Source organism: Cnephaeus nilssonii (assembly GCF_951640355.1).
Source record: "Cnephaeus nilssonii genome assembly, chromosome: 12".
Lineage (NCBI taxonomy): Eukaryota > Metazoa > Chordata > Mammalia > Chiroptera > Vespertilionidae > Cnephaeus > Cnephaeus nilssonii.
Genome location: NC_137083.1, coordinates 82194770 through 82266858, shown reverse-complemented (window position 1 = coordinate 82266858; position 72089 = coordinate 82194770).

The following is a 72089-nucleotide window of genomic DNA, read 5'->3' as shown; positions in this document are numbered from 1 at the left end:
TTGACGGGAAAAATAAATGTAAACAGTGTCACACTCGCTTCTCAGCTGTTTGAACAAGATTTCCCAGTGACAAAATTGTGCTGTTCAGATATTCAGTCTATTGGAATATGTATTCCTATTGTGTGAAGCACATTTCTAAACATTTCCCTAGTCTGGAGTCGTAAGTTCTGAGTGCTACACACCAAATTGTCCAGTGATTGAAGCTCATTCATTTTGAATAGCCAACATTATTACACTGTGACCTTACCCCTGTCCAGAACCCTCTAACCCAAACCCTAAACCTAGCCCACACCTGAGCCTGAACCCTACCTATCCCAAAACCTTATCCTAACCCTAACCATGAACAGAGCCCCAATTCTCTAACCCTAATACCAGAACTAATCTCGATGACGTCATCACTCCCAGCTGGTCCCCTGGCCAAATCATTATCACCTGGGATCAATTAAGCCTGCCCACGTGGCCCCTCCCCCTTGGTGACGTCATCACATCCTGTTTAATGGCCTAACCAGGCCTCTTTCAAAATCGCCAACTCATTGTCCCGGAATAATAAATGTAACCAGTATCCAACTCGGTTCTATGTTCTTTGAACATGATTTCCTTGTCAGGAAACAATGCGTTACAGATATTAAGGCCCTTTATTCACGTATTCCTAGTGTTTGAAGGACTTTCTTAGATATTAACCTAGGTTATCATTGTGAATTTCCCGAGTTGGAGTCTCTCTCTTCCAGTGTCTCAAGCTTTTTCATTGTGAATTCTAATTTGGTAAAACAACCTTTTTTACAAATATACCAGCGCTTTCAACATTATTACCACTTGTCAGTCTATCCTACCTTTCACAGCGCTTTGGATACAAATTCTCAGTATTTCAAAATTCAGTAGAGATGTTCGGGTTCTAAAACGTATTCCAGGAGTTCTAGAGACACTCTGCCATTCCCCTGGTCTGTTGTTTTGAGCAATGAGACTTTTCATTTTAACACGGGTGTCATACCGGCTTTTTAAAGGCACAGTAAAACATTACTTGGAACCCTAGCCTAACTAACATTTTTATTTCATAGTGTTCTCAATACTTTCATACTGTTCGATAGCTCTAGGAAAATGAGTTTTTCAGTGTTTCACCAAAACCTTTTCCCGAAAACGCCAACTCCTTTTGACAGGAAAAATAAATGTAAACAGTGTCACACTCGCTTCTCAGCTGTTTGAACAAGATTTCCCAGTGACAAAATTGTGCTGTTCAGATATTCAGTCTATTGGAATATGTATTCCTATTGTGTGAAGCACATTTCTAAACATTTCCCTAGTCTGGAGTCGTAAGTTCTGAGTGCTACACACCAAATTGTCCAGTGATTGAAGCTCATTCATTGTGAATAGCCAACATTACTACACTGTGACCTTACCCCTGTCCCTAACCCTCTATCCCAAACCCTAAACCTAGCCCACACCTGAGCCTGAACCCTACCTAGCCCAAAACCTTATCCTAACCCTAACCATGAACAGAGCCCCAATTCTCTAACCCTAATACCAGAACTAATCTCGATGACGTCATCACTCCCAGCTGGTCCCCTGGCCAAATCATTATCACCTGGATCAATTAAGCCTGCCCACGTGGCCCCTCCCCCTTGGTGACGTCATCACATCCGGTTTAATGGCCTAAAGAGGCCTCTTTCAATATCGCCAACTCATTGTCCCGGAATAATAAATGTAACCAGTATCCAACTCGGGTCTATGTTCTTTGAACACGATTTCCTTGTCAGGAAACAATGTGTTACAGATATTAAGGCCCTTTATTCACGTATTCCTAGTGTTTGAAGCACTTTCTTAGATATTAACCTAGGGTATCATTGTGAATTTCCCGAGTTGGAGTCTCTCTCTTCCAGTGTCTCAAGCTTTTCATTGTGAATTCTAATTTGGTAAAACAACCTTTTTTACCAATATACCAGCACTTTCAACATTTTTACCACTTGACAGTCTATCCTATCTTTCACAGCGCTTTGGATACAAATTCTCAGTATTTCAAAATTCAGTAGAGATGTTCGGATTTTAAAATGTATTCCAGGAGTTCTAGAGACACTCTGCCATTCCCCTGGTCTGTTGTTTTGAGCAATGAGACTTTTCATTTTAACACGGGTGTCATACCGGCTTTTTAAAGGCAAAGTAAAACATTACTTGGAACCCTAGATTTACTAACATTTTTATTTCATAGTGTTCTCAATACTTTCATACTGTTTGATAGCTCTAGGAAAATGAGTTTTTCAGTGTTTCACCAAAACCTTTTCCTGAAAACGCCAACTCCTTTTGACGGGAAAAATAAATGTAAATAGTGTCACACTCGCTTTTCAGCTGTTTGAACAAGATTTCCCAGTGACAAAATTGTGCTGTTCAGATATTCAGTCTATTGGAATATGTATTCCTATTGTGTGAAGCACATTTGTAAATATTTCCCTAGTCTGGAGTCCTAAGTTCTGAGTGCTACACACAAAATTGTCCAGTGATTGAAGCTCATTCATTGTGAATAGCCAACATTACTACACTGTGACCATAACCCTGTCCCTAACCCTCTATCCCAAACCCTAAACCTAGCCCACACCTGAGCCTGAACCTGACCTAGCCCAAAACCTTATCCTAACCCTCACCATGAACAGAGCCCCAATTCTCTAACCCTAATACCAGAACTAATCTCGATGACGTCATCAATCCCAGCTGGTCCCCTGGCCAAATTATTATCACCTGGGATCAATTAAGCCTGCCCACGTGGCCCCTCCCCCTTGCTGACGTCATCACATCCGGTTTAATAGCCTAACGAGGCCTGTTTCAAAATCGCCAACTCATTGTCCCGGAATAAGAAATGTAACCAGTATCCAACTCGGTTCTATGTTCTTTGAACATGATTTCCTTGTCAGGAAACAATGTGTTACAGATATTAAGGCCCTTTATTCACGTATTCCTAGTGTTTGAAGCACTTTCTTAGATATTAACCTAGGTTATCATTGTGAATTTCCCGAGTTGGAGTCTCTCTCTTCCAGTGTCTCAAGCTTTTTCATTATGAATTCTAATTTGGTAAAACAACCTTTTTTTACAAATATACCAGTGCTTTCAACATTATTACCACTTGACAATCTATCCTACCTTTCACAGCGGTTTGGATACAAATTCTCAGTATTTCAAAATGCAGTAGAGATGTTCGGGTTCTAAAACTTATTCCAGGAGTTCTAGAGACACTCTACCATTCCCCTGGTCTGTTGTTTTGAGCAATGAGACTTTTCATTTTAACACGGGTGTCATACCGGCTTTTTAAAGGCACAGTAAAACATTACTTGGAACCCTAGCCTAACTATCATTTTTATTTCATAGTGTTCTCAATACTTTCATACTGTTCGATAGCTCTAGGAAAATGAGTTTTTCAGTGTTTCACCAAAACCTTTTCCCGAAAACGCCAACTCCTTTTGACGGGAAAAATAAATGTAAACAGTGTCACACTTGCTTCTCAGCTGTTTGAACAAGATTTCCCAGTGACAAAATTGTGCTGTTCAGATATTCAGTCTATTGGAATATGTATTCCTATTGTGTGAAGCACATTTCTAAATATTTCCCTAGTCTGGAGTCCTAAGTTCTGAGTGCTACACACCAAATTGTCCAGTGATTGAAGCTCATTCATTGTGAATAGCCAACATTACTACACTGTGACCGTAACCCTGTCCCTAACCCTCTATCCAAACCCTAAACCTAGCCCACACCTGAGCCTGAACCCTAACTAGCCCAAAACCTTATCCTAACCCTAACCATGAACAGAGCCCCAATTCTCTAACCCTAATACCAGAACTAATCTCGATGACGTCATCACTCCCAGCTGGTCCCCTGGCCAAATCATTATCACCTGGATCAATTAAGCCTGCCCACGTGGCCCCTCCCCCTTGGTGACGTCATCACATCCGGTTTAATGGCCTAAAGAGGCCTCTTTTAATATCGCCAACTCATTGTCCTGGAATAATAAATGTAACCAGTATCCAACTCGGGTCTATGTTCTTTGAACACGATTTCCTTGTCAGGAAACAATGTGTTACAGATATTAAGGCCCTTTATTCACGTATTCCTAGTGTTTGAAGCACTTTCTTAGATATTAACCTAGGGTATCATTGTGAATTTCCCGAGTTGGAGTCTCTCTCTTCCAGTGTCTCAAGCTTTTCATTGTGAATTCTAATTTGGTAAAACAACCTTTTTTACCAATATACCAGCACTTTCAACATTTTTACCACTTGACAGTCTATCCTACCTTTCACAGCGCTTTGGATACAAATTCTCAGTATTTCAAAATTCAGTAGAGATGTTCGGGTTTTAAAATGTATTCCAGGAGTTCTAGAGACACTCTGCCATTCCCCTGGTCTGTTGTTTTGAGCAATGAGACTTTTCATTTTAACACAGGTGTCATACCGGCTTTTTAAAGGCACAGTAAAACATTACTTGGAACCCTAGCCTGACTAACATTTTTATTTCATAGTGTTCTCAATACTTTCATACTGTTCGATAGCTCTAGGAAAATGAGTTTTTCAGTGTTTCACCAAAACCTTTTCCCGAAAACGCCAACTCCTTTTGACGGGAAAAATAAATGTAAACAGTGTCACACTCGCTTCTCAGCTGTTTGAACAAGATTTCCCAGTGACAAAATTGTGCTGTTCAGATATTCAGTTTATTGGAATATGTATTCCTATTGTGTGAAGCACATTTCTAAATATTTCCCTAGTCTGGAGACCTAAGTTCTGAGTGCTACACACCAAATTGTCCAGTGATTGAAGCTCATTCATTGTGAATAGCCAACATTATTACACTGTGACCTTACCCCTGTCCAGAACCCTCTAACCCAAACCCTAAAACTAGCCCACACCTGAGCCTGAACCCTACCTAGCCCAAAACCTTATCCTAACCCTAACCATGAACAGAGCCCCAATTCTCTAACCCTAATACCAGAACTTATCTCCATGACATCATCACTCCCAGCTGGTCCCCTGGCCAAATCATTATCACCTGGGATCAACTAAGCCTTCCCACGTGGCCCCTCCCCCTTGGTGACATCATCACATCCGGTTTAATGGCCTAACCAGGCCTCTTTCCAAATCGCCAACTCATTGTCCGGGAATAATAAATGTAACCAGTATCCAACTCGGTTCTATGTTCTTTGAACACGATTTCCTTGTCAGGAAACAATGTGTTACAGATATTAAGGCCCTTTATTCACGTATTCCTAGTGTTTGAAGCACTTTCTTAGATATTAACCTAGGTTATCATTGTGAATTTCCCGAGTTGGAGTCTCTCTCTTCCAGTGTCTCAAGCTTTTTCATTGTGAATTCTAATTTGGTAAAAGAACCTTTTTTACAAATATACCAGCGCTTTCAACATTATTACCACTTGATAGTCTATCCTATCTTTCACAGCGCTTTGGATACAAATTCTCAGTATTTCAAAATTCAGTAGAGATGTTCGGGTTCTAAAACGTATTCCAGGAGTTCTAGAGACACTCTGCCATTCCCCTGGTCTGTTGTTTTGAGCAATGAGAGTTTTCATTTTAACCCGGGTGTCATACCGGCTTTTTAAAGGCACAGTAAAACATTACTTGGAACCCTAGCCTAACTAACATTTTTATTTCATGGTGTTCTCAATACTTTCATACTATTCGATAGCTCTAGGAAAATGAGTTTTTCAGTGTTTCACCAAAACCTTTTCCCGAAAACGCCAACTCCTTTTGACGGGAAAAATAAATGTAAACAGTGTCACACTCGCTTCTCAGCTGTTTGAACAAGATTTCCCAGTGACAAAATTGTGCTGTTCAGATATTCAGTCTATTGGAATATGTATTCCTATTGTGTGAAGCACATTTCTAAATATTTCCCTAGTCTGGAGTCGTAAGTTCTCAGTGAAATACAGCAAATAGTCCAGTGATTGAAGCTCATTAATTGTGAATAGCCAACAATACTACACTGTGACCTTACCCCTGTCCCTAACCCTCTATCCCAAACCCTAAACCTAGCCCACACCTGAGCCTGAACCCTACCTAGCCCAAAACCTTATCCTAACCCTAACCATGAACAGAGCCCCAATTCTCTAACCCTAATACCAGAACTAATCTCGATAACGTCATCAGTCCCAGCTGGTCCCCTGGCCAAATCATTATCACCTGGGATCAATTAAGCCTGCCCACGTGGCCCCTCCCCCTTGGTGACGTCATCACATCCTGTTTAATGGCCTAACCAGGCCTCTTTCCAAATCGCCAACTCATTGTCCGGGAATAATAAATGTAACCAGTATCCAACTCGGTTCTATGTTCTTTGAACACGATTTCCTTGTCAGGAAACAATGTGTTACAGATATTAAGGCCCTTTATTCACGTATTCCTAGTGTTTGAAGCACTTTCTTAGATATTAACCTAGGTTATCATTGTGAATTTCCCGAGTTGGAGTCTCTCTCTTCCAGTGTCTCAAGCTTTTTCATTGTGAATTCTAATTGGTAAAACAACCTTTTTTACAAATATACCAGCGCTTTCAACATTATTACCACTTGACAGTCTATCCTACCTTTCACAGCGCTTTGGATACAAATTCTCAGTATTTCAAAATTCAGTAGAGATGTTCGGGTTCTAAAACGTATTCCAGGAGTTCTAGAGACACTCTGCCATTCCCCTGGTCTGTTGTTTTGAGCAATGAGACTTTTCATTTTAACACGGGTGTCATACTGGCTTTTTAAAGGCACAGTAAAACATTACTTGGAACCCTAGCCTAACTAACTTTTTTATTTCATAGTGTTCTCCATACTTTCATACTGTTCGATAGCTCTAGGAAAATGAGTTTTTCAGTGTTTCACCAAAACCTTTTCCCGAAAACTCCAACTCCTTTTGACGGGAAAAATAAATGTAAACAGTGTCACACTCGCTTCTCAGCTGTTTGAACAAGATTTCCCAGTGACAAAATTGTGCTGTTCAGATATTCAGTCTATTGGAATATGTATTCCTATTGTGTGAAGCACATTTCTAAATATTTCCCTAGTCTGGAGTCGTAAGTTCTCAGTGAAACACAGCAAATAGTCCAGTGATTGAATCTCATTCATTGTGAATAGCCAACATTACTACACTGTGACTGTAACCCTGTCCCTAGCCCTCTAACCCAAACCCTAAACCTAGCCCACACCTGAGCCTGAACCCTACCTAGCCCAAAACCTTATCCTAACCCTAACCATGAACAGAGCCCCAATTCTCTAACCCTAATACCAGAACTAATCTCGATGACGTCATCACTCCCAGCTGGTCCCCTGGCCAAATCATTATCACCTGGGATCAATTAAGCCTGCCCACGTGGCCCCTCCCCCTTGGTGACGTCATCACATCCTGTTTAATGGCCTAACCAGGCCTCTTTCAAAATCGCCAACTCATTGTCCTGGAATAATAAATGTAACCAGTATCCAACTCGGTTCTATGTTCTTTGAACACGATTTCCTTGTCAGGAAACAATGTGTTACAGATATTAAGGCCCTTTATTCACGTATTCCTAGTGTTTGAAGCACTTTCTTAGATATTAACCTAGGGTATCATTGTGAATTTCCCGAGTTGGAGTCTCTCTCTTCCAGTGTCTCAAGCTTTTTCATTGTGAATTCTAATTTGGTAAAAGAACCTTTTTTACAAATATACCAGCGCTTTCAACATTATTACCACTTGACAGTCTATCCTACCTTTCACAGCGCTTTGGATACAAATTCTCAGTATTTCAAAATTCAGTAGAGATGTTCGGGTTCTAAAACGTATTCCAGGAGTTCTAGAGACACTCTGCCATTCCCCTGGTCTGTTGTTTTGAGCAATGAGACTTTTCATTTTAACCCGGGTGTCATACCGGCTTTTTAAAGGCACAGTAAAACATTACTTGGAACCCTAGCCTAACTAACATTTTTATTTCATGGTGTTCTCAATACTTTCATACTATTCGATAGCTCTAGGAAAATGAGTTTTTCAGTGTTTCACCAAAACCTTTTCCCGAAAACGCCAACTCCTTTTGACGGGAAAAATAAATGTAAACAGTGTCACACTCGCTTCTCAGCTGTTTGAACAAGATTTCCCAGTGACAAAATTGTGCTGTTCAGATATTCAGTCTATTGGAATATGTATTCCTATTGTGTGAAGCACATTTCTAAATATTTCCCTAGTCTGGAGTCGTAAGTTCTCAGTGAAACACAGCAAATAGTCCAGTGATTGAAGCTCATTCATTGTGAATAGCCAACAATACTACACTGTGACCTTACCCCTGTCCCTAACCCTCTATCCCAAACCCTAAACCTAGCCCACACCTGAGCCTGAACCCTACCTAGCCCAAAACCTTATCCTAACCCTAACCATGAACAGAGCCCCAATTCTCTAACCCTAATACCAGAACTAATCTCGATGACGTCATCAGTCCCAGCTGGTCCCCTGGCCAAATCATTATCACCTGGGATCAATTAAGCCTGCCCACGTGGCCCCTCCCCCTTGGTGACGTCATCACATCCGGTTTAATGGCCTAACCAGGCCTCTTTCAAAATCGCCAACTCATTGTCCGGGAATAATAAATGTAACCAGTATCCAACTCGGTTCTATGTTCTTTGAACACGATTTCCTTGTCAGGAAACAATGCGTTACAGATATTAAGGCCCTTTATTCACGTATTCCTAGTGTTTGAAGCACTTTCTTAGATATTAACCTAGGTTATCATTGTGAATTTCCCGAGTTGGAGTCTCTCTCTTCCAGTGTCTCAAGCTTTTTCATTGTGAATTCTAATTTGGTAAAACAACCTTTTTTTTACAAATATACCAGCGCTTTCAACATTATTACCACTTGACAGTCTATCCTACCTTTCACAGCGCTTTGGATACAAATTCTCAGTATTTCAAAATTCAGTAGAGATGTTCGGGTTCTAAAACGTATTCCAGGAGTTCTAGAGACACTCTGCCATTCCCCTGGTCTGTTGTTTTGAGCAATGAGACTTTTCATTTTGACCCGGGTGTCAGACCGGCTTTTTAAAGGCACAGTAAAACATTACTTGGAACCCTAGCCTAACTAACATTTTTATTTCATAGTGTTCTCAATACTTTCATACTGTTCGATAGCTCTAGGAAAATGAGTTTTTCAGTGTTTCACCAAAACCTTTTCCCGAAAACGCCAACTCCTTTTGACGGGAAAAATAAATGTAAACAGTGTCACACTCGCTTCTCAGCTGTTTGAACAAGATTTCCCAGTGACAAAATTGTGCTGTTCAGATATTCAGTCTATTGGAATATGTATTCCTATTGTGTGAAGCACATTTCTAAACATTTCCCTAGTCTGGAGTCGTAAGTTCTGAGTGCTACACACCAAATTGTCCAGTGATTGAAGCTGTTTCATTGTGAATAGCCAACATTACTACACTGTGACCTTACCCCTGTCCCTAACCCTCTATCCCAAACCCTAAACCTAGCCCACACCTGAGCCTGAACCCTACCTAGCCCAAAACCTTATCCTAACCCTAACCATGAACAGAGCCCCAATTCTCTAACCCTAATACCAGAACTAATCTCGATGACGTCATCACTCCCAGCTGGTCCCCTGGCCAAATCATTATCACCTGGGATCAATTAAGCCTGCCCACGTGGCCCCTCCCCCTTGGTGACGTCATCACATCCGGTTTAATGGCCTAACCAGGCCTCTTTCAAAATCGCCAACTCATTGTCCGGGAATAATAAATGTAACCAGTATCCAACTCGGTTCTATGTTCTTTGAACACGGTTTCCTTGTCAGGAAACAATGTGTTACAGATATTAAGGCCCTTTATTCACGTATTCCTAGTGTTTGAAGCACTTTCTTAGATATTAACCTAGGTTATCATTGTGAATTTCCCGAGTTGGAGTCTCTCTCTTCCAGTGTCTCAAGCTTTTTCATTGTGAATTCTAATTTGGTAAAACAACCTTTTTTACAAATATACCAGCGCTTTCAACATTATTACCACTTGACAGTCTATCCTACCTTTCACAGCGCTTTGGATACAAATTCTCAGTATTTCAAAATTCAGTAGAGATGTTCGGGTTCTAAAACGTATTCCAGGAGTTCTAGAGACACTCTGCCATTCCCCTGGTCTGTTCTTTTGAGCAATGAGACTTTTCATTTTAACACGGGTGTCATACCGGCTTTTTAAAGGCACAGTAAAACATTACTTGGAACCCTAGCCTAACTAACATTTTTATTTCATAGTGTTCTCAATACTTTCATACTGTTCGATAGCTCTAGGAAAATGAGTTTTTCAGTGTTTCACCAAAACCTTTTCCCGAAAACGCCAACTCCTTTTGACGGGAAAAATAAATGTAAACAGTGTCACACTCGCTTCTCAGCTGTTTGAACAAGATTTCCCAGTGACAAAATTGTGCTGTTTAGATATTCAGTCTATTGGAATATGTATTCCTATTGTGTGAAGCACTTTTCTAAACATTTCCCTAGTCTGGAGTCATAAGTTCTGAGTGCTCCACACCAAATTGTCAAGTGATTGAAGCTCATTCATTGTGAATAGCCAACATTACTACACTGTGACCTTACCCCTGTCCCTAACCCTCTATCCCAAACCCTAAACCTAGCCCACACCTGAGCCTGAACCCTACCTAGCCCAAAACCTTATCCTAACCCTAACCATGAACAGAGCCCCAATTCTCTAACCCTAATACCAGAACTAATCTCGATGATGTCATCACTCCCAGCTGGTCCCCTGGCCAAATCATTATCACCTGGGATCAATTAAGCCTGCCCACGTGGCCCCTCCCCCTTGGTGACGTCATCACATCCTGTTTAATGGCCTAACCAGGCCTCTTTCAAAATCGCCAACTCATTGTCCCGGAATAATAAATGTAACCAGTATCCAACTCGGTTCTATGTTCTTTGAACACGATTTCATTGTCAGGAAACAATGTGTTACAGATATTAAAGCCCTTTATTCACGTATTCCTAGTGTTTGAAGGACTTTCTTAGATATTAACCTAGGTTATCATTGTGAATTTCCCGAGTTGGAGTCTCTCTCTTCCGGTGTCTCAAGCTTTTTCATTGTGAATTCTAATTTGGTAAAACAACCTTTTTTACAAATATACCAGCGCTTTCAACATTATTACCACTTGACAGTCTATCCTACCTTTCACAGCGCTTTGGATACAAATTCTAGGTATTTCAAAATTCAGTAGAGATGTTCGGGTTCTAAAACGTATTCCAGGAGTTCTAGAGACACTCTGCCATTCCCCTGGTCTGTTGTTTTGAGCAATGAGACTTTTCATTTTAACCCGGGTGTCATACCGGCTTTTTAAAGGCACAGTAAAACATTACTTGGAACCCTAGCCTAACTAACATTTTTATTTCATAGTGTTCTCAATACTTTCATACAGTTCGATAGCTCTAGGAAAATGAGTTTTTCAGTGTTTCACCAAAACCTTTTCCCGAAAACGCCAACTCCTTTTGACGGGAAAAATAAATGTAAACAGTGTCACACTCGCTTCTCAGCTGTTTGAACAAGATTTCCCAGTGACAAAATTGTGCTGTTCAGATATTCAGTCTATTGGAATATGTATTCCTATTGTGTGAAGCACATTTCTAAACATTTCCCTAGTCTGGAGTCGTAAGTTCTGAGTGCTACACACCAAATTGTCCAGTGATTGAAGCTCATTCATTGTGAATAGCCAACATTACTACACTGTGACCTTACCCCTGTCCCTAACCCTCTATCCCAAACCCTAAACCTAGCCCACACCTGAGCCTGAACCCTACCTAGCCCAAAACCTTATCCTAACCCTAACCATGAACAGAGCCCCAATTCTCTAACCCTAATACCAGAACTAATCTCGATGACGTCATCACTCCCAGCTGATCCCCTGGCCAAATCATTATCACCTGGGATCAATTAAGCCTGCCCACGTGGCCCCTCCCCCTTGGTGACGTCATCACATCCTGTTTAATGGCCTAACCAGGCCTCTTTCAAAATCTCCAACTCATTGTCCCGGAATAATAAATGTAACCAGTATCCAACTCGGTTCTATGTTCTTTGAACACGATTTCCTTGTCAGGAAACAATGTGTTACAGATATTAAGGCCCTTTATTCACGTATTCCTAGTGTTTGAAGGACTTTCTTAGATATTAACCTAGGTTATCATTGTGAATTTCCCGAGTTGGAGTCTCTCTCTTCCAGTGTCTCAAGCTTTTTCATTGTGAATTCTAATTTGGTAAAACAACCTTTTTTACAAATATACCAGCGCTTTCAACATTTTTACCACTTTACAGTCTATCCTACCTTTCACAGCGCTTTGGATACAAATTCTCAGTATTTCAAAATTCAGTAGAGATGTTCGGGTTCTAAAACGTATTCCAGGAGTTCTAGAGACACTCTGCCATTCCCCTGGTCTGTTGTTTTGAGCAATGAGACTTTTCATTTTAACCCGGGTGTCAGACCGGCTTTTTAAAGGCACAGTAAAACATTACTTGGAACCATAGCCTAACTAACATTTTTATTTCATAGTGTTCTCAATACTTTCATACTATTCGATAGCTCTAGGAAAATGAGTTTTTCAGTGTTGCACCAAAACCTTTTCCCGAAAACGCCAACTCCTTTTGACGGAAAAAATAAATGTAAACAGTGTCACACTCGCTTCTCAGCTGTTTGAACAAGATTTCCCAGTGACAAAATTGTGCTGTTCAGATATTCAGTCTATTGGAATATGTATTCCTATTGTGTGAAGCACATTTCTAAACATTTCCCTAGTCTGGAGTTGTAAGTTCTGAGTGGTACACACCAAATTGTCCAGTGATTGAAGCTCATTCATTGTGAATAGCCAACATTACTACACTGTGACCTTACCCCTGTCCCTAACCCTCTATCCCAAACCCTAAACCTAGCCCACACCTGAGCCTGAACCCTACCTAGCCCAAAACCTTATCCTAACCCTAACCATGAACAGAGCCCCAATTCTCTAACCCTAATACCAGAACTAATCTCGATGACGTCATCACTCCCAGCTGTTCCCCTGGCCAAATCATTATCACCTGGGATCAATTAAGCCTGCCCACGTGGCCCCTCCCCCTTGGTGACGTCATCACATACTGTTTAATGGCCTAACCAGGCCTCTTTCAAAATCGCCAACTCATTGTCCCGGAATAATAAATGTAACCAGTATCCAACTCGGTTCTATGTTCTTTGAACACGATTTCATTGTCAGGAAACAATGTGTTACAGATATTAAGGCCCTTTATTCACGTATTCCTAGTGTTTGAAGGACTTTCTTAGATATTAACCTAGGTTATCATTGTGAATTTCCCGAGTTGGAGTCTCTCTCTTCCAGTGTCTCAAGCTTTTTCATTGTGAATTCTAATTTGGTAAAACAACCTTTTTTACAAATATACCAGCGCTTTCAACATTCTTACCACTTGACAGTCTATCCTACCTTTCACAGCGCTTTGGATACAAATTCTCAGTATTTCAAAATTCAGTAGAGATGTTCGGGTTCTAAAACGTATTCCAGGAGTTCTAGAGACACTCTGCCATTCCCCTGGTCTGTTGTTTTGAGCAATGAGACTTTTCATTTTAACCCGGGTGTCATACCGGCTTTTTAAAGGCACAGTAAAACATTACTTGGAACCCTAGCCTAACTAACATTTTTATTTCATAGTGTTCTCAATACTTTCATACTGTTCGATAGCTCTAGGAAAATGAGTTTTTCAGTGTTTCACCAAAACCTTTCCCGAAAACGCCAACTCCTTTTGACGGGAAAAATAAATGTAAACAGTGTCACACTCGCTTCTCAGCTGTTTGAACAAGATTTCCCAGTGACAAAATTGTGCTGTTCAGATATTCAGTCTATTGGAATATGTATTCCTATTGTGTGAAGCACATTTCTAAACATTTCCCTAGTCTGGAGTCGTAAGTTCTGAGTGCTACACACCAAATTGTCCAGTGATTGAAGCTCATTCATTGTGAATAGCCAACATTACTACACTGTGACCTTACCCCTGTCCCTAACCCTCTATCCCAAACCCTAAACCTAGCCCACACCTGAGCCTGAACCCTACCTAGCCCAAAACCTTATCCTAACCCTAACCATGAACAGAGCACCAATTCTCTAACCCTAATACAAGAACTAATCTCGATGACGTCATCACTCCCAGCTGGTCCCCTGGCCAAATCATTATCACCTGGGATCAATTAAGCCTGCCCACGTGGCCCCTCCCCCTTGGTGACGTCATCACATCCGGTTTAATGGCCTAACCAGGCCTCTTTCAAAATCGCCAACTCATTGTCCGGGAATAATAAATGTAACCAGTATCCAACTCGGTTCTATGTTCTTTGAACACGATTTCCTTGTCAGGAAACAATGTGTTACAGATATTAAGGCCCTTTATTCACGTATTCCTAGTGTTTGAAGCACTTTCTTAGATATTAACCTAGGTTATCATTGTGAATTTCCCGAGTTGGAGTCTCTCTCTTCCAGTGTCTCAAGCTTTTTCATTGTGAATTCTAATTTGGTAAAACAACCTTTTTTACAAATATACCAGCGCTTTCAACATTATTACCACTTGACAGTCTATCCTACCTTTCACAGCGCTTTGGATACAAATTCTCAGTATTTCAAAATTCAGTAGAGATGTTCGGGTTCTAAAACGTATTCCAGGAGTTCTAGAGACACTCTGCCATTCCCCTGTTCTGTTGTTTTGAGCAATGAGACTTTTCTTTTTAACACGGGTGTCATACCGGCTTTTTAAAGGCACAGTAAAACATTACTTGGAACCCTAGCCTAACTAACATTTTTATTTCATAGTGTTCTCAATACTTTCATACTGTTCGATAGCTCTAGGAAAATGAGTTTTTCAGTGTTTCACCAAAACCTTTTCCCGAAAACGCCAACTCCTTTTGACGGGAAAAATAAATGTAAACAGTGTCACACTCGCTTCTCAGCTGTTTGAACAAGATTTCCCAGTGACAAAATTGTGCTGTTTAGATATTCAGTCTATTGGAATATGTATTCCTATTGTGTGAAGCACTTTTCTAAACATTTCCCTAGTCTGGAGTCGTAAGTTCTGAGTGCTCCACACCAAATTGTCCAGTGATTGAAGCTCATTCATTGTGAATAGCCAACATTACTACACTGTGACCTTACCCCTGTCCCTAACCCTCTATCCCAAACCCTAAACCTAGCCCACACCTGAGCCTGAACCCTACCTAGCCCAAAACCTTATCCTAACCCTAACCATGAACAGAGCCCCAATTCTCTAACCCTAATACCAGAACTAATCTCGATGACGTCATCACTCCCAGCTGGTCCCCTGGCCAAATCATTATCACCTGGGATCAATTAAGCCTGCCCACGTAGCCCCTCCCCCTTGGTGACGTCATCACATCCGGTTTAATGGCCTAAGGAGGCCTCTTTCAAAATCGCCAACTCATTGTCCCGGAATAATAAATGTAACCAGTATCCAACTCGGTTCTATTTTCTTTGAACACGATTTCCTTGTCAGGAAACAATGTGTTATAGATATTAAGGCCCGTAATTCACGTATTCCTAGTGTTTGAAGCACTTTCTTAGATATTAACCTAGGTTATCATTGTGAATTTCCCGAGGTGGAGTCTCTCTCTTCCAGTGTCTCAAGCTTTTTCATTGTGAATTCTAATTTGGTAAAACAACCTTTTTTACAAATATACCAGCGCTTTCAACATTATTACCACTTGACAGTCTATCCTACCTTTCACAGCGCTTTGGAAACAAATTCTCAGTATTTCAAAATTCAGTAGAGATGTTCGGGTTCTAAAACGTATTCCAGGAGTTCTAGAGACACTCTGCCATTCCCCTGGTCTGTTGTATTGAGCAATGAGACTTTTCATTTTAACACGGGTGTCATACCGGCTTTTTAAAGGCACAGTAAAACATTACTTGGAACCCTAGCCTAACTAACATTTTTATTTCATAGTGTTCTCAATACTTTCATACTGTTCGATAGCTCTAGGAAAATGAGTTTTTCAGTGTTTCACCAAAACCTTTTCCCGAAAACGCCAACTCCTTTTGACGGGAAAAATAAATGTAAACAGTGTCACACTCGCTTCTCAGCTGTTTGAACAAGATTTCCCAGTGACAAAATTGTGCTGTTCAGATATTCAGTCTATTGGAATATGTATTCCTATTGTGTGAAGCACATTTCTAAATATTTCCCTAGTCTGGAGTCGTAAGTTCTGAGTGCTACACACCAAATTGTCCAGTGATTGAAGCTCATTCATTGTGAATAGCCAACATTACTACACTGTGACCTTACCCCTGTCCCTAACCCTCTATCCCAAACCCTAAACCTAGCCCACACCTGAGCCTGAACCCTACCTAGCCCAAAACCTTATCCTAACCCTAACCATGAACAGAGCCCCAATTCTCTAACCCTAATACCAGAACTAATCTCGATGATGTCATCACTCCCAGCTGGTCCCCTGGCCAAATCATTATCACCTGGGATCAATTAAGCCTGCCCACGTGGCCCCTCCCCCTTGGTGACGTCATCACATCCTGTTTAATGGCCTAACCAGGCCTCTTTCAAAATCTCCAACTCATTGTCCCGGAATAATAAATGTAACCAGTATCCAATTCGGTTCTATGTTCTTTGAACACGATTTCCTTGTCAGGAAACAATGTGTTACAGATATTAAGGCCCTTTATTCACGTATTCCTAGTGTTTGAAGGACTTTCTTAGATATTAACCTAGGTTATCATTGTGAATTTCCCGAGTTGGAGTCTCTCTCTTCCAGTGTCTCAAGCTTTTTCATTGTGAATTCTAATTTGGTAAAACAACCTTTTTTACAAATATACCAGCGCTTTCAACATTATTACCACTTGACAGTCTATCCTACCTTTCACAGCGCTTTGGATACAAATTCTCAGTATTTCAAAATTCAGTAGAGATGTTCGGGTTCTAAAACGTATTCCAGGAGTTCTAGAGACACTCTGCCATTCCCCTGTTCTGTTGTTTTGAGCAATGAGACTTTTCATTTTAACACGGGTGTCATACCGGCTTTTTAAAGGCACAGTAAAACATTACTTGGAACCCTAGCCTAACTAACATTTTTATTTCATAGTGTTCTCAATACTTTCATACTCTTCGATAGCTCTAGGAAAATGAGTTTTTCAGTGTTTCACCAAAACCTTTTTCCGAAAACGCCAACTCCTTTTGACGGGAAAAATAAATGTAAACAGTGTCACACTGGCTTCTCAGCTGTTTGAACAAGATTTCCCAGTGACAAAATTGTGCTGTTCAGATATTCAGTCTATTGGAATATGTATTCCTATTGTGTGAAGCACATTTCTAAATATTTCCCTAGTCTGGAGTCGTAAGTTCTGAGTGCTACACACCAAATTGTCCAGTGATTGAAGCTCATTCATTGTGAATAGCCAACATTACTACACTGTGACCTTACCCCTGTCCCTAACCCTCTATCCCAAACCCTAAACCTAGCCCACACCTGAGCCTGAACCCTACCTAGCCCAAAACCTTATCCTAACCCTAACAATGAACAGAGCCCAAATTCTCTAACCCTAATACCAGAACTAATCTCGATGACGTCATCACTCCCAGCTGGTCCCCTGGCCAAATCATTATCACCTGGGATCAATTAAGCCTGCCCACGTGGCCCCTCCCCCTTGGTGACGTCATCACATCCTGTTTAATGGCCTAACCAGGCCTCTTTCAAAATCTCCAACTCATTGTCCCGGAATAATAAATGTAACCAGTATCCAACTCGGTTCTATGTTCTTTGAACACGATTTCCTTGTCAGGAAACAATGTGTTACAGATATTAAGGCCCTTTATTCACGTATTCCTACTGTTTGAAGCACTTTCTTAGATATTAACCTAGGTTATCATTGTGAATTTCCCGAGTTGGAGTCTCTCTCTTCCAGTGTCTCAAGCTTTTTCATTGTGAATTCTAATTTGGTAAAACAACCTTTTTTACAAATATACCAGCGCTTTCAACATTATTACCACTTGACAGTCTATCCTACCTTTCACAGCGCTTTGGATACAAATTCTCAGTATTTCAAAATTCAGTAGAGATGTTCGGGTTCTAAAACGTATTCCAGGAATTCTAGAGACACTCTGCCATTCCCCTGGTCTGTTGTTTTGAGCAATGAGACTTTTCATTTTAACACGGGTGTCATACCGGCTTTTTAAAGGCACAGTAAAACATTACTTGGAACCCTAGCCTAACTAACATTTTTATTTCATAGTGTTCTCAATACTTTCATACTGTTCGATAGCTCTAGGAAAATGAGTTTTTCAGTGTTTCACCAAAACCTTTTCCCGAAAACGCCAACTCCTTTTGACGGGAAAAATAAATGTAAACAGTGTCACACTCGCTTCTCAGCTGTTTGAACAAGATTTCCCAGTGACAAAATTGTGCTGTTTAGATATTCAGTCTATTGGAATATGTATTCCTATTGTGTGAAGCACTTTTCTAAACATTTCCCTAGTCTGGAGTCGTAAGTTCTGAGTGCTCCACACCAAATTGTCCAGTGATTGAAGCTCATTCATTGTGAATAGCCAACATTACTACACTGTGACCTTACCCCTGTCCCTAACCCTCTATCCCAAACCCTAAACCTAGCCCACACCTGAGCCTGAACCCTACCTAGCCCAAAACCTTATCCTAACCCTAACCATGAACAGAGCCCCAATTCTCTAACCCTAATACCAGAACTAATCTCGATGACGTCATCACTCCCAGCTGGTCCCCTGGCCAAATCATTATCACCTGGGATCAATTAAGCCTGCCCACGTAGCCCCTCCCCCTTGGTGACGTCATCACATCCGGTTTAATGGCCTAAGGAGGCCTCTTTCAAAATCGCCAACTCATTGTCCCGGAATAATAAATGTAACCAGTATCCAACTCGGTTCTATTTTCTTTGAACACGATTTCCTTGTCAGGAAACAATGTGTTATAGATATTAAGGCCCGTAATTCACGTATTCCTAGTGTTTGAAGCACTTTCTTAGATATTAACCTAGGTTATCATTGTGAATTTCCCGAGTTGGAGTCTCTCTCTTCCAGTGTCTCAAGCTTTTTCATTGTGAATTCTAATTTGGTAAAACAACCTTTTTTACAAATATACCAGCGCTTTCAACATTATTACCACTTGACAGTCTATCCTACCTTTCACAGCGCTTTGGAAACAAATTCTCAGTATTTCAAAATTCAGTAGAGATGTTCGGGTTCTAAAACGTATTCCAGGAGTTCTAGAGACACTCTGCCATTCCCCTGGTCTGTTGTATTGAGCAATGAGACTTTTCATTTTAACACGGGTGTCATACCGGCTTTTTAAAGGCACAGTAAAACATTACTTGGAACCCTAGCCTAACTAACATTTTTATTTCATAGTGTTCTCAATACTTTCATACTGTTCGATAGCTCTAGGAAAATGAGTTTTTCAGTGTTTCACCAAAACCTTTTCCCGAAAACGCCAACTCCTTTTGACGGGAAAAATAAATGTAAACAGTGTCACACTCGCTTCTCAGCTGTTTGAACAAGATTTCCCAGTGACAAAATTGTGCTGTTCAGATATTCAGTCTATTGGAATATGTATTCCTATTGTGTGAAGCACATTTCTAAATATTTCCCTAGTCTGGAGTCGTAAGTTCTGAGTGCTACACACCAAATTGTCCAGTGATTGAAGCTCATTCATTGTGAATAGCCAACATTACTACACTGTGACCTTACCCCTGTCCCTAACCCTCTATCCCAAACCCTAAACCTAGCCCACACCTGAGCCTGAACCCTACCTAGCCCAAAACCTTATCCTAACCCTAACCATGAACAGAGCCCCAATTCTCTAACCCTAATACCAGAACTAATCTCGATGATGTCATCACTCCCAGCTGGTCCCCTGGCCAAATCATTATCACCTGGGATCAATTAAGCCTGCCCACGTGGCCCCTCCCCCTTGGTGACGTCATCACATCCTGTTTAATGGCCTAACCAGGCCTCTTTCAAAATCTCCAACTCATTGTCCCGGAATAATAAATGTAACCAGTATCCAACTCGGTTCTATGTTCTTTGAACACGATTTCCTTGTCAGGAAACAATGTGTTACAGATATTAAGGCCCTTTATTCACGTATTCCTAGTGTTTGAAGGACTTTCTTAGATATTAACCTAGGTTATCATTGTGAATTTCCCGAGTTGGAGTCTCTCTCTTCCAGTGTCTCAAGCTTTTTCATTGTGAATTCTAATTTGGTAAAACAAACTTTTTTACAAATATACCAGCGCTTTCAACATTATTACCACTTGACAGTCTATCCTACCTTTCACAGCGCTTTGGATACAAATTCTCAGTATTTCAAAATTCAGTAGAGATGTTCGGGTTCTAAAACGTATTCCAGGAGTTCTAGAGACACTCTGCCATTCCCCTGTTCTGTTGTTTTGAGCAATGAGACTTTTCATTTTAACACGGGTGTCATACCGGCTTTTTAAAGGCACAGTAAAACATTACTTGGAACCCTAGCCTAACTAACATTTTTATTTCATAGTGTTCTCAATACTTTCATACTCTTCGATAGCTCTAGGAAAATGAGTTTTTCAGTGTTTCACCAAAACCTTTTTCCGAAAACGCCAACTCCTTTTGACGGGAAAAATAAATGTAAACAGTGTCACACTGGCTTCTCAGCTGTTTGAACAAGATTTCCCAGTGACAAAATTGTGCTGTTCAGATATTCAGTCTATTGGAATATGTATTCCTATTGTGTGAAGCACATTTCTAAATATTTCCCTAGTCTGGAGTCGTAAGTTCTGAGTGCTACACACCAAACTGTCCAGTGATTGAAGCTCATTCATTGTGAATAGCCAACATTACTACACTGTGACCTTACCCCTGTCCCTAACCCTCTATCCCAAACCCTAAACCTAGCCCACACCTGAGCCTGAACCCTACCTAGCCCAAAACCTTATCCTAACCCTAACAATGAACAGAGCCCAAATTCTCTAACCCTAATACCAGAACTAATCTCGATGACGTCATCACTCCCAGCTGGTCCCCTGGCCAAATCATTATCACCTGGGATCAATTAAGCCTGCCCACGTGGCCCCTCCCCCTTGGTGACGTCATCACATCCTGTTTAATGGCCTAACCAGGCCTCTTTCAAAATCTCCAACTCATTGTCCCGGAATAATAAATGTAACCAGTATCCAACTCGGTTCTATGTTCTTTGAACACGATTTCCTTGTCAGGAAACAATGTGTTACAGATATTAAGGCCCTTTATTCACGTATTCCTACTGTTTGAAGCACTTTCTTAGATATTAACCTAGGTTATCATTGTGAATTTCCCGAGTTGGAGTCTCTCTCTTCCAGTGTCTCAAGCTTTTTCATTGTGAATTCTAATTTGGTAAAACAACCTTTTTTACAAATATACCAGCGCTTTCAACATTATTACCACTTGACAGTCTATCCTACCTTTCACAGCGCTTTGGATACAAATTCTCAGTATTTCAAAATTCAGTAGAGATGTTCGGGTTCTAAAACGTATTCCAGGAATTCTAGAGACACTCTGCCATTCCCCTGGTCTGTTGTTTTGAGCAATGAGACTTTTCATTTTAACACGGGTGTCATACCGGCTTTTTAAAGGCACAGTAAAACATTACTTGGAACCCTAGCCTAACTAACATTTTTATTTCATAGTGTTCTCAATACTTTCATACTGTTCGATAGCTCTAGGAAAATGAGTTTTTCAGTGTTTCACCAAAACCTTTTCCCGAAAACGCCAACTCCTTTTGACGGGAAAAATAAATGTAAACAGTGTCACACTGGCTTCTCAGCTGTTTGAACAAGATTTCCCAGTGACAAAATTGTGCTGTTCAGATATTCAGTCTATTGGAATATGTATTCCTATTGTGTGAAGCACATTTCTAAATATTTCCCTAGTCTGGAGTCGTAAGTTCTGAGTGCTACACACCAAATTGTCCAGTGATTGAAGCTCATTCATTGTGAATAGCCAACATTACTACACTGTGACCTTACCCCTGTCCCTAACCCTCTATCCCAAACCCTAAACCTAGCCCACACCTGAGCCTGAACCCTACCTAGCCCAAAACCTTATCCTAACCCTAACCATGAACAGAGCCCAAATTCTCTAACCCTAATACCAGAACTAATCTCGATGACGTCATCACTCCCAGCTGGTCCCCTGGCCAAATCATTATCACCTGGGATCAATTAAGCCTGCCCACGTGGCCCCTCCCCCTTGGTGACGTCATCACATCCTGTTTAATGGCCTAACGAGGTCTCTTTCAAAATCGCCAACTCATTGTCCAGGAATAATAAATGGAACCAGTATCCAACTCGGTTCTATGTTCTTTGAACACAATTTCCTTGTCAGGAAACAATGTGTTACAGATATTAAGGCCCTTTATTCACGTATTCCTAGTGTTTGAAGGACTTTCTTAGATATTAACCTAGGTTATCATTGTGAATTTCCCGAGTTGGAGTCTCTCTCTTCCAGTGTCTCAAGCTTTTTCATTGTGAATTCTAATTTGGTAAAACAACCTTTTTTACAAATATACCAGCGCTTTCAACATTATTACCACTTGACAGTCTATCCTACCTTTCACAGCGCTTTGGATACAAATTCTCAGTATTTCAAAATTCAGTAGAGATGTTCGGGTTCTAAAACGTATTCCAGGAGTTCTAGAGACACTCTGCCATTCCCCTGTTCTGTTGTTTTGAGCAATGAGACTTTTCATTTTAACACGGGTGTCATACCGGCTTTTTAAAGGCACAGTAAAACATTACTTGGAACCCTAGCCTAACTAACATTTTTATTTCATAGTGTTCTCAATACTTTCATACTCTTCGATAGCTCTAGGAAAATGAGTTTTTCAGTGTTTCACCAAAACCTTTTTCCGAAAACGCCAACTCCTTTTGACGGGAAAAATAAATGTAAACAGTGTCACACTGGCTTCTCAGCTGTTTGAACAAGATTTCCCAGTGACAAAATTGTGCTGTTCAGATATTCAGTCTATTGGAATATGTATTCCTATTGTGTGAAGCACATTTCTAAATATTTCCCTAGTCTGGAGTCGTAAGTTCTGAGTGCTACACACCAAATTGTCCAGTGATTGAAGCTCATTCATTGTGAATAGCCAACATTACTACACTGTGACCTTACCCCTGTCCCTAACCCTCTATCCCAAACCCTAAACCTAGCCCACACCTGAGCCTGAACCCTACCTAGCCCAAAACCTTATCCTAACCCTAACAATGAACAGAGCCCAAATTCTCTAACCCTAATACCAGAACTAATCTCGATGACGTCATCACTCCCAGCTGGTCCCCTGGCCAAATCATTATCACCTGGGATCAATTAAGCCTGCCCACGTGGCCCCTCCCCCTTGGTGACGTCATCACATCCTGTTTAATGGCCTAACCAGGCCTCTTTCAAAATCTCCAACTCATTGTCCCGGAATAATAAATGTAACCAGTATCCAACTCGGTTCTATGTTCTTTGAACACGATTTCCTTGTCAGGAAACAATGTGTTACAGATATTAAGGCCCTTTATTCACGTATTCCTACTGTTTGAAGCACTTTCTTAGATATTAACCTAGGTTATCATTGTGAATTTCCCGAGTTGGAGTCTCTCTCTTCCAGTGTCTCAAGCTTTTTCATTGTGAATTCTAATTTGGTAAAACAACCTTTTTTACAAATATACCAGCGCTTTCAACATTATTACCACTTGACAGTCTATCCTACCTTTCACAGCGCTTTGGATACAAATTCTCAGTATTTCAAAATTCAGTAGAGATGTTCGGGTTCTAAAACGTATTCCAGGAATTCTAGAGACACTCTGCCATTCCCCTGGTCTGTTGTTTTGAGCAATGAGACTTTTCATTTTAACACGGGTGTCATACCGGCTTTTTAAAGGCACAGTAAAACATTACTTGGAACCCTAGCCTAACTAACATTTTTATTTCATAGTGTTCTCAATACTTTCATACTGTTCGATAGCTCTAGGAAAATGAGTTTTTCAGTGTTTCACCAAAACCTTTTCCCGAAAACGCCAACTCCTTTTGACGGGAAAAATAAATGTAAACAGTGTCACACTGGCTTCTCAGCTGTTTGAACAAGATTTCCCAGTGACAAAATTGTGCTGTTCAGATATTCAGTCTATTGGAATATGTATTCCTATTGTGTGAAGCACATTTCTAAATATTTCCCTAGTCTGGAGTCGTAAGTTCTGAGTGCTACACACCAAATTGTCCAGTGATTGAAGCTCATTCATTGTGAATAGCCAACATTACTACACTGTGACCTTACCCCTGTCCCTAACCCTCTATCCCAAACCCTAAACCTAGCCCACACCTGAGCCTGAACCCTACCTAGCCCAAAACCTTATCCTAACCCTAACCATGAACAGAGCCCAAATTCTCTAACCCTAATACCAGAACTAATCTCGATGACGTCATCACTCCCAGCTGGTCCCCTGGCCAAATCATTATCACCTGGGATCAATTAAGCCTGCCCACGTGGCCCCTCCCCCTTGGTGACGTCATCACATCCTGTTTAATGGCCTAACGAGGTCTCTTTCAAAATCGCCAACTCATTGTCCAGGAATAATAAATGGAACCAGTATCCAACTCGGTTCTATGTTCTTTGAACACGATTTCCTTGTCAGGAAACAATGTGTTACAGATATTAAGGCCCTTTATTCACGTATTCCTACTGTTTGAAGCACTTTCTTAGATATTAACCTAGGTTATCATTGTGAATTTCCCGAGTTGGAGTCTCTCTCTTCCAGTGTCTCAAGCTTTTTCATTGTGAATTCTAATTTGGTAAAACAACCTTTTTTACAAATATACCAGCGCTTTCAACATTATTACCACTTGACAGTCTATCCTACCTTTCACAGCGCTTTGGATACAAATTCTCAGTATTTCAAAATTCAGTAGAGATGTTCGGGTTCTAAAACGTATTCCAGGAATTCTAGAGACACTCTGCCATTCCCCTGGTCTGTTGTTTTGAGCAATGAGACTTTTCATTTTAACACGGGTGTCATACCGGCTTTTTAAAGGCACAGTAAAACATTACTTGGAACCCTAGCCTAACTAACATTTTTATTTCATAGTGTTCTCAATACTTTCATACTGTTCGATAGCTCTAGGAAAATGAGTTTTTCAGTGTTTCACCAAAACCTTTTCCCGAAAACGCCAACTCCTTTTGACGGGAAAAATAAATGTAAACAGTGTCACACTGGCTTCTCAGCTGTTTGAACAAGATTTCCCAGTGACAAAATTGTGCTGTTCAGATATTCAGTCTATTGGAATATGTATTCCTATTGTGTGAAGCACATTTCTAAATATTTCCCTAGTCTGGAGTCGTAAGTTCTGAGTGCTACACACCAAATTGTCCAGTGATTGAAGCTCATTCATTGTGAATAGCCAACATTACTACACTGTGACCTTACCCCTGTCCCTAACCCTCTATCCCAAACCCTAAACCTAGCCCACACCTGAGCCTGAACCCTACCTAGCCCCAAACCTTATCCTAACCCTAACAATGAACAGAGCCCAAATTCTCTAACCCTAATACCAGAACTAATCTCGATGACGTCATCACTCCCAGCTGGTCCCCTGGCCAAATCATTATCACCTGGGATCAATTAAGCCTGCCCACGTGGCCCCTCCCCCTTGGTGACGTCATCACATCCTGTTTAATGGCCTAACCAGGCCTCTTTCAAAATCTCCAACTCATTGTCCCGGAATAATAAATGTAACCAGTATCCAACTCGGTTCTATGTTCTTTGAACACGATTTCCTTGTCAGGAAACAATGTGTTACAGATATTAAGGCCCTTTATTCACGTATTCCTACTGTTTGAAGCACTTTCTTAGATATTAACCTAGGTTATCATTGTGAATTTCCCGAGTTGGAGTCTCTCTCTTCCAGTGTCTCAAGCTTTTTCATTGTGAATTCTAATTTGGTAAAACAACCTTTTTTACAAATATACCAGCGCTTTCAACATTATTACCACTTGACAGTCTATCCTACCTTTCACAGCGCTTTGGATACAAATTCTCAGTATTTCAAAATTCAGTAGAGATGTTCGGGTTCTAAAACGTATTCCAGGAGTTCTAGAGACACTCTGCCATTCCCCTGGTCTGTTGTTTTGAGCAATGAGACTTTTCATTTTAACACGGGTGTCATACCGGCTTTTTAAAGGCACAGTAAAACATTACTTGGAACCCTAGCCTAACTAACATTTTTATTTCATAGTGTTCTCAATACTTTCATACTGTTCGATAGCTCTAGGAAAATGAGTTTTTCAGTGTTTCACCAAAACCTTTTCCCGAAAACGCCAACTCCTTTTGACGGGAAAAATAAATGTAAACAGTGTCACACTGGCTTCTCAGCTGTTTGAACAAGATTTCCCAGTGACAAAATTGTGCTGTTCAGATATTCAGTCTATTGGAATATGTATTCCTATTGTGTGAAGCACATTTCTAAATATTTCCCTAGTCTGGAGTCGTAAGTTCTGAGTGCTACACACCAAATTGTCCAGTGATTGAAGCTCATTCATTGTGAATAGCCAACATTACTACACTGTGACCTTACCCCTGTCCCTAACCCTCTATCCCAAACCCTAAACCTAGCCCACACCTGAGCCTGAACCCTACCTAGCCCAAAACCTTATCCTAACCCTAACCATGAACAGAGCCCAAATTCTCTAACCCTAATACCAGAACTAATCTCGATGACGTCATCACTCCCAGCTGGTCCCCTGGCCAAATCATTATCACCTGGGATCAATTAAGCCTGCCCACGTGGCCCCTCCCCCTTGGTGACGTCATCACATCCTGTTTAATGGCCTAACGAGGTCTCTTTCAAAATCGCCAACTCATTGTCCAGGAATAATAAATGGAACCAGTATCCAACTCGGTTCTATGTTCTTTGAACACGATTTCCTTGTCAGGAAACAATGTGTTACAGATATTAAGGCCCTTTATTCACGTATTCCTACTGTTTGAAGCACTTTCTTAGATATTAACCTAGGTTATCATTGTGAATTTCCCGAGTTGGAGTCTCTCTCTTCCAGTGTCTCAAGCTTTTTCATTGTGAATTCTAATTTGGTAAAACAACCTTTTTTACAAATATACCAGCGCTTTCAACATTATTACCACTTGACAGTCTATCCTACCTTTCACAGCGCTTTGGATACAAATTCTCAGTATTTCAAAATTCAGTAGAGATGTTCGGGTTCTAAAACGTATTCCAGGAATTCTAGAGACACTCTGCCATTCCCCTGGTCTGTTGTTTTGAGCAATGAGACTTTTCATTTTAACACGGGTGTCATACCGGCTTTTTAAAGGCACAGTAAAACATTACTTGGAACCCTAGCCTAACTAACATTTTTATTTCATAGTGTTCTCAATACTTTCATACTGTTCGATAGCTCTAGGAAAATGAGTTTTTCAGTGTTTCACCAAAACCTTTTCCCGAAAACGCCAACTCCTTTTGACGGGAAAAATAAATGTAAACAGTGTCACACTGGCTTCTCAGCTGTTTGAACAAGATTTCCCAGTGACAAAATTGTGCTGTTCAGATATTCAGTCTATTGGAATATGTATTCCTATTGTGTGAAGCACATTTCTAAATATTTCCCTAGTCTGGAGTCGTAAGTTCTGAGTGCTACACACCAAATTGTCCAGTGATTGAAGCTCATTCATTGTGAATAGCCAACATTACTACACTGTGACCTTACCCCTGTCCCTAACCCTCTATCCCAAACCCTAAACCTAGCCCACACCTGAGCCTGAACCCTACCTAGCCCCAAACCTTATCCTAACCCTAACAATGAACAGAGCCCAAATTCTCTAACCCTAATACCAGAACTAATCTCGATGACGTCATCACTCCCAGCTGGTCCCCTGGCCAAATCATTATCACCTGGGATCAATTAAGCCTGCCCACGTGGCCCCTCCCCCTTGGTGACGTCATCACATCCTGTTTAATGGCCTAACCAGGCCTCTTTCAAAATCTCCAACTCATTGTCCCGGAATAATAAATGTAACCAGTATCCAACTCGGTTCTATGTTCTTTGAACACGATTTCCTTGTCAGGAAACAATGTGTTACAGATATTAAGGCCCTTTATTCACGTATTCCTAGTGTTTGAAGGACTTTCTTAGATATTAACCTAGGTTATCATTGTGAATTTCCCGAGTTGGAGTCTCTCTCTTCCAGTGTCTCAAGCTTTTTCATTGTGAATTCTAATTTGGTAAAACAACCTTTTTTACAAATATACCAGCGCTTTCAACATTATTACCACTTGACAGTCTATCCTACCTTTCACAGCGCTTTGGATACAAATTCTCAGTATTTCAAAATTCAGTAGAGATGTTCGGGTTCTAAAACGTATTCCAGGAATTCTAGAGACACTCTGCCATTCCCCTGGTCTGTTGTTTTGAGCAATGAGACTTTTCATTTTAACACGGGTGTCATACCGGCTTTTTAAAGGCACAGTAAAACATTACTTGGAACCCTAGCCTAACTAACATTTTTATTTCATAGTGTTCTCAATACTTTCATACTGTTCGATAGCTCTAGGAAAATGAGTTTTTCAGTGTTTCACCAAAACCTTTTCCCGAAAACGCCAACTCCTTTTGACGGGAAAAATAAATGTAAACAGTGTCACACTGGCTTCTCAGCTGTTTGAACAAGATTTCCCAGTGACAAAATTGTGCTGTTCAGATATTCAGTCTATTGGAATATGTATTCCTATTGTGTGAAGCACATTTCTAAATATTTCCCTAGTCTGGAGTCGTAAGTTCTGAGTGCTACACACCAAATTGTCCAGTGATTGAAGCTCATTCATTGTGAATAGCCAACATTACTACACTGTGACCTTACCCCTGTCCCTAACCCTCTATCCCAAACCCTAAACCTAGCCCACACCTGAGCCTGAACCCTACCTAGCCCAAAACCTTATCCTAACCCTAACCATGAACAGAGCCCAAATTCTCTAACCCTAATACCAGAACTAATCTCGATGACGTCATCACTCCCAGCTGGTCCCCTGGCCAAATCATTATCACCTGGGATCAATTAAGCCTGCCCACGTGGCCCCTCCCCCTTGGTGACGTCATCACATCCTGTTTAATGGCCTAACGAGGTCTCTTTCAAAATCGCCAACTCATTGTCCAGGAATAATAAATGGAACCAGTATCCAACTCGGTTCTATGTTCTTTGAACACGATTTCCTTGTCAGGAAACAATGTGTTACAGATATTAAGGCCCTTTATTCACGTATTCCTACTGTTTGAAGCACTTTCTTAGATATTAACCTAGGTTATCATTGTGAATTTCCCGAATTGGAGTCTCTCTCTTCCAGTGTCTCAAGCTTTTCATTGTGAATTCTAATTTGGTAAAACAACCTTTTTTACAAATATACCAGCGCTTTCAACATTATTACCACTTGACAGTCTATCCTACCTTTCACAGCGCTTTGGAAACAAATTCTCAGTATTTCAAAATTCAGTAGAGATGTTCGGGTTCTAAAACGTATTCCAGGAGTTCTAGAGACACTCTGCCATTCCCCTGGTCTGTTGTTTTGAGCAATGAGACTTTTCATTTTAACACGGGTGTCATACCGGCTTTTTAAAGGCACAGTAAAACATTACTTGGAACCCTAGCCTAACTAACATTTTTATTTCATAGTGTTCTCAATACTTTCATACTGTTCGATAGCTCTAGGAAAATGAGTTTTTCAGTGTTTCACCAAAACCTTTTCCCGAAAACGCCAACTCCTTTTGACGGGAAAAATAAATGTAAACAGTGTCACACTGGCTTCTCAGCTGTTTGAACAAGATTTCCCAGTGACAAAATTGTGCTGTTCAGATATTCAGTCTATTGGAATATGTATTCCTATTGTGTGAAGCACATTTCTAAATATTTCCCTAGTCTGGAGTCGTAAGTTCTGAGTGCTACACACCAAATTGTCCAGTGATTGAAGCTCATTCATTGTGAATAGCCAACATTACTACACTGTGAACTTACCCCTGTCCCTAACCCTCTATCCCAAACCCTAAACCTAGCCCACACCTGAGCCTGAACCCTACCTAGCCCAAAACCTTATCCTAACCCTAACCATGAACAGAGCCCCAATTCTCTAAACCTAATACCAGAACTAATCTCGATGACGTCATCACTCCCAGCTGGTCCCCTGGCCAAATCATTATCACCTGGGATCAATTAAGCCTGCCCACGTGGCCCCTCCCCCTTGGTGACGTCATCACATCCGGTTTAATGGCCTAACCAGGCCTCTTTCAAAATCGCCAACTCATTGTCCCGGAATAATAAATGTAACCAGTATCCTACTCGGTTCTATGTTCTTTGAACACGATTTCCTTGTCAGGACACAATGTGTTACAGATATTAAGGCCCTTTATTCACTTATTCCTAGTGTTTGAAGCACTTTCTTAGATATTAACCTAGGTTATCATTGTGAACTGCCCGAGTTGGAGTCTCTCTCTTCCAGTGTCTCAAGCTTTTTCATTGTGAATTCTAATTTGGTAAAACAACCTTTTTTACAAATATACCAGCGCTTTCAACATTATTACCACTTGACAGTCTATCCTACCTTTCACAGCGCTTTGGATACAAATTCTCAGTATTTCAAAATTCAGTAGAGATGTTCGGGTTCTAAAACGTATTCCAGGAGTTCTAGAGACACTCTGCCATTCCCCTGGTCTGTTGTTTTGAGCAATGAGACTTTTCATTTTAACACGGGTGTCATACCGGCTTTTTAAAGGCACAGTAAAACATTACTTGGAACCCTAGCCAAACTAACATTTTTATTTCATAGTGTTCTCAATACTTTCATACTGTTCGATAGCTCTAGGAAAATGAGTTTTTCAGTGTTTCACCAAAACCTTTTCCCGAAAACGCCAACTCCTTTTGACGGGAAAAATAAATGTAAACAGTGTCACACTGGCTTCTCAGCTGTTTGAACAAGATTTCCCAGTGACAAAATTGTGCTGTTCAGATATTCAGTCTATTGGAATATGTATTCCTATTGTGTGAAGCACATTTCTAAATATTTCCCTAGTCTGGAGTCCTAAGTTCTGAGTGCTACACACCAAATTGTCCAGTGATTGAAGCTCATTCATTGTGAATAGCCAACATTACTACACTGTGACCATAATCCTGTCCCTAACCCTCTATCCCAAACCCTAAACCTAGCCCACACCTGAGCCTGAACCCTACCTAGCCCAAAACCTTATCCTAACCCTAACCATGAACAGAGCCCCAATTCTCTAACCCTAATACCAGAACTAATCTCGATGACGTCATCACTCCCAGCTGGTCCCCTGGCCAAATCATTATCACCTGGGATCAATTAAGCCTGCCCACGTAGCCCCTCCCCCTTGGTGACGTCATCACATCCGGTTTAATGGCCTAAGGAGGCCTCTTTCAAAATCGCCAACTCATTGTCCTGGAATAATAAATGTAACCAGTATCCAACTCGGTTCTATTTTCTTTGAACACGATTTCCTTGTCAGGAAACAATGTGTTATAGATATTAAGGCCCGTAATTCACGTATTCCTAGTGTTTGAAGCACTTTCTTAGATATTAACCTAGGTTATCATTGTGAATTTCCCGAGTTGGAGTCTCTCTCTTCCAGTGTCTCAAGCTTTTTCATTGTGAATTCTAATTTGGTAAAACAACCTTTTTTACAAATATACCAGCGCTTTCAACATTATTACCACTTGACAGTCTATCCTACCTTTCACAGCGCTTTGGAAACAAATTCTCAGTATTTCAAAATTCAGTAGAGATGTTCGGGTTCTAAAACGTATTCCAGGAGTTCTAGAGACACTCTGCCATTCCCCTGGTCTGTTGTTTTGAGCAATGAGACTTTTCATTTTAACACGGGTGTCATACCGGCTTTTTAAAGGCACAGTAAAACATTACTTGGAACCCTAGCCTAACTAACATTTTTATTTCATAGTGTTCTCAATACTTTCATACTGTTCGATAGCTCTAGGAAAATGAGTTTTTCAGTGTTTCACCAAAACCTTTTCCCGAAAACGCCAACTCCTTTTGACGGGAAAAATAAATGTAAACAGTGTCACACTGGCTTCTCAGCTGTTTGAACAAGATTTCCCAGTGACAAAATTGTGCTGTTCAGATATTCAGTCTATTGGAATATGTATTCCTATTGTGTGAAGCACATTTCTAAATATTTCCCTAGTCTGGAGTCGTAAGTTCTGAGTGCTACACACCAAATTGTCCAGTGATTGAAGCACATTCATTGTGAATAGCCAACATTACTACACTGTGACCTTACCCCTGTCCCTAACCCTCTATCCCAAACCCTAAACCTAGCCCACACCTGAGCCTGAACCCTACCTAGCCCAAAACCTTATCCTAACCCTAACCATGAACAGAGCCCAAATTCTCTAACCCTAATACCAGAACTAATCTCGATGATGTCATCACTCCCAGCTGGTCCCCTTGCCAAATCATTATCACCTGGGATCAATTAAGCCTGCCCACGTGGCCCCTCCCCCTTGGTGACGTCATCACATCCTGTTTAATGGACTAAGGAGGTCTCTTTCAAAATCGCCAGCTCATTGTCCAGGAATAATAAATGGAACCAGTATCCAACTCGGTTCTATGTTCTTTGAACACGATTTCCTTGTAAGGAAACAATGTGTTACAGATATTAAGGCCCTTTATTCACGTATTCCTAGTGTTTGAAGCACTTTCTTAGATATTAACCTAGGTTATCATTGTGAATTGCCCGAGTTGGAGTCTCTCTCTTCCAGTGTCTCAAGCTTTTTCATTGTGAATTCTAATTTGGTAAAAGAACCTTTTTTACAAATATACCAGCACTTTCAACATTATTACCACTTGACAGTCTATCCTACCTTTCACAGCGCTTTGGATACAAATTCTCAGTATTTCAAAATTCAGTAGAGATGTTCGGGTTCTAAAACGTATTCCAGGAGTTCTAGAGACACTCTGCCATTCCCCTGGTCTGTTGTATTGAGCAATGAGAATTTTCATTTTAACACGGGTGTCATACTGGCTTTTTAAAGGCACAGTAAAACATTACTTGGAACCCTAGCCTGACTAACATTTTTATTTCATAGTGTTCTCAATTCTTTCATACTGTTCGATAGCTCTAGGAAAATGAGTTTTTCAGTGTTTCACCAAAACCTTTTCCCGAAAACGCCAACTCCTTTTGACGGGAAAAATAAATGTAAACAGTGTCACACTCGGTTCTCAGCTGTTTGAACAAGATTTCCCAGTGACAAAATTGTGCTGTTCAGATACTCAGTCTCTTGGAATATGTATTCCTATTGTGGGAAGCACATTTCTAAATATTTCCCTAGTCTGGAGTCATAAGTTCTGAGTGCTACACACCAAATTGTCCAGTGATTGAAGCTCATTCATTGTGAATAGCCAACATTACTACACTGTGACTGTAACCCTGTCCCTAGCCCTCTAACCCAAACCCTAAACCTAGCCCACACCTGAGCCTGAACCCTACCTAGCCCAAACCCTTATCCTAACCCTAACCATGAACAGAGCCCCAATTCTCTAACCCTAATACCAGAACTAATCTCGATGACGTCATCACTCCCAGCTGGTCCCCTGGCCAAATCATTATCACCTGGGATCAATTAAGCCTGCCCACGTGGCCCCTCCCCCTTGGTGACGTCATCACATCCGGTTTAATGGCCTAACCAGGCCTCTTTCAAAATCGCCAACTCATTGTCCCGGAATAATAAATGTAACCAGTATCCAACTCGGTTCTATGTTCTTTGAACACGATTTCCTTGTCAGGAAACAATGTGTTACAGATATTAAGGCCCTTTATTCACGTATTCCTAGTGTTTGAAGCACTTTCTTAGATATTAACCTAGGTTATTATTGTGAATTTCCCGAGTTGGAGTCTCTCTCTTCCAGTGTCTCAAGCTTTTTCATTGTGAATTCTAATTTGGTAAAACAACCTTTTTTACAAATATACCCGCACTTTCAACATTATTACCACTTGACAGTCTACCCTACCTTTCACAGCGCTTTGGATACAAATTCTCAGTATTTCAAAATTCAGTAGAGATATTCGGGTTCTAAAACGTATTCCAGGAGTTCTAGAGACACTCTGCCATTCCCCTGTTCTGTTGTTTTGAGCAATGAGGCTTTTCATTTTAACACAGGTGTCATACCGGCTTTTTAAAGGCACAGTAAAACATTACTTGGAACCCTAGCCTGACTAACATTTTTATTTCATAGTGTTCTCAATACTTTCATACTGTTCGATAGCTCTAGGAAAATGAGGTTTTCAGTGTTTCACCAAAACCTTTTCCCGAAAACGCCAACTCCTTTTGACGGGAAAAATAAATGTAAACAGTGTCACACTTGCTTCTCAGCTGTTTGAACAAGATTTCCCAGTGACAAAATTGTGCTGTTCAGATACTCAGTCTCTTGGAATATGTATTTCTATTGTGGGAAGCACATTTCTAAATATTTCCCTAGTCTGGAGTCTTAAGTTCTGAGTGCTACACACCAAATTGTCCAGTGATTGAAGCTCATTCATTGTGAATAGCCAACATTACTACACTGTGACCTTAACCCTGTCCCTAACCCTCTAACCCAAACCCTAAACCTAGCCCACACCTGAGCCTGAACCCTACCTAGCCCAAAACCTTATCCTAACCCTAAGCATGAACAGAGCCCCAATTCTCTAACCCTAATACCAGAACTAATCTCCATGACATCATCACTCCCTGCTGGTCCCTTGGCCAAATTATTATCACCTTGGATCAATTAAGCCTGCCCACGTGGCCCCTCCACCTTGGTGACGTCATCACATCCGGTGTAATGGCCTAACCAGGCCTCTTTCAAAATCGCCAACTCATTGTCCCGGAATAATAAATGGAACCAGTATCCAACTCGGTTCTATGTTCTTTGAACACGATTTCCTTGTCAGGACACAATGTGTTACAGATATTAAGGCCCTTTATTCACGTATTCCTAGTGCTTGAAGCACTTTCTTTGATATTAACCTAGGTTATCATTGTGAATTGCCCGAGTTGGAGTCTCTCTCTTCCAGTGTCTCAAGCTTTTTCATTGTGAATTCTAACTTGGTAAAACAACATTTTTTACAAATATACCAGCACTTTCAACATTATTACCACTTGACAGTCTATCCTACCTTTCACAGCTCTTTGGATACATATTCTCAGTATTTCAAAATTCAGTAGAGATGTTCGGGTTCTAAAACGTATTCCAGGAGTTCTAGAGACACTCTGCCATTCCCTTGGTCTGCTGTTTTGAGCAATGAGACTTTTCATTTTAACACGGGTGTCATACCGGCTTTTTAAAGGCACTGTAAAACATTACTTGGAACTCTAGCCTAACTAACATTTTTATTTCATAGTGTTCTCAATACTTTCATACTGTTCGATAGCTCTAGGAAAATGAGTTTTTCAGTGTTTCACCAAAACCTTTTCCCGAAAACGCCAACTCCTTTTGACGGGAAAAATAAATGTAAACAGTGTCACACTCGCTTCTCAGCTGTTTGAACAAGATTTCCCAGTGACAAAATTGTGCTGTTCAGATATTCAGTCTATTGGAATATGTATTCCTATTGTGTGAAGCACATTACTAAATATTCCCCTAGTCTGGAGTCGTAAGTTCTGAGTGCTACACACCAAATTGTCCAGTGATTGAAGCTCATTCATTGTGAATAGCCAACATTACTACACTGTGACCGTAACCCTGTCCCTAACTCTCTAACCCAAACCCTAAATCTAGCCCACACCTGAGCCTGAACCCTACCTGGCCCAAAACCTTATCCTAACCCTAACCATGAACAGAGCCCCAATTCTCTAACCCTAATACCAGAACTAATCTCGATAACGTCATCACTCCCAGCTGGTCCCCTGGCCGAATCTTTATCACCTGGGATCAATTAAGCCTGCCCACGTGGCCCCTCCTCCTTGGTGAAGTCATCACATCCTGTTTAATGGCCTAACCAGGCTTCTTTCAAAATCGCCAACTCATTGTCCCGGAATAATAAATGTAACCAGTATCCAACTCGGTTCTATGTTCTTTGAACACGATTTTCTTGTCAGGAAACAATGTGTTACAGATATTAAGGCCCTTTATTCACGTATTCCTAGTGTTTGAAGCACTTTCTTAGATATTAACCTAGGTTATCATTGTGAATTTCCCGAATTGGAGTCTCTCTCTTCCGGTGTCTCAAGCTTTTTCATTGTGAATTCTAATTTGGTAAAACAACCTTTTTTACAAATATACCAGCGCTTTCAACATTATTACCACTTGACAGTCTATCCTACCTTTCACAGCGCTTTGGAAACAAATTCTCAGTATTTCAAAATTCAGTAGAGATGTTCGGGTTCTAAAACGTATTCCAGGAGTTCTAGAGACACTCTGCCATTCCCCTGGTCTGTTGTTTTGAGCAATGAGACTTTTCATTTTAACACGGGTGTCATACCGGCTTTTTAAAGGCACAGTAAAACATTACTTGGAACCCTAGCCTAACTAACATTTTTATTTCATAGTGTTCTCAATACTTTCATACTGTTCGATAGCTCTAGGAAAATGAGTTTTTCAGTGTTTCACCAAAACCTTTTCCCGAAAACGCCAACTCCTTTTGACGGGAAAAATAAATGTAAACAGTGTCACACTGGCTTCTCAGCTGTTTGAACAAGATTTCCCAGTGACAAAATTGTGCTGTTCAGATATTGAGTCTATTGGAATATGTATTCCTATTGTGTGAAGCACATTTCTAAATATTTCCCTAGTCTGGAGTCGTAAGTTCTGAGTGCTACACACCAAATTGTCCAGTGATTGAAGCTCATTCATTGTGAATAGCCAACATTACTACACTGTGACCTTACCCCTGTCCCTAACCCTCTATCCCAAACCCTAAACCTAGCCCACACCTGAGCCTGAACCCTACCTAGCCCAAACCCTTATCCTAACCCTAACCATGAACAGAGCCCCAATTCTCTAACCCTAATACCAGAACTAATCTCGATGACGTCATCACTCCCAGCTGGTCCCCTGGCCAAATCATTATCACCTGGGATCAATTAAGCCTGCCCACGTGGCCCCTCCCCCTTGGTGACGTCATCACATCCGGTGTAATGGCCTAACCAGGCCTCTTTCAAAATCGCCAACTCATTGTCCCGGAATAATAAATGGAACCAGTATCCAACTCGGTTCTATGTTCTTTGAACACGATTTCCTTGTCAGGAAACAATGTGTTACAGATATTAAGGCCCTTTATTCACGTATTCCTAGTGCTTGAAGCACTTTCTTTGATATTAACCTAGGTTATCATTGTGAATTGCCCGAGTTGGAGTCTCTCTCTTCCAGTGTCTCAAGCTTTTTCATTGTGAATTCTAACTTGGTAAAACAACATTTTTTACAAATATACCAGCACTTTCAACATTATTACCACTTGACAGTCTATCCTACCTTTCACAGCACTTTGGATACATATTCTCAGTATTTCAAAATTCAGTAGAGATGTTCGGGTTCTAAAACGTATTCCAGGAGTTCTAGAGACACTCTGCCATTCCCCTGGTCTGCTGTTTTGAGCAATGAGACTTTTCATTTTAACACGGGTGTCATACCGGCTTTTTAAAGGCACTGTAAAACATTACTTGGAACCCTAGCCTAACTAACATTTTTATTTCATAGTGTTCTCAATACTTTCATACTGTTCGATAGCTCTAGGAAAATGAGTTTTTCAGTGTTTCACCAAAACCTTTTCCCGAAAACGCCAACTCCTTTTGACGGGAAAAATAAATGTAAACAGTGTCACACTCGCTTCTCAGCTGTTTGAACAAGATTTCCCAGTGACAAAATTGTGCTGTTCAGATATTCAGTCTATTGGAATATGTATTCCTATTGTGTGAAGCACATTACTAAATATTCCCCTAGTCTGGAGTCGTAAGTTCTGAGTGCTACACACCAAATTGTCCAGTGATTGAAGCTCATTCATTGTGAATAGCCAACATTACTACACTGTGACCGTAACCCTGTCCCTAACTCTCTAACCCAAACCCTAAATCTAGCCCACACCTGAGCCTGAACCCTACCTGGCCCAAAACCTTATCCTAACCCTAACCATGAACAGAGCCCCAATTCTCTAACCCTAATACCAGAACTAATCTCGATAACGTCATCACTCCCAGCTGGTCCCCTGGCCGAATCTTTATCACCTGGGATCAATTAAGCCTGCCCACGTGGCCCCTCCTCCTTGGTGAAGTCATCACATCCGGTTTAATGGCCTAACCAGGCTTCTTTCAAAATCGCCAACTCATTGTCCCGGAATAATAAATGTAACCAGTATCCAACTCGGTTCTATGTTCTTTGAACACGATTTTCTTGTCAGGAAACAATGTGTTACAGATATTAAGGCCCTTTATTCACGTATTCCTAGTGTTTGAAGCACTTTCTTAGATATTAACCTAGGTTATCATTGTGAATTTCCCGAATTGGAGTCTCTCTCTTCCGGTGTCTCAAGCTTTTTCATTGTGAATTCTAATTTGGTAAAACAACCTTTTTTACAAATATACCAGCACTTTCAATATTATTACCACTTGACAGTCTATCCTACCTTTCACAGCGCTTTGGATACAAATTCTCATTATTTCAAAATTCAGTAGAGATGTTCGGGTTCTAAAACGTATTCCAGGTGTTCTAGAGACACTCTGACATTCCCCTGGTCTGTTGTTTTGAGCAATGAGACTTTTCATTTTAACACGGGTGTCATACCGGCTTTTTAAAGGCACAGTAAAACATTACTTGGAACCCTAGCCTGACTAACATTTTTATTTCATAGTGTTCTCAATACTTTCATACTGTTCGATAGCTCTAGGAAAATGAGGTTTTCAGTGTTTCACCAAAACCTTTTCCCGAAAACGCCAACTCCTTTTGACGGGAAAAATAAATGTAAACAGTGTCACACTTGCTTCTCAGCTGTTTGAACAAGATTTCCCAGTGACAAAATTGTGCTGTTCAGATACTCAGTCTCTTGGAATATGTATTCCTATTGTGGGAAGCACATTTCTAAATATTTCCCTAGTCTGGAGTCGTAAGTTCTGAGTGCTACACACCAAATTGTCCAGTGATTGAAGCTCACTCATTGTGAATAGCCAACATTACTACACTGTGACTGTAACCCTGTCCCTAGCCCTCTAACCCAATTCCTAAACCTAGCCCACACCTGAGCCTGAACTCTACCTAGCCCAAAACCTTATCCTAACCCTAACCATGAACAGAGCCCAAATTCTCTAACCCTAATACCAGAACTAAACTCAATGAGGACATCACTCCCAGCTGGTCCCCTGGCCAAATCATTATCACCTGGGATCAATTAAGCCTGCCCACGTGGCCCCTCCCCCTTGGTGACGTCATCACATCCTGTTTAATGGCCTAACCAGGCCTCTTTCAAAATCGCCAACTCATTGTCCCGGAATAATAAATATAACCAGTATCCAACTCGGTTCTATGTTCTTTGAACACGATTTCCTCGTCAGGAAACAATGTGTTACAGATATTAAGGCCCTTTATTCACGTATTCCTAGTGTTTGAAGCACTTTCTTAGATATTAACCTAGGTTATCATTGTGAATTTCCCGAGTTGGAGTCTCTCTCTTCCAGTGTCTCAAGCTTTTTCATTGTGAATTCTAATTTGGTAAAACAACCTTTTTTATAAATATACCAGCGCTTTCAACATTATTACCACTTGACAGTCTATCCTACCTTTCACAGCGCTTTGGATACAAATTCTCAGTATTTCAAAATTCAGTAGAGATGTTCGGGTTCTAAAACGTATTCCAGGAGTTCTAGAGACACTCTGCCATTCCCCTGGTCTGTTGTTTTGAGCAATGAGACTTTTCATTTTAACACGGGTGTCATACCGGGTTTTTAAAGGCACAGTAAAACATTACTTGGAACCCTAGCCTAACTAACATTTTTATTTCATAGTGTTCTCAATACTTTCATACTGTTCGATAGCTCTAGGAAAATGAGTTTTTCAGTGTTTCACCAAAACCTTTTCCCGAAAACGCCAACTCCTTTTGACGGGAAAAATAAATGTAAACAGTGTCACACTCGCTTCTCAGCTGTTTGAACAAGATTTCCCAGTGACAAAATTGTGCTGTTCAGATATTCAGTCTATTGGAATATTTATTCCTATTGTGTGAAGCACATTTCTAAATATTTCCCTAGTCTGGAGTCCTAAGTTCTGAGTACTACACACCAAATTGTCCAGTGATTGAAGCTCATTCATTGTGAATAGCCAACATTACTACACTTTGACGTTACCCCTGTCCAGAACCCTCTAACCCAATCCCTAAACCTAGCCCACACCTGAGCCTGAACCCTACCTAGCCCAAAACCTTATCCTAACCCTAACCATGAACAGAGCCCCAATTCTCTAACCCTAATACCAGAACTAATCTCGATGACGTCATCACTCCCAGCTGGTCCCCTGGCCAAATCATTATCACCTGGGATCAATTAAGCCTGCCCACGTGGCCCCTCCCCCTTGGTGACGTCATCACATCCGGTTTAATGGCCTAACCAGGCCTCTTTCAAAATCGCCAACTCATTGTCCCGGAATAATAAATGTAACCAGTATCCAACTCGGTTCTATGTTCTTTGAACACGATTTCCTTGTCAGTAAACAATGTGTTACAGATATTAAGGCCCTTTATTCACGTATTCCTAGTGTTTGAAGCACTTTCTTAAATATTAACCTAGGTTATCATTGTGAATTTCCCGAGTTGGAGTCTCTCTCTTCCAGTGTCTCAAGCTTTTTCATTGTGAATTCTAATTTGGTAAAACAACCTTTTTTACAAATATACCAGCGCTTTCAACATTATTACCACTTGACATTCTATCCTACCTTTCACAGCGCTTTGGATACAAATTCTCAGTATTTCAAAATTCAGTAGAGATGTTCGGGTTCTAAAACGTATTCCAGGAGTTCTAGAGACACTCTGCCATTCCCCTGGTCTGTTGTTTTGAGCAATGAGACTTTTCATTTTAACACGGGTGTCATACCGGCTTTTTAAAGGCACAGTAAAACATTACTTGGAACCCTAGCCAAACTAACATTTTTATTTCATAGTGTTCTCAATACTTTCATACTGTTCGATAGCTCTAGGAAAATGAGTTTTTCAGTGTTTCACCAAAACCTTTTCCCGAAAACGCCAACTCCTTTTGACGGGAAAAATAAATGTAAACAGTGTCACACTCGCTTCTCAGCTGTTTGAACAAGATTTCCCAGTGACAAAATTGTGCTGTTCAGATATTCAGTCTATTGGAATATGTATTCCTATTGTGTGAAGCACATTTCTAAATATTTCCCTGGTCTGGAGTCGTAAGTTCTGAGTGCTACACACCAAATTGTCCAGTGATTGAAGCTCATTCATTGTGAATAGCCAACATTACTACACTGTGACCTTACCCCTGTCCCTAACCCTCTATCCCAAACCCTAAACCTAGCCCACACCTGAGCCTGAACCCTACCTAGCCCAAAACCTTATCCTAACCCTAACCATGAACAGAGCCCCAATTCTCTAACCCTAATACCAGAACTAATCTCGATGACGTCATCAGTACCAGCTGGTCCCCTGGCCAAATCATTATCACCTGGGATCAATTAAGCCTGCCCACGTGGCCCCTCCCCCTTGGTGACATCATCACATCCGGTTTAATGGCCTAACCAGGCCTCTTTCAAAATCGCCAACTCATTGTCCCGGAATAATAAATGTAACCAGTATCCTACTCGGTTCTATGTTCTTTGAACACGATTTCCTTGTCAGGAAACAATGTGTTACAGATATTAAGGCCCTTTATTCACGTATTCCTAGTGTTTGAAGCACTTTCTTAGATATTAACCTAGGTTATCATTGTGAACTGCCGGAGTTGGAGTCTCTCTCTTCCAGTGTCTCAAGCTTTTTCATTGTGAATTCTAATTTGGTAAAACAACCTTTTTTACAAATATACCAGCGCTTTCAACATTATTACCACTTGACAGTCTATCCTAACTTTCACAGCGCTTTGGATACAAATTCTCAGTATTTCAAAATTCAGTAGAGATGTTCGGGTTCTAAAACGTATTCCAGGAGTTCTAGAGACACTCTGCCATTCCCCTGGTCTGTTGTTTTGAGCAATGAGACTTTTCATTTTAACACGGGTGTCATACCGGCTTTTTAAAGGCACAGTAAAACATTACTTGGAACCCTAGCCAAACTAACATTTTTATTTCATAGTGTTCTCAATACTTTCATACTGTTCGATAGCTCTAGGAAAATGAGTTTTTCAGTGTTTCACCAAAACCTTTTCCCGAAAACGCCAACTCCTTTTGACGGGAAAAATAAATGTAAACAGTGTCACACTCGCTTCTCAGCTGTTTGAACAAGATTTCCCAGTGACAAAATTGTGCTGTTCAGATATTCAGTCTATTGGAATATGTATTCCTATTGTGTGAAGCACATTTCTAAATATTTCCCTAGTCTGGAGTCATAAGTTCTGAGTGCTACACACCAAATTGTCCAGTGATTGAAGCTCATTCAGTGTGAATAGCCAACATTACTACACTGTGACCTTACCCCTGTCCCTAACCCTCTACCCCAAACACTAAACCTAGCCCACACCTGAGCCTGAACCCTACCTAGCCCAAAACCTTATCCTAACCCTAACCATGAACAGAGCCCCAATTCTCTAACCCTAATACCAGAACTAATCTCGATGACGTCATCACTCCCAGCTGGTCCCCTGGCCAAATCATTATCACCTGGGATCAATTAAGCCTGCCCACGTGGCCCCTCCCCCTTGGTGACGTCATCACATCCGGTTTAATGGCCTAACCAGGCCTCTTTCAAAAACGCCAACTCATTGTCCTGGAATAATAAATGTAACCAGTATCCTACTCGGTTCTATGTTCTTTGAACACGATTTCCTTGTCAGGAAACAATGTGTTACAGATATTAAGGCCCTTTATTCACGTATTCCTAATGTTTGAAGCACTTTCTTAGATATTAACCTAGGTTATCATTGTGAACTGCCCGAGTTGGAGTCTCTCTCTTCCAGTGTCTCAAGCTTTTTCATTGTGAATTCTAATTTGGTAAAACAACCTTTTTTACAAACATACCAGCGCTTTCAACATTATTACCACTTGATAGTCTATCCTACCTTTCACAGCGCTTTGGATACAAATTCTCAGTATTTCAAAAATCAGTAGAGATGTTCGGGTTCTAAAACGTATTCCAGGAGTTCTAGAGACACTCTGCCATTCCCCTGGTCTGTTGTTTTGAGCAATGAGACTTTTCATTTTAACACGGGTGTCATACCGGCTTTTTAAAGGCACAGTAAAACATTACTTGGAACCCTAACCAAACTAACATTTTTATTTCATAGTGTTCTCAATACTTTCATACTGTTCGATAGCTCTAGGAAAATGAGTTTTTCAGTGTTTCACCAAAACCTTTTCCCGAAAACGCCAACTCCTTTTGACGGGAAAAATAAATGTAAACAGTGTCACACTGGCTTCTCAGCTGTTTGAACAAGATTTCCCAGTGACAAAATTGTGCTGTTCAGATATTCAGTCTATTGGAATATGTATTCCTATTGTGTGAAGCACATTTCTAAATATTTCCCTAGTCTGGAGTCGTAAGTTCTGAGTGCTACACACCAAATTGTCCAGTGATTGAAGCTCATTCATTGTGAATAGCCAACATTACTACACTGTGACCATACTCCTGTCCCTAACCCTCTATCCCAAACCCTAAACCTAGCCCACACCTGAGCCTGAACCCTACCTAGCCCAAAACCTTATCCTAACCCTAACCATGAACAGAGCCCCAATTCTCTAACCCTAATACCAGAACTAATCTCGATGACGTCATCACTCCCAGCTGGTCCCCTGGCCAAATCATTATCACCTGGGATCAATTAAGCCTGCCCACGTGGCCCCTCCCCCTTGGTGACGTCATCACATCCGGTTTAATGGCCTAAGGAGGCCTCTTTCAAAATCGCCAACTCATTGTCCCGGAATAATAAATGTAACCAGTATCCAACTCGGTTCTATGTTCTTTGAACACGATTTTCTTTTCAGGAAACAATGTGTTACAGATATTAAGGCCCTTTATTCACGTATTCCTAGTGTTTGAAGCACTTTCTTAGATATTAACCTAGGTTATCATTGTGAATTTCCCGAGTTGGAGTCTCTCTCTTCCGGTGTCTCAAGCTTTTTCATTGTGAATTCTAATTTGGTAAAACAACCTTTTTTACAAATATACCAGCACTTTCAATATTATTACCTCTTGACAGTCTATCCTACCTTTCACAGCGCTTTGGATACAAATTCTCATTATTTCAAAATTCAGTAGAGATGTTCGGGTTCTAAAACGTATTCCAGGTGTTCTAGAGACACTCTGACATTCCCCTGGTCTGTTGTTTTGAGCAATGAGACTTTTCATTTTAACACGGGTGTCATACCGGCTTTTTAAAGGCACAGTAAAACATTACTTGGAACCCTAGCCTGACTAACATTTTTATTTCATAGTGTTCTCAATACTTTCATACTGTTCGATAGCTCTAAGAAAATGAGTTTTTCAGTGTTTCACCAAAACCTTTTCCCGAAAACGCCAACTCCTTTTGACGGGAAAAATAAATGTAAACAGTGTCACACTCGCTTCTCAGCTGTTTGAACAAGATTTCCCAGTGACAAAATTGTGCTGTTCAGATACTCAGTCTATTGGAATATGTATTCCTATTGTGTGAAGCACATTTCTACATATTTCCCTAGTCTGGAGTCGTAAGTTCTGAGTGCTACACACCAAATTGTCCAGTGATTGAAGCTCATTCATTGTGAATAGCCAATATTACTACACTGTGACTGTAACCCTGTCCCTAGCCCTCTAACCCAAACCCTAAACCTAGCCCACACCTGAGCGTGAACCCTACCTAGCCCAAAACCTTATCCTAACCCTAACCATGAACAGAGCCCCAATTCTCTAACCCTAATACCAGAACTAATCTCAATGACTACATCACTCCCAGCTGGTCCCCTGGCCAAATCATTATCACCTGGGATCAATTAAGCCTGCCCACGTGGCCCCTCCCCCTTGGTGACGTCATCACATCCGGTTTAATGGCCTAACCAGGCATCTTTCAAAATCGCCAACTCATTGTCCCGTAATAATAAATGTAACCAGTATCCAACTCGGTTCTATGTTCTTTGAACATGATTTCCTTGTCAGGAAACAATGTGTTACAGATATTAAGGCCCTTTATTCACGTATTCCTAGTGTTTGAAGCACTTTCTTAGATATTAACCTAGGTTATCATTGTGAATTGCCCGAGTTGGACTCTCTCTCTTCCAGTGTCTCAAGGTTTTTCATTGTGAATTCTAATTTGGTAAAACAACCTTTTTTACAAATATACCAGCACTTTCAACATTATTACCACTTGACAGTCTATCCTACCTTTCACAGCGGTTTGGATACAAATTCTCAGTATTTCAAAATTCAGTAGAGATGTTCGGGTTCTAAAACGTATTCCAGGAGTTCTAGAGACACTCTGCCATTCCCCTGGTCTGTTGTTTTGAGCAATGAGACTTTTCATTTTAACACGGGTGTCATACCGGCTTATTAAAGGCACAGTAAAACATTACTTGGAACCCTAGCCTGACTAACATTTTTATTTCATAGTGTTCTCAATACTTTCATACTGTTCGATAGCTCTAGGAAAATGAGTTTTTCAGTGTTTCACCAAAACCTTTTCCCGAAAACGCCAACTCCTTTTGACGGGAAAAATAAATGTAAACAGTGTTACACTCGCTTCTCAGCTGTTTGAACAAGATTTCCCAGTGACAAAATTGTGCTGTTCAGATATTCAGTCTATTGGAATATGTATTCCTATTGTGTGAAGCACATTACTAAATATTCCCCTAGTCTGGAGTCGTAAGTTCTGAGTGGTACACACCAAATTGTCCAGTGATTAAAGCTCATTCATTGTGAATAGCCAACATTACTACACTCTGACCGTAACCCTGTCCCTAACCCTCTAACCCAAACCCTAAACCTAGCCCACACCTGAGCCTGAACCCTACCTAGCCCAAAACCTTATCCTAACCCTAACCATGAACAGAGCCCCAAATCTCTAACCCTAATACCAGAACTAATCTCAATGACGACATCACTCCCAGCTGGTCCCCTGGCCAAATCATTATAACCTGGGATCAATTAAGCCTGCCCACGTGGCACCTCCCCCTTGGTGACGTCATCACATCCGGTTTAATGGCCTAACCAGGCATATTTCAAAATCGCCAACTCATTGTCCTGTAATAATAAATGTAACCAGTATCCAACTCGGTTCTATGTTCTTTGAACACGATTTCCTTGTCAGGAAACAATGTGTTACAGATATTAAGGCCCTTTATTCACGTATTCCTAGTGTTTGAAGCACTTTCTTAGATATTAACCTAGGTTATCATTGTGAATTTCCCGAGTTGGAGTCTCTCTCTTCCAGTGTCTCAAGCATTTTCATTGTGAATTCTAATTTGGTAAAAGAACCTTTTTTACAAATATACTATTACTTTCAATATTATTACCACTTCACAGTCTATCCTACTTTTCACAGCGCTTTGGATACAAATTCTCAGTATTTTAAAATTCAGTAGAGATGTTCGGGTTCTAAAACGTATTCCAGGAGTTCTAGAGACACTCTGACATCCCCCTGGTCTGTTGTTTTGAGCAATGAGACTTTTCATTTTAACACGGGTGTCATACCGGCTTTTTAAAGGCACAGTAAAACATTACATGGAACCCTAGCCTAACTAACATTTTTATTTCATAGTGTTCTCAATACTTTCATACTGTTCGATAGCTCTAGGAAAATGAGTTTTTCAGTGTTTCACCAAAACCTTTTCCCGAAAACGCCAACTGCTTTTGATGGGAAAAATAAATGTAAACAGTGTCACACTTGCTTCTCAGCTGTTTGAACAATATTTCCCAGTGACAAAATTGTGCTGTTCAGATACTCAGTCTATTGGAATATGTATTCCTATTGTGTGAAGCACATTTCTAAATATTTCCCTAGTCTGGAGTCGTAAGTTCTGAGTGCTACACACCAAATTGTCCACTGATTGAAGCTCATTCATTGTGAATAGCCAACATTACTACACTGTGACCGTAACCCTGTCCCTAACCCTCTAACCCAAACCCTAAACCTAGCCCACACCTGAGCCTGAACCCTACCTAGCCCAAAACCTTATCCTAACCCTAACCATGAACAGAGCCCCAATTCTCTAACCCTAATACCAGAACTAATCTCGATGACGTCATCACTCTCAGCTGGTCCCCTGGCCAAATCATTATCACCTGGGATCAATTAAGCCTGCCCACGTGGCCCCTCCCCCTTGGTGACGTCATCACATCCGGTTTAATGGCCTAACCAGGCTTCTTTCAAAATCGCCAACTCATTGTCCTGGAATAATAAAAGTAACCAGTATCCAACTCGGTTCTATGTTCTTTGAACACGATTTCCTTATCAGGAAACAATGTGTTACAGATATTAAGGCCCTTTATTCACGTATTCCTAGTGTTTGAAGCACTTTCTTAGATATTAACCTAGGTTATCATTGTGAATTTCCCGAGATGGAGTCGCTCTCTTCCAGTGTCTCAAGCTTTTCATTGTGAATTCTAATTTGGTAAAACAACCTTTTTTACAAATATACCAGCACTTTCAACATTATTACCACTTGACAGTCTATCCTACCTTTCACAGTGCTTTGGATACAAATTCTCAGTATTTCAAAATTCAGTAGAGATGTTCGGGTTCTAAAACGTATTCCAGGAGTTCTAGAGACACTCTGCCATTCCCCTGGTCTGTTGTTTTGAGCAATGAGACTTTTCATTTTAGCACGGGTGTCATACCGGCTTTTTAAAGGCACAGTAAAACATTACTTGGAACCCTAGCTTAACTAACATTTTTATTTCATAGTGTTCTCAGTAATTCATACTGTTCAATAGCTCTAGGAAAATGAGTTTTTCAGTGTTTCACCAAAACCTTTTCCCAAAAACGCCAACTCCTGTTCGCGGGAAAAATAAATGTAAACAGTGTCACACTCGCTTCTCAGCTGTTTGAACAAGATTTCCCAGTGACAAAATTGTGCTGTTCAGATACTCAGTCTATTGGAATATGTATTCCTATTGTGTGAAGCACATTTATAAATATTTCCCTAGTCTGGAGTCGTTAGTTCTGAGTGCTACACACCAAATTTTCCAGTGATTGAAACTCATTCACTGTGAATAGCCAACATTACTACACTGTGACCGTAACCTTGTCCCGAACCCTCTAACCCAAACCCTAAACCTAGCCCACACCTGAGCCTGAACCCTACCTAGCCCAAAACCTTATCCTAACCCTAACCATGAACAGAGCCCCAATTCTCTAACCCTAATACCAGAACTAATCTCGATGACGTCATCACTCCCAGCTAGTCCCCTGGCCAAATCATTATCATCTGGGATCAATTAAGCCTGCCCACGTGGCCCCTCCCCTTGGTGACATCATCACATCCAGTTTAATGGCCTAACCAGGCCTCTTTCAAAATCGCCAACTCATTCTCCCAGAATAATAAATGTAACCAGTACCAACTCGGTTCTATGTTCTTTGAACCCGATTTCCTTGTCAGGAAACAATGTGTTACAGATATTAAGGCCCTTTACTCACGTATTCCTAGTGTTTGAAGCACTTTCTTAGATATTAACCTAGGTTATCATTGTGAATTTCCAGAGTTGGAGTCTCTCTCTTCCAGTGTCTCAAGCTTTTTCATTGTGAATTCTAATTTGGTGAAACAACTTTTTTACAAATATACCAGCACTTTCAACAATATTACCACTTGAACGTCTATCCTACCTTTAACAGCGTTTTGGATACAAATTGTCAGTATTTCAAAATTCAGTAGAGATGTCGGGTTCTAAAACGTATTCCAGGAGTTCTAGAGACACTCTGCCATTCCCCTGGTCTGTTGTTTTGAGCAATGAGACTTTTCATTTTAACACAGGTGTCATACTGGCTTTTCAAAGGCACAGTAAAACATTACTTGGAACCCTAGCCTGACTAACATTTTTATTTCATAGTGTTCTCAATACTTTCATACTGTTCGATAGCTCTAGGAAAATGAGTTTTTCAGTGTTTCACCAAAACCTTTTCCCGAAAACGCCAACTCCTTTTGACGGGAAAAATAAATGTAAACAGTGTCACACTCGCTTCTCAGCTGTTTGAACAAGATTTCCCAGTGACAAAATTGTGCTGTTCATATATTCAGTCTATTGGAATATATATTCCTATTGTGTGAAGCACATTTCTAAATATTTCCCTAGTCTGGAGTCGTAAGTTCTGAGTGCTACACACCAAATTGTCCAGTGATTGAAGCTCATTCATTGTGAATAGCCAACATTACTACACTGTGACCGTAACCCTGTCCCTAGCCCTCTAACCCAAACCCTAAACCTACCCCACACCTGAGCCTGAACCCTACCTAGCCCAAAACCTTATCCTAACCGTAACCATGAACAGAGCCCCAATTCTCTAACCCTAATACCAGAACTAATCTCGATGACGTCATCACTCCCAGCTGGTCCCCTGGCCAAATCATTATCACCTGGGATCAATTAAGCCTGCCCACGTGGCCCCTCCCCCTTGGTGACATCATCACTTCCTGTTTAATGGCCTAACCAGGCCTCTTTCAAAATCGCCAACTCATTGTCCCGGAATAATAAATGTAACCAGTATCCAACTCGGTTCTATGTTCTTTGAACACGATTTCCTTTTCAGGAAACAATGTGTTACAGATATTAAGGCCCTTTATTCACGTATTCCTAGTGTTTGAAGCACTTTCTTAGATATTAACGTAGGTTATCATTGTGAATTTCGCGAGTTGGAGTCTCTCTCTTCCAGTGTCTCAAGCTTTTTCATTGTGAATTCTAATTTGGTAAAACAAACTTTTTTACAAATATATCAGCACTTTCAACATTATTACCACTTGACAGTCTATCCTACCTTTCACAGCGCTTTGGATACAAATTCTCAGTATTTCAAAATTCAGTAGAGATGTTCGGGTTCTAAAACGTATTCCAGGAGTTCTAGAGACACTCTGCCATTCCCCTGGTCTGTTGTTTTGAGCAATGAGTCTTTTCATTTTACCACGGGTGTCCTACCTGCTTTTTAAAGGCACAGTAAAACATTACTTGGAACCCTAGCCTGACTAACATTTTTATTTCATAGTGTTCTCAACACTTTCATACTGTTCGATAGCTCTAGGAAAATGAGTTTTTCAGTTTTTCACCAAAACCTTTTCCCGAAAACGCCAACTACTTTTGACAGGAAAAATAAATGTAAACAGTGTCACACTCGCTTCTCAGCAGTTTGAACAAGATTTCCCAGTGACAAAATTGTGCTGTTCAGATACTCAGTCTATTGGAATATGTATTCCTATTGTGTGAAGCACATTTCTCAATATTTACCTAGTCTGGAGTCGTAAGTTCTGAGTGCTACACACCAAATTGTCCAGTGATTGAAGCTCATTCATTGTGAATAGCCAACATTACTACACTGTGACCGTAACCCTGTCCCTAACCCTCTAACCCAAACCCTAAACCTAGCCCACACCTGAGCCTGAACCCTACCTAGCCCAAAACCTTATCCTAACCCTAACCATGAACAGAGCCCCAATTCTCAAACCCTAATACCAGAACTAATCTCGATGACGTCATCACTCCCAGGTGGTCCCCTGGCCAAATCATTATCACCTGGGATCAATTAAGCCTGCCCATGTGGCCACTCCCCCTTGGTGACGTCATCACATCCGGTTTAATGGCCTAACCAGGCCTCTTTCAAAATCGCCAACTCATTGTCCTGGAATAATAAATGTAACCAGTATCCAACTCGGTTCTATGTTCTTTGAACACGATTTCCTTGTCAGGAAACAATGTGTTACAGATATTAAGGCCCTTTATTCACGTATTCCTAGTGTTTGAAGCACTTTCTTAGATATTAACCTAGGTTATCATTGTGAATTGCCCGAGTTGGACTCTCTCTCTTCCAGTGTCTCAAGCTTTTTCATTGTGAATTCTAATTTGGTAAAACAACCTTTTTTACAAATATACCAGCACTTTCAACATTATTACCACTTGACAGTCTATCCTACCCTTCACATCGCTTTGGATACAAATTCTCAGTATTTCAAAATTCAGTAGAGATGTTCGGGTTCTAAAATGTATTCCAGGAGTTCTAGAGACACTCTGCCATTCCCCTGGTCTGTTGTTTAGAGCAATGAGACTTTTCATTTTAACACGGGTGTCATACCGGCTTTTTAAAGGCACAGTAAAACATTACTTGGAACCCTAGCCTGACTAACATTTTTATTTCATAGTGTTCTCAATACTTTCATACTGTTCGATAGCTCTAGGAAAATGAGTTTTTCAGTGTTTCACCAAAACCTTTTCACGAAAACGCCAACTCCTTTTGACGGGAAAAATAAATGTAAACAGTGTCACACTCGCTTCTCAGCTGTTTGAACAAGATTTCCCAGTGACAAAATTGTGCTGTTCAGATATTCAGTCTATTGGAATATGTATTCCTATTGTGTGAAGCACATTTCTAAATATTTCCCTAGTCTGGAGTCGTATGTTCTCAGTGCTACACACCAAATTGTCCAGTTATTGAAGCTCATTCATTGTGAATAGCCAACATTACTACACTGTGACCGTAACCCTGTCCCTAACCCTCTAACCCAAACCCTAAACCTAGCCCACACCTGAGCCTGAACCCTACCTAGCCCAAAACCTTATCCTAACCCTAACCATGAACAGAGCCCCAATTCTCTACCCCTAATACCAGAAATAATCTCGATGACGTCATCACTCCCAGCTGGTCCCCTGGCCAAATCATTATCACCAGGGATCAATTAAGCCTGCCCACGTGGCCCCTCCCCCTTGGTGACGTCATCACATCCCTTTAATGGCCTAACCAGGTTTCTTTCAAAATCGCCAACTCATTGTCCCGGAATAATAAATGTAACCAGTATCCAACTCGGTTCTATGTTCTTTGAACACGATTTCCTTGTCTGGAAACAATGTGTTACAGATACTAAGGCCCTTTATTCATGTATTCCTAGTGTTTGAAGCACTTCCTTAGATATTAACCTAGGTTATCATTGTGAATTTCCCGAGATGGAGTCTCTCTCTTCCAGTGTCTCAAGCTTTTTCATTGTGAATTCTAATTTGGTAAAACAACCTTTTTTACAAATATACCAGCACTTTCAACATTATTACCACTTGACAGTCTATCCTTCCTTTCACAGCGCTTTGGATACAAATTCTCAGTATTTCAAAATTCAGTAGAGATGTTCGGGTTCTAAAACATATTGCAGGAGTTCTAGAGACACTCTGCCATTCCCCTGGTCTGTTGTTTTGAGCAATGAGACTTTTCATTTTAACACGGGTGTCATACCGGCTTTTTAAAGGCACAGTAAAACATTACTTGGAACCCTAGCCTAACTAACATTTTTATTTCATAGTGTTCTCAATACTTTCTTACTGTTCGATAGCTCTAGGAAAATGAGTTTTTCAGTGTTTCACCAAAACCTTTTCCCGAAAACGCCAACTCCATTTGACGGAAAATAAAACTGTAAACAGTGTCACACTCGCTTCTCAGCTGTTTGAACAAGATTTCCCAGTGACAATATTGTGCTGTTCAGATATTCAGTCTATTGGAATATGTATTCCTATTGTGTGAAGCACATTTCTAAACATTTCCCTAGTCTGGAGTCGTAAGTTCTGAGTGCTACACACCAAATTGTCAAGTGATTGAAGCTCATTCATTGTGAATAGCCAACATTACTACACTGTGACCATCACCCTGTCCCTAACCCTCTAACCCAAACCCTAAACCTAGCCCACACCTGAGACTGAACCCTACCTAGCCCAAAACCTTATCCTAACCCTAACCATGAACAGAGCCCCAATTCTCTAACCCTAATACCAGAAGTAATCTCGATGACGTCATCACTCCCAGCTGGTCCCCTGGCCAAATCATTATCACCTGGGATCAATTAAGCCTGCCCACGTGGCCCCTCCCCCTTGGTGAAGTCTTCACATCCGGTTTAATGGCCTAACCAGGCTTCTTTCAAAATCGCCAACTCATTGTCCCTGAATAATAAATGTAACCAGTATCCAACTCGGTTCTATGTTCTTTGAACACGATTTCCTTGTCAGGAAACAATGTGTTACAGATATTAAGGCCCTTTATTCACGTATTCCTAGTGTTTGAAGCACTTTCTTAGATATTAACCTAGGTAATCATTGTGAATTGCCCGAGTTGGAGTCTCTCTCATCCAGTGTCTCAAGCTTTTTCATTGTGAATTCTAATTTGGTAAAACAACCTTTTTTACAAATATACCAGCACTTTCAACATTATTACCACTTGACAGTCTATCCTTCCTTTCACAGCGCTTTGGATACAAATTCTCAGTATTTCAAAATTCAGTAGAGATGTTCGGGTTCTAAAACATATTGCATGAGTTCTAGAGACACTCTGCCATTCCCCTGGTCTGTTGTTTTGAGCAATGAGACTTTTCATTTTAACAAGGGTGTCATACCGGCTTTTTAAAGGCACAGTAAAACATTACTTGGAACCCTAGCCTAACTAACATTTTTATTTCATAGTGTTCTCAATACTTTCATACTGTACGATAGCTCTAGGAAAATGAGTTTTTCAGTGTTTCACCAAAACCTTTTCCCGAAAACGCCAACTCCTTTTGACGGGAAATAAAAATGTAAACAGTGTCACACTCGCTTCTCAGCTGTTTGAACAAGATTCCCCAGTGACAAAATTGTGCTGTTCAGATATTCAGTCTATTGGAATATGTACTCCTATTGTGTGAAGCACATTTCTAAATATTTCCCTAGTCTGGAGTCGTAAGTTCTGAGTGCTACACACCAAATTGTCCAGTGATTGAAGCTCATTTACTGTGAATAGCCAACATTACTACACTGTGACCTTACCCCTGTCCAGAACCCTCTAACCCAAACCCTAAACCTAATCCACACCTGAGCCTGAACCCTACCTAGCCCAAAACCTTATCCTAACCCTAACCATGAACAGAGCCCCAATTCTCTAACCCTAATACCAGAACTAATTTCGATGACGTCATCACTCCCAGCTGGTCCCCTGGCCAAATCATTATCACCTGGGATCTATTAAGCCTGCCCACGTGGCCCCTCCCCCTTGGTGACGTCATCACATCCGGTTTAATGGCCTAACCAGGCTTCTTTCAAAATCTCCAACTCATTGTCCCTGAATAATAAATGTAACCAGTATCCAACTCGGTTCTATGTTCTTTGAACACGATTTCCTTGACAGGAAACAATGTGTTACAGATATTAAGGCCCTTTATTCACGTATTCCTAGTGTTTGAAGCACTTTCTTAGATATTAACCTAGGTAATCATTGTGAATTTCCTGAGTTGGAGTCTCTCTCTTCCAGTGTCTCAAGCTTTTTCATTGTGAATTCTAATTTGGTAAAACAACCTTTTTTAAAATATACCAGCACTTTCAACATTATTACCACTTGACAGTCTATCCTTCCTTTCACAGCGCTTTGGATACAAATTCTCAGTATTTCAAAATTCAGTAGAGATGTTCGGGTTATAAAACATATTGCATGAGTTCTGGAGACACTCTGCTATTCCCCTGGTCTGTTGTTTTCAGCAATGAGACTTTTCATTTTAACACGGGTGTCATACCGGCTTTTTAAAGGCACAGTAAAACATTATTTGGAACCCTAGCCTAACTAATATTTTTATTTCATAGTGTTCTCAATACTATCATACTGTTCGATAGCTCTAGGAAAATAAGTTTTTCAGTGTTTCACCAAAACCTTTTTCCGAAAACGCCAACTCCCTTTGACGGGAAAAATAAATGTAAACAGTGTCACACTTGCTTCTCAGCTGTTTGAACAAGATTTCCCAGTGACAAAATTGTGCTGTTCAGATATTCAGTCTATTGGAATATGTATTCCTATTGTGTAAAGCACGTTTCTAAATATTTCCCTAGTCTGGAGTCATAAGTTCTGAGGCTACACACCAAATTGTCCAGTGATTGAAGCTCATTCATTGTGAATAGCCAACATTACTACACTGTGACCGTAACCCTGTCCCTAACCCTCTAACCCAAACCCTAAACCTATCCCACACCTGAGCCTGAACCCTACCTAGCCCAAAACCTTATCCTAACCCTAACCATGAACAGAGCCCCAATTCTCTAACCCTAATACCAGAATTAATCTCGATGACATCATCACTCCCAGCTGGTTCCCTGGCCAAATCATTATCACCAGGGATCAATTAAGCCTGCCCACGTAGCCCCTCCCCCTTGGTGACGTCATCACATCCCTTTAATATCCTAACCAGGCTTCTTTCAAAATCGCCAACTCATTGTCCCGGAATAATAAATGTAACCAGTATCCAACTCGGTTCTATGTTCTTTGAACACTATTTCCTTGTCAGGAAACAATGTGTTACAGATACTAAGGCCCTTTATTCACGTATTCCTAGTGTTTGAAGCACTTCCTTAGATATTAACCTAGGTTATCATTGTGAATTTCCCGAGATGGAGTCTCTCTCTTCCAGTGTCTCAAGCTTTTTCATTGTGAATTCTAATTTGGTAAAACAACCTTTTTTACAAATATACCAGCACTTTCAACATTATTACCACTTGACAGTCTATCCTTCCTTTCACAGCGCTTTGGATACAAATTCTCAGTATTTCAAAATTCAGTAGAGATGTTCGGGTTCTAAAACATATTGCATGAGTTCTAGAGACACTCTGCCATTCCCCTGGTCTGTTGTTTTGAGCAATGAGACTTTTCATTTTAACAAGGGTGTCATACCGGCTTTTTAAAGGCACAGTAAAACATTACTTGGAACCCTAGCCTAACTAACATTTTTATTTCATAGTGTTCTCAATACTTTCATACTGTTCGATAGCTCTAGGAAAATGAGTTTTTCAGTGTTTCACCAAAACCTTTTCCCGAAAACGCCTACTCCTTTTGACGGGAAAAATAAATGTAAATAGTGTCACACTCGCTTCTCAGCTGTTTGAACAAGATTTCCCAGTGACAAAATTGTGCTGTTCAGATACTCAGTTTATTGGAATATCTATTCCTATTGTGTGAAGCACATTTCTAAATATTTCCCTAGTCTGGAGTCGTAAGTTCTGAGTGCTACACATCAAATTGTGCAGTGATTGAAGCTCATTCACTGTGAATAGCCAACATTACTACACTGTGACCGTCACCCTGTCCCTAACCCTCTAACCCAAACCCTAAACCTAGCCCACACCTGAGCCTGAACCCTACCTAGCCCAAAACCTTATCCTAACCCTAACCATGAACAGAGCCCCAATTCTCTAACCCTAATACCAGAACTAATCTCGATGACGTCATCACTCCCAGCTGGTCCCCTGGCCAAATCATTATCACCTGGGATCAATTAAGCCTGCCCACGTGTCCCCTCCCCCTTGGTGACGTCATCACATCCGGTTTAATGGCCTAACCAGGCTTCTTTCAAAATCGCCAACTCATTGTCCCGGAATAATAAATGTAACCAGTATCCAACTCGGTTCTATGTTCTTTGAACACGATTTCCTTGTCAGGAAACAATGTGTTACAGATATTAAGGCCCTTTATTCACGTATTCCTAGTGTTTGAAGCACTTTCTTAGATATTAACCTAGGTTATCATTGTGAATTTCCCGAGTTGGAGTCTCTCTCTTCCAGTGTCTCAAGCTTTTTCATTGTGAATTCTAATTTGGTAAAACAACCTTTTTTACAAATATACCAGCACTTTCAACATTATTACCACTTGACAGTCTATCCTTCCTTTCACAGCGCTTTGGATACAAATTCTCAGTATTTCAAAATTCAGTAGAGATGTTCGGGTTATAAAACATATTGCATGAGTTCTAGAGACACTCTGCTATTCCCCTGGTCTGTTGTTTTCAGCAATGAGACTTTTCATTTTAACACGGGTGTCATACCGGCTTTTTAAAGGCACAGTAAAACATTATTTGGAACCCTAGCCTAACTAATATTTTTATTTCATAGTGTTCTCAATACTATCATACTGTTCGATAGCTCTAGGAAAATAAGTTTTTCAGTGTTTCACCAAAACCTTTTTCCGAAAACGCCAACTCCCTTTGACGGGAAAAATAAATGTAAACAGTGTCACACTTGCTTCTCAGCTGTTTGAACAAGATTTCCCAGTGACAAAATTGTGCTGTTCAGATATTCAGTCTATTGGAATATGTATTCCTATTGTGTAAAGCACATTTCTAAATATTTCCCTAGTCTGGAGTCATAAGTTCTGAGTGCTACACACCAAATTGTCCAGTGATTGAAGCTCATTCATTGTGAATAGCCAACATTACTACACTGTGACCGTAACCCTGTCCCTAACCCTCTAACCCAAACCCTAAACCTATCCCACACCTGAGCCTGAACCCTACCTAGCCCAAAACCTTATCCTAACCCTAACCATGAACAGAGCCCCAATTCTCTAACCCTAATACCAGAATTAATCTCGATGACATCATCACTCCCAGCTGGTTCCCTGGCCAAATCATTATCACCAGGGATCAATTAAGCCTGCCCACGTAGCCCCTCCCCCTTGGTGACGTCATCACATCCCTTTAATATCCTAACCAGGCTTCTTTCAAAATCGCCAACTCATTGTCCTGGAATAATAAATGTAACCAGTATCCAACTCGGTTCTATGTTCTTTGAACACTATTTCCTTGTCAGGAAACAATGTGTTACAGATACTAAGGCCCTTTATTCACGTATTCCTAGTGTTTGAAGCACTTCCTTAGATATTAACCTAGGTTATCATTGTGAATTTCCCGAGATGGAGTCTCTCTCTTCCAGTGTCTCAAGCTTTTTCATTGTGAATTCTAATTTGGTAAAACAACCTTTTTTACAAATATACCAGCACTTTCAACATTATTACCACTTGACAGTCTATCCTTCCTTTCACAGCGCTTTGGATACAAATTCTCAGTATTTCAAAATTCAGTAGAGATGTTCGGGTTCTAAAACATATTGCAGGAGTTCTAGAGACACTCTGCCATTCCCCTGGTCTGTTGTTTTGAGCAATGAGACTTTTCATTTTAACACGGGTGTCATACCGGCTTTTTAAAGGCACAGTAAAACATTACTTGGAACCCTAGCCTAACTAACATTTTTATTTCATAGTGTTCTCAATACTTTCTTACTGTTCGATAGCTCTAGGAAAATGAGTTTTTCAGTGTTTCACCAAAACCTTTTCCCGAAAACGCCAACTCCATTTGACGGAAAATAAAACTGTAAACAGTGTCACACTCGCTTCTCAGCTGTTTGAACAAGATTTCCCAGTGACAATATTGTGCTGTTCAGATATTCAGTCTATTGGAATATGTATTCCTATTGTGTGAAGCACATTTCTAAACATTTCCCTAGTCTGGAGTCGTAAGTTCTGAGTGCTACACACCAAATTGTCAAGTGATTGAAGCTCATTCATTGTGAATAGCCAACATTACTACACTGTGACCATCACCCTGTCCCTAACCCTCTAACCCAAACCCTAAACCTAGCCCACACCTGAGACTGAACCCTACCTAGCCCAAAACCTTATCCTAACCCTAACCATGAACAGAGCCCCAATTCTCTAACCCTAATACCAGAAGTAATCTCGATGACGTCATCACTCCCAGCTGGTCCCCTGGCCAAATCATTATCACCTGGGATCAATTAAGCCTGCCCACGTGGCCCCTCCCCCTTGGTGAAGTCTTCACATCCGGTTTAATGGCCTAACCAGGCTTCTTTCAAAATCGCCAACTCATTGTCCCTGAATAATAAATGTAACCAGTATCCAACTCGGTTCTATGTTCTTTGAACACGATTTCCTTGTCAGGAAACAATGTGTTACAGATATTAAGGCCCTTTATTCACGTATTCCTAGTGTTTGAAGCACTTTCTTAGATATTAACCTAGGTAATCATTGTGAATTGCCCGAGTTGGAGTCTCTCTCATCCAGTGTCTCAAGCTTTTTCATTGTGAATTCTAATTTGGTAAAACAACCTTTTTTACAAATATACCAGCACTTTCAACATTATTACCACTTGACAGTCTATCCTTCCTTTCACAGCGCTTTGGATACAAATTCTCAGTATTTCAAAATTCAGTAGAGATGTTCGGGTTCTAAAACATATTGCATGAGTTCTAGAGACACTCTGCCATTCCCCTGGTCTGTTGTTTTGAGCAATGAGACTTTTCATTTTAACAAGGGTGTCATACCGGCTTTTTAAAGGCACAGTAAAACATTACTTGGAACCCTAGCCTAACTAACATTTTTATTTCATAGTGTTCTCAATACTTTCATACTGTACGATAGCTCTAGGAAAATGAGTTTTTCAGTGTTTCACCAAAACCTTTTCCCGAAAACGCCAACTCCTTTTGACGGGAAATAAAAATGTAAACAGTGTCACACTCGCTTCTCAGCTGTTTGAACAAGATTCCCCGGTGACAAAATTGTGCTGTTCAGATATTCAGTCTATTGGAATATGTACTCCTATTGTGTGAAGCACATTTCTAAATATTTCCCTAGTCTGGAGTCGTAAGTTCTGAGTGCTACACACCAAATTGTCCAGTGATTGAAGCTCATTTACTGTGAATAGCCAACATTACTACACTGTGACCTTACCCCTGTCCAGAACCCTCTAACCCAAACCCTAAACCTAATCCACACCTGAGCCTGAACCCTACCTAGCCCAAAACCTTATCCTAACCCTAACCATGAACAGAGCCCCAATTCTCTAACCCTAATACCAGAACTAATTTCGATGACGTCATCACTCCCAGCTGGTCCCCTGGCCAAATCATTATCACCTGGGATCTATTAAGCCTGCCCACGTGGCCCCTCCCCCTTGGTGACGTCATCACATCCGGTTTAATGGCCTAACCAGGCTTCTTTCAAAATCTCCAACTCATTGTCCCTGAATAATAAATGTAACCAGTATCCAACTCGGTTCTATGTTCTTTGAACACGATTTCCTTGACAGGAAACAATGTGTTACAGATATTAAGGCCCTTTATTCACGTATTCCTAGTGTTTGAAGCACTTTCTTAGATATTAACCTAGGTAATCATTGTGAATTTCCTGAGTTGGAGTCTCTCTCTTCCAGTGTCTCAAGCTTTTTCATTGTGAATTCTAATTTGGTAAAACAACCTTTTTTAAAATATACCAGCACTTTCAACATTATTACCACTTGACAGTCTATCCTTCCTTTCACAGCGCTTTGGATACAAATTCTCAGTATTTCAAAATTCAGTAGAGATGTTCGGGTTATAAAACATATTGCATGAGTTCTGGAGACACTCTGCTATTCCCCTGGTCTGTTGTTTTCAGCAATGAGACTTTTCATTTTAACACGGGTGTCATACCGGCTTTTTAAAGGCACAGTAAAACATTATTTGGAACCCTAGCCTAACTAATATTTTTATTTCATAGTGTTCTCAATACTATCATACTGTTCGATAGCTCTAGGAAAATAAGTTTTTCAGTGTTTCACCAAAACCTTTTTCCGAAAACGCCAACTCCCTTTGACGGGAAAAATAAATGTAAACAGTGTCACACTTGCTTCTCAGCTGTTTGAACAAGATTTCCCAGTGACAAAATTGTGCTGTTCAGATATTCAGTCTATTGGAATATGTATTCCTATTGTGTAAAGCACGTTTCTAAATATTTCCCTAGTCTGGAGTCATAAGTTCTGAGTGCTACACACCAAATTGTCCAGTGATTGAAGCTCATTCATTGTGAATAGCCAACATTACTACACTGTGACCGTAACCCTGTCCCTAACCCTCTAACCCAAACCCTAAACCTATCCCACACCTGAGCCTGAACCCTACCTAGCCCAAAACCTTATCCTAACCCTAACCATGAACAGAGCCCCAATTCTCTAACCCTAATACCAGAACTAATCTCGATGACATCATCACTCCCAGCTGGTTCCCTGGCCAAATCATTATCACCAGGGATCAATTAAGCCTGCCCAAGTAGCCCCTCCCCCTTGGTGACGTCATCACATCCCTTTAATATCCTAACCAGGCTTCTTTCAAAATCGCCAACTCATTGTCCCGGAATAATAAATGTAACCAGTATCCAACTCGGTTCTATGTTCTTTGAACACGATTTCCTTGTCAGGAAACAATGTGTTACAGATACTAAGGCCCTTTATTCACGTATTCCTAGTGTTTGAAGCACTTCCTTAGATATTAACCTAGGTTATCATTGTGAATTTCCCGAGATGGAGTCTCTCTCTTCCAGTGTCTCAAGCTTTTTCATTGTGAATTCTAATTTGGTAAAACAACCTTTTTTACAAATATACCAGCACTTTCAACATTATTACCACTTGACAGTCTATCCTTCCTTTCACAGCGCTTTGGATACAAATTCTCAGTATTTCAAAATTCAGTAGAGATGTTCGGGTTCTAAAACATATTGCAGGAGTTCTAGAGACACTCTGCCATTCCCCTGGTCTGTTGTTTTGAGCAATGAGACTTTTCATTTTAACACGGGTGTCATACCGGCTTTTTAAAGGCACAGTAAAACATTACTTGGAACCCTAGCCTAACTAACATTTTTATTTCATAGTGTTCTCAATACTTTCTTACTGTTCGATAGCTCTAGGAAAATGAGTTTTTCAGTGTTTCAACAAAACCTTTTCCCGAAAACGCCAACTCCATTTGACGGAAAATAAAACTGTAAACAGTGTCACACTGGCTTCTCAGCTGTTTGAACAAGATTTCCCAGTGACAATATTGTGCTGTTCAGATATTCAGTCTATTGGAATATATATTCCTATTGTGTGAAGCACATTTCTAAACATTTCCCTAGTCTGGAGTCGTAAGTTCTGAGTGCTACACACCAAATTGTCAAGTGATTGAAGCTCATTCATTGTGAATAGCCAACATTACTACACTGTGACCATCACCCTGTCCCTAACCCTCTAACCCAAACCCTAAACCTAGCCCACACCTGAGACTGAACCCTACCTAGCCCAAAACCTTATCCTAACCCTAACCATGAACAGAGCCCCAATTCTCTAACCCTAATACCAGAACTAATCTCGATGACGTCATCACTCCCAGCTGGTCCCCTGGCCAAATCATTATCACCTGGGATCAATTAAGCCTGCCCACGTGGCCCCTCCCCCTTGGTGAAGTCTTCACATCCGGTTTAATGGCCTAACCTGGCTTCTTTCAAAATCGCCAACTCATTGTCCCTGAATAATAAATGTAACCAGTATCCAACTCGGTTCTATGTTCTTTGAACACGATTTCCTTGTCAGGAAACAATGTGTTACAGATATTAAGGCCCTTTATTCACGTATTCCTAGTGTTTGAAGCACTTTCTTAGATATTAACCTAGGTTATCATTGTGAATTGCCCGAGTTGGAGTCTCTCTCATCCAGTGTCTCAAGCTTTTTCATTGTGAATTCTAATTTGGTAAAACAACCTTTTTTACAAATATACCAGCACTTTCAACATTATTACCACTTGACAGTCTATCCTTCCTTTCACAGCGCTTTGGATACAAATTCTCAGTATTTCAAAATTCAGTAGAGATGTTCGGGTTCTAAAACATATTGCATGAGTTCTAGAGACACTCTGCCATTCCCCTGGTCTGTTGTTTTGAGCAATGAGACTTTTCATTTTAACACGGGTGTCATACCGGCTTTTTAAAGGCACAGTAAAACATTACTTGGAACCCTAGCCTAACTAACATTTTTATTTCATAGAGTTCTCAATACTTTCATACTGTACGATAGCTCTAGGAAAATGAGTTTTTCAGTGTTTCACCAAAACCTTTTCCCGAAAACGCCAACTCCTTTTGACGGGAAATAAAAATGTAAACAGTGTCACACTCGCTTCTCAGCTGTTTGAACAAGATTTCCCAGTGACAAAATTGTGCTGTTCAGATATTCAGTCTATTGGAATATGTACTCCTATTGTGTGAAGCACATTTCTATATATTTCCCTAGTCTGGAGTCGTAAGTTCTGAGTGCTACACACCAAATTGTCCAGTGATTGAAGCTCATTTACTGTGAATAGCCAACATTACTACACTGTGACCTTACCCCTGTCCAGAACCCTCTAACCCAAACCCTAAACCTAATCCACACCTGAGCCTGAACCCTACCTAGCCCAAAACCTTATCCTAACCCTAACCATGAACAGAGCCCCAATTCTCTAACCCTAATACCAGAACTAATTTCGATGACGTCATCACTCCCAGCTGGTCCCCTGGCCAAATCATTATCACCTGGGATCTATTAAGCCTGCCCACGTGGCCCCTCCCCCTTGGTGACGTCATCACATCCGGTTTAATGGCCTAACCAGGCTTCTTTCAAAATCTCCAACTCATTGTCCCTGAATAATAAATGTAACCAGTATCCAACTCGGTTCTATGTTCTTTGAACACGATTTCCTTGACAGGAAACAATGTGTTACAGATATTAAGGCCCTTTATTCACGTATTCCTAGTGTTTGAAGCACTTTCTTAGATATTAACCTAGGTAATCATTGTGAATTTCCTGAGTTGGAGTCTCTCTCTTCCAGTGTCTCAAGCTTTTTCATTGTGAATTCTAATTTGGTAAAACAACCTTTTTTACAAATATACCAGCACTTTCAACATTATTACCACTTGACAGTCTATCCTTCCTTTCACAGCGCTTTGGATACAAATTCTCAGTATTTCAAAATTCAGTAGAGATGTTCGGGTTCTAAAACGTATTGCAGGAGTTCTAGAGACACTGTGCCATTCCCCTGGTCTGTTGTTTTGAGCAATGTGACTTTTCATTTTAACACGGGTGTCATACCGGCTTTTTAAAGGCACAGTAAAACATTACTTGGAACCCTAGCCTAACTAACTTTTTTATTTCATAGTGTTCTCAATACTTTCATACTGTTCGATATCTCTAGGAAAATGAGTTTTTCAGTGTTTCACCAAAACCTTTTCCCGAAAACGCCAACTCCTTTTGACGGGAAATAAAAATGTAAACAGTGTCACACTCGCTTCTCAGCTGTTTGAACAAGATTTCCCAGTGACAAAATTGTGCTGTTCAGATACTCAGTCTATTGGAATATCTATTTCTATTGTGTGAAGCACATTTCTAAATATTTCCCTAGTCTGGAGTCGTAAGTTCTGAGTGCTACACACCAAATTGTCCAGTGATTGAAGCTCCTTCATTGTGAATAGCCAACATTACTACACTGTGACCGTAACCCTGTCCCTAACCCTCTAACCCAAACCCTAAACCTAGCCCACACCTGAGCCTGAACCCTACCTAGCCCAAAACCTTATCCTAACCCTAACCATGAACAGAGCCCCAATTCTCTAACCCTAACACCAGAACTAATCTCGATGAAGTCATCACTCCCAGCTGGTCCCTTGGCCAAATCATTATCACCTGGGATCAATTAAGCCTGCCTTCGTGGCCCCTCCCCCTTGGTGACGTCATCACATCCGGTTTAATGGCCTAACCAGGCTTCTATCAAAATCTCCAACACATTGTCCCTGAATAATAAATGTAACCAGTATCCAACTCGGTTCTATGTTCTTTGAACACGATTTCCTTGTCAGGAAACAATGTGTTACAGATATTAAGGCCCTTTATTCACGTATTCCTAGTGTTTGAAGCACTTTCTTAGATATTAACCTAGGTAATCATTGTGAATTTCCCGAGTTGGAGTCTCTCTCTTCCAGTGTCTAAAGCTTTTTCATTGTGAATTCTAATTTGGTAAAACAACCTTTTTTACAAATATACCAGCACTTTCAACATTATTACCATTTGACAGTCTATCCTACCTTTCACAGCACTTTGGATACAAATTCTCAGTATTTCAAAATTCAGTAGAGATGTTCGGGTTCTAAAACGTATTCCAGGAGTTCTAGAGACACTCTGCCATTCCCCTGGTCTGTTGTTTTGAGCAATGAGACTTTTCATTTTAACACGGGTGTCATACCGGCTTTTTAAAGGCACAGTAAAACATTACTTGGAACCCTAGCCTAACTAACATTTTTATTTCATAGTGTTCTCAATACTTTCATACTGTTCCATAGCTCTAGGAAAATGAGTTTTTCAGTGTTTCACCAAAACCTTTTCCCGAAAACACCAACTCCATTTGACGGGAAATAAAAATGTAAACAGTGTCACACTCGCTTCTCAGCTGTTTGAACAAGATTTCCCAGTGACAATATTGTGCTGTTCAGATATTCAGTATATTGCAATAAGTATTCCTATTGTGTGAAGCACATTTCTAAATATTTCCCTAGTCTGGAATCGTAAGTTCTGAGTGCTACACACCAAATTGTCCACTGATTGATGCTCATTCATTGTGAATAGCCAACATTACTACACTGTGACCATCACCCTGTCCCTAACCCTCTAACCCAAACCCTAAACCTAGCCCACACCTGAGCCTGAACCCTACCTAGCCCAAAACCTTATCCTAACCCTAACCATGAACAGAGCCCCAATTCTCTAACCCTAATAACAGAACTAATCTCGATAACGTCATCACTCCCAGCTGGTCCCTTGGCCAAATCATTATCACCTGGGATCAATTAAGCCTGCCCACGTGGCCCCTCCCCCTTGGTGACGTCTTCACATCCGGTTTAATGGCCTAACCAGGCTTCTTTCAACATCGCCAACTCATTGTCCCGGAATAATAAATGTAACCAGTATCCAACTCGGTTCTATGTTCTTTGAACACGATTTCCTTGTCAGGAAACAATGTGTTACAGATATTAAGGGCCTTTATTCACGTATTCCTAGTGTTTGAAGCACTTTCATAGATATTAACCTAGGTTATCATTGTGAATTTCCCAAGTTGGAGTCTCTCTCTTCCAGTGTCTAAAGCTTTTTCATTGTGAATTCTAATTTGGTAAAACAACCTTTTTTACAAATATACCAGCACTTTCAACATTATTACCACTTGACAGTCTATCCTTCCTTTCACAGCGCTTTGGATACAAATTCTCAGTACTTCAAAATTCAGTAGAGATGTTCGGGTTCTAAAACATATTGCAGGAGTTCTAGAGACACTCTGCCATTCCCCTGGTCTGTTGTTTTGAGCAATGAGACTTTTCATTTTAACACGGGTGTCATACCGGCTTTTTAAAGGCACAGTAAAACATTACTTGGAACCCTAGCTTAAGTAACATTTTTGTTTCATAGTGTTCTCAATACTTTCATACTGTTCGATAGCTCTAGGAAAATGAGTTTTTCAGTGTTTCACCAAAACCTTTTCCCGAAAACGCCAACTCCATTTGACGGGAAATAAAAATGTAAACAGTGTCACACTCGCTTCTCAGCTGTTTGAACAAGATTTCCCAGTGACAATATTGTGCTGTTCAGATATTCAGTATATTGGAATATGTATTCCTATTGTGTGAAGCACATTTCTAAATATTTCCCTAGTCTGGAGTCGTAAGTTCTGAGTGCTACAAACCAAATTGTCCAGTGATTGATGCTCATTCATTGTGAATAGCCAACATTACTACACTGTGACCATCACCCTGTCCCTAACCCTCTAACCCAAACCCTAAACGTAGCCCACACCTCAGCCTGAACCCTACCTAGCCCAAAACCTTATCCTAACCGTAACCATGAACAGAGCCCCAATTCTCTAACCCTAATACCAGAACTAATCTCGATGACGTCATCACTCCCAGCTGGTCCCTTGGCTAAATCATTATCACCTGGGATCTATTAGGCCTGCCCACGTGGCCCCTCCCCCTTGGTGAGGTCTTCACATCCGGTTTAATGGCCTAACCAGGCTTCTTTCAACATCGCCAACTCATTGTCCCGGAATAATAAATGTAACCAGTATCCAACTCGGTTCTATGTTCTTTGAACACGATTTCCTTGTCAGGAAACAATGTGTTACAGATATTAAGGCCCTTTATTCACGTATTCCTAGTGTTTGAAGCACTTTCATAGATATTAACCTAGGTTATCATTGTGAATTTCCCGAGTTGGAGTCTCTCTCTTCCAGTGTCTCAAGCTTTTTCATTGTGAATTCTAATTTGGTAAAACAAACTTTTTTACAAATATACCAGCACTTTCAACATTATTACCACTTGAAAGTCTATCCTACCTTTCACAGCGCTTTGGATACAAATTCTCAGTATTTCAAAATTCAATAGAGATGTTCGGTTTCTAAAACGTCTTCCAGGAGTTCTAGAGACACTGTGCCATTCCCCTGGTCTGTTGTTTTGAGCAATGAGACTTTTCATTTTAACACGGGTGTCATACCGGCTTTTTAAAGGCACAGTAAAACATTACTTGGAACCCTAGCCTAACTAACATTTTTATTTCATATTGTTCTCAATACTTTCATACTGTTCGATAGCTCTAGGAAAATGAGTTTTTCAGTGTTTCACCAAAACCTTTTCCCGAAAACGCCAACTCCTTTTGACGGGAAAAATAAATGTAAACAGTGTCACACTCGCTTCTCAGCTGTTTGAACAAGATTTCCCAGCGACAAAATTGTGCTGTTCAGATATTCAGTATATTGGAATATGTATTCCTATTGTGTGAAGCACATTTCTAAATATTTCCCTAGTCTGGAGTCGTAAGTTCTGAGTGCTACACACCAAATTGTCCAGTGATTGAAGCTCATTCATTGTGAATAGCCAACATTACTACACTGTGACCATCACCCTGTCCCTAACCCTCTAACCCAAACCCTAAACCTAGCCCACACCTGAGCCTGAACCCTACCTAGCCCAAAAACTTATCCTAACCCTAACCATGAACAGAGCCCCAATTCTCTAACCCTAATACCAGAACTAATCTCGATGACGTCATCACTCCCAGCTGGTCCCCTGGCCAAATCATTATCACCTGGGATCAATTAAGCCTGCCCACGTGTCCCCTCCCCCTTGGTGACGTCATCACATCCGGTTTAATGGCCTAACCAGGCTACTTTCAAAATCGCCAACTCATTGTCCCTGAATAATAAATGTAACCAGTATCCAACTCGGTTCTATGTTCTTTGAACACGATTTCCTTGTCAGGAAACAATGTGTTACAGATATTAAGGCCCTTTATTCACGTATTCCTAGTGTTTGAAGCACTTTCTTAGATATTAACCTAGGTAATCATTGTGAATTTCCCGAGTTGGAGTCTCTCTCTTCCAGTGTCTCAAGCTTTTTCATTGTGAATTCTAATTTGGTAAAACAACCTTTTTTACAAATATACCAGCACTTTCAACATTATTACCACTTGACGGTCTATCCTTCCTTTCACAGCGCTTTGGATACAAATTCTCAGTATTTCAAAATTCAGTAGAGATGTCCGGGTTCTAAAACATATTGCATGAGTTCTAGAGACACTCTGCCATTCCCCTGGTCTGTTGTTTTGAGCAATGAGACTTTTCATTTTAACACGGGTGTCATACCGGCTTTTTAAAGGCACAGTAAAACATTACATGGAATCCTAGACTAACTAACATTTTTATTTCATAGTGTTCTCAATACTTTCATACTGTTCGATAGCTCTAGGAAAATGAGTTTTTCAGTGTTTCACCAAAACCTTTTCCCGAAAACGCCAACTCCTTTTGACGGGAAATAAAAATGTAAACAGTGTCACACTCGCTTCTCAGCTGTTTGAACAAGATTTCCCAGTGACAAAATTGTGCTGTTCAGATATTCAGTCTATTGGAATATGTATTCCTATTGTGTGAAGCACATTTCTAAATATTTCCCTAGTCTGGAGTCGTAAGTTCTGAGTGCTACACACCAAATTGTCCAGTGATTGAAGCTCATTCATTGTGAATAGCCAACATTACTACACTGTGACCATAACCCTGTCCCTAACCCTCTAACCCAAACCCTAAACCTTGCCCACACCTGAGCCTGAACCCTACCTAGCCCAAAACCTTATCCTAACCCTAACCATGAACAGAGCCCCAATTCTCTAACCCTAATACCAGAAGTAATCTCGATGACGTCATCACTCCCAGCTGGTCCCCTGGCCAAATCATTATCACCTGGGATCAATTAAGCCTGCCCACGTGGCCCCTCCCCCTTCGTGATGTCATCACATCCGGTTTAATGGCCTAACCAGGCTTCTTTCAAAATCGCCAACTCATTGTCCCGGAATAATAAATGTAACCAGTATCCAACTCGGTTCTATGTTCTTTGAACACGATATCCTTGTCAGGAAACAATGTGTTACAGATATTAAGGCCCTTTATTCACGTATTCCTAGTGTTTGAAGCACTTTCATAGATATTAACCCAGGTTATCATTGTGAATTGCCCGAGTTGGAGTCTCTCTCTTCCAGTGTCTCAAGCTTTTTCATTGTGAATTCTAATTTGGTAAAACAACCTTTTTTACAAATATACCAGCACTTTCAACATTATTACCACTTGACAGTCTATGCTACCTTTCACAGCGCTTTGGATACAAATTCTCAGTATTTCAAAATTCAGTAGAGATGTTCGGGTTATAAAACGTATTTCAGGAATTCTAGAGACACTCTGCCATTCCCCTGGTCTGTTGTTTTGAGCAATGAGACTTTTCATTTTAACACGGGTGTCATACCGGCTTTTTAAAGGCACAGTAAAACATTACTTGGAACCCTAGCCTAACTAACATTTTTATTTCATAGTGTTCTCAATACTTTCATACTGTTCGATAGCTCTAGGAAAATGAGTTTTTCAGTGTTTCACCAAAACATTTTCCCGAACACGCCAGCTCCTTTTGACTGGAAATAAAAATGTAAACAGTGTCACACTCGCTTCTCAGCTGTTTGAACAAGATTTCCCAGTGACAAAATTGTGCTGTTCAGATATTCAGTCTATTGGAATATGTATTCCTATTGTGTGAAGCACATTTCTAAATATATCCCTAGTCTGCAGTCGTATGTTCTGAGTGCTACACACCAAATTGTCCAGTGATTGAAGCTCATTCATTGTGAATACCCATCTTACTGCACAGTGACCTTAACCCTGTCCCTAACCCTCTAACCCTAACCCTAAACCTAGCCCTAACCTGAGCCTGAACCCTACCTAGCCCGAACCCTTATCCTATCCCTAACCCTAGCCAGAACCCCAATTATCTAACCCTAACACCAGAACTAACCTCTATGAAGTCCACTCCCTGCTGGGCCCCAGGCTAAATCATTATCTCCTGGTATCAATGAAACCTGCCCTGGTGGCCCCTCCCCCTTGGTGACATCATCACTTCCTGTTTAATGGCCTAACCAGGCCTCTTTCAAAAATGCCAACTCATTGTCTCTTAATTATTAATGTAAACAGCATCCAACTCGGTTCTATGTTCTTTGAACATGATTTGCTTGTCAGGAAACAATGTGTGACAGATATTAAAGCCCTTTATTCACGTATTGCTAGTGTTTGAAACACTTTCTTTGATATTAACCTAGGTTTTCATTGTGAATTGCCCGAGGTGGAGTCTCTTTCTTCCAGTGTCTCAAGCTCCTTCATTGTGAATTCCAATTTGGTGAAACAGCGTTTTTTACAAATATACAAGTACTTTAACCATTATTACCACTTGAAAGTCTACCCTACTATTCACAGCGCTTTGGATACAAATTCTCAGTATTTCAAAATTCAGTAGAGATGTTCGTGTTCTAAAACGTATTCCAAGAGTTCTAGAGACACTCTGAGACACCCCCCTGGTCTGTTGTTTTGAGCTCTGAGAGTTTTCATTTTAACAAGGGTGTCATACCGGCTTTTTAAAGATACTTGAAAACACTACTTGGAACCCTAGCCTAACTAACATTTTGATTTCATAGGTTTCTCAATACTTTCATACTATTCTATAGCTCTAGGAAAATGAATTTTTCAGTGTTTCACCAACTCCTTTTCTCGAAAACGCCAACGACTTTTGATGGGAAAAATAAATGTAAACAGTGTCACACTCGGTTCTCAGCGGTTTGCACAAGATTTCCCAGTGAGAAATTGTGCTGTTCAGATATTCAGTCTATTGGAATATGTATTCCTAGTGTGTGAAGCACATTTCTAAATATTTCCCTAGTCTGGTTTGTAAATTCTCAGTGCTACATTCCAATTTGTCCAGTGGTTGAAGCTCATTCATTGTGAATACCCAACCTTACAGCACAGTGACCTTAACCCTTTCCCTAACCCTCTAACCCTAACCCTAAACCTAGCCCTAACCTGAGCCTGAACAGTACCTAGCCCGAACCCTTATCCTATCCGTAACCCTAGCCAGAACCCCAATTATCTAACCCTAACACCAGAACTAACCTCGATGACCTCATCACTCCCAGCTGGGCCCCAGGCTAAATCATTATCTCCTGGTATCAATTAAACCTGCCCTCGTGGCCCCTCCCCCTTGGTGACATCACCACTTCCTGTTTAATGGCCTAACCAGGCCTCTTTCAAAAACGCCAACTCATTGTCTCTTAATTATTAATGTAAACAGCATCCAACTCGGTTCTATGTTCTTCGAACATGATTTGCTTGTCAGGAAACAATGTTTGACAGATATTAAGGCCCTTTATTCACGTATTTCTAGTGTTTGAAACACTTTCTTAGACATTAACCTAGGTTTTCATTGTAAATTGCCCGAGTTGGAGTCTCTCTCTTCCAGTGTCTCAAGCTCCTTCATTGTGAATTCCAATTTGCTGAAACAGCGTTTTTTACAAATATACCAGTACTTTAACCATTATTACCACTTGAAAGTCTACCCTACTTATCACAGCGCTGTACATACAAATTCTCATTATTTCAAAATTCAGTAGAGATGTTCGTGTTCTAAAACGTATTTAAAGAGTTCTAGAGACACTCTGAGAATTCCCCTGTTCTGTTGTTTTGAGATCTGAGAGTTTTCATTTTAACACGGGTGTCATATCGGCTTT